Here is a 69,150-nt window from a genome sequence, read left to right as displayed (position 1 = left end):
TGACCAATGTGCAGCTGAGAAAAATGTGTATTCAGCTGTGTTTGGGTGGAACACTCTGTATATGTCCACCAAGTCCATTTGTTTCAAGCTCTGGTTCATTTCTGTTATTTCTTTGCTAAGTTTTTGTCTCACTGATCTATATTTTGGGGATAAGGGGTTGTTAAGTTCTCCTGTTAAGATTGTGGTATTGGATATTAGATTTTTCATGTCCATTAAGATTTGCTTTACATAATTGTGTGCTCTCGTGTTTGGTGCATACATATTTATGAGTGTTACCTCTTCCTCTTGAATTTTTCCCCTAACCAGTATATAGTGTCCTTCTTTATTTCACCTGATCATTCTTGGTTTGAAGTTGAGACTGCCTGAGAATAGGATTGTTACCCCTGCTTTTTTCTGAGGTGCTGGGGCATGTAGTATTGTGTTCCATCCTTTGACTTTCGGCCTATGAATGCTTTTATGAGTGAAATGTGTTTCTTTTTTGTTGTTGTTGTTACCCCAAGGGGGTGCACCATTTCTGGAGGTACTGCAATACCAAGTCGATGTGTGGAGGGTACGGAGCAAGCTCCTATTCCATCTCCCAGCTCCAAAAATGCATTTAATATATTATTCTTGGGTACAGGATGTATCAGGTATTAAACTGATAAGAACAGATACCACACTTCATCTTAGCCAAAAGGCTGAGAAGCGATAAATGTGTTTCTTGTATGCAGCATATTGTTAGATTTTGTTTCCTAATCCACTGTGCCAGTCTTTTTCTCTTAATTGGTGAATTGAGGCCATTTACATTAATGGTTAGAATTGAGATGTATTGACTTACAATTGACATGTTATTTATCTGTTGTCGTTTACTTCTTTTTCTCCTGTGTTTAATTGCTTGCCCTATTTAGTTGGTTGCTTCTGATCTCATTTGTAGAGTTCTGATCACTTTTTCCCTCTCTAGAACATCTTTCAGTAGACTTTGTAGGGTTGGGTTTGTCATCATGAAATTCTTTAGCTGTTGTTTGTCATGAAAGTATTTCACTTCTCCATCAAACTTGAAAGAGAGTTTTGCAGGGTATATTAGTCTGGGTTGGAATTTGTTTTCATAGAGGACCTGAAGTACTCTGCTCCATGCTCTTCTTGCCTTCATGGTTTGTGAAAAGAAGTCGGCGGTAATTCTGATGGGTTTTCCTTTGAATGTGATCTGCTTCTTTTCTCTAGCGACTTTCAGTATATTATTCTTGTGCTGTATTTCTGGGATCTTGACTATTATATGTCTCAGTGTGTTTTTCATTGGGTTGAGGTTACTTGGCATTCTGTGTGCTTCAGTTACCTGAATGTCAGATTGTTTCCTCATATTTGAGAAGTTTTCTGCTATTACTTCTGCCCATATTTTTTTTAATGTCATTTGTATTGACTCCTTCTTTCTCATTGATGCCTATTAGTCTCACATTGTTCATCTTTGCATCATCTTGCAGGTGTTGGATTATTTTTTCCTGCATCCTAGTTGTTTTTAAGAGATTCATTCTTATCTTTTCACTAGCTGCACCAGCATCTTCAAGATCTGAAACTCTGTCTTCACTTCCACTTAAATGGTTTTGCAAACTTGTGATTGAGATTTTAATTTTCTCTATATCTCTTTGACTCTGCTTCATGTGATCTATTTCTTTCCTGTATTCCTCATTCAAGGAATCTGTCATTTTTCTAATCTCCTCTATTTTTTTTATCAATGTCTTCTTTAGAAGCAGTTATAAATTCTTTTACTGCAGTGTTTTTTCAGATTGGGTTTCCTCCCTATGTTTCTGTAGTTGATTCTTTACTTCAGATGTTATGACTTTTGAGAATTCTTTCTTTATTTCAGAAAATAATTCCACTCTGAGTTCCTCTATAACTTTCTGCTGTTGGTTATTTACTATTGACGCTATTAATTTGTACATTTGAGCTGAGCTAGCAGAAAAGAATTCCGCTCTGAGTTCTATGACTTTCTGCTGTTGCTTATTTACTATTGACGCTATTAATTCATACATTTGAGCTGAGCTGGTGTCCTCTGCACTTGTCCTGGGTGGGCATTGGGTTTCCTCCATATGTTTCTGCATTTGATTCTTTACTGAAGATGTTATTAATTCAGGGATTTCTTTTTCATTTCCAATCTGAGTTCCTCTATACCTTTCTGCAGCTGTTTCTTTATATCAGAAGGCATTGATTCATTGCTTTCAGCTGTGTGATTCCCACTTTTTTCTGTGTTACTGTCCTCTGCAGTTGTTATGGGTGGGCTTGGGTTCTTAGACTGCATTTTGCTCCTTCTCGTTGCCATTTTGTGTAGCACTGTCTTCTGACCTTTGTTATAGTTATAGCCTCAGCACCTACTGAAGTTCAGGTGTAGATCTACAAAGTTTGGATTTATCCAGCTGTACCTGACTTGGGTCTGGCTGCTGTGCTCAGTTCCTTCCTGTTGCTACTCTTGGGGGTGAACCTATTGTGCCCCTCTGGCAAGATGTTCTGCTCCTAGACTAGCTGGGTGGTTCTGTTTCCTACACTTTCTGCAGGGATTGCAGCTGAAGGGTTTCACCCCTGGCCTATATGCCAGGCCTGAGCCGAGTCTGGAGAGGAGAAAGTGGAGTAGGGGTAGATGCAGCTCTCCCACATACTCACTGGGCCTGGACTAGGACTAGATCTGGGGGTTCCCAGAACACGATAGAAATTCCTGCTCTGTGGGTGGGGTGTGTGTGGGGGTACTATGGAGTGATGGGGGTATCCCAAGAGGGTGAAAGAGAGTGTTACCCACGCTGTGCCTGGGCTGGGACCAGTAGGTCCCACAGGCACAGGGTAGCTGGAAGCTCTCCCACACACTCACCAGGCCTGGGCTAGGACTGGTTCTGGGGGTTCCCTGAACGTGGCAGAAATTCTGACTCGGCGGGCGGGGTACAGGAGGTCCTGAAGAGTGGTGGGGGGTGTCCCGAGGGGTTGGAAGAGTGTCTGACCCACACTGCGCCTGGGCTGGAACCAGTAGGTCCCACCGGCGCAGGGTAGCTAGAAGCTCTCCCACCCACTCACCGGGCCTGGGCTAGGACTCTCTTTTTGTATCTCTTAAATATATTTATGTCATCTGCAAAAAACTAAACTTTCATTCATTTGTTTTGCATTTTGTTTGGTGGTGCCAGGGATGGAACTCAGAGCTTGCATAAGCTAAACACATGCTTTACCACTGAAACACACACACACACACACACACACACACACACCTCACACATCCCCATACCCCTGACACCTATGGATTTTATTTTTATAAACTTAGCAAGGCCCCACAGAATACTATTAAGCAGAAGGGGCCACAGTGTGCCCCCTCAGCACACGTCCAAGGAGGAGTTATCGATATTCCACCAGTAGGTATGACATACGAATTACCATTTTTTCTTTGTTGATTTCTTTTATCAGTTATGAACATTCTCTTTTATTTGTAGTTTGCTAAGGATATTTTTAATTTTCATTTTTAAAACTTTCTTTTTTTCTCTTCCATTTTTGAGACGGAGCTGTCACTTTCCTTTTTTATTGTATTGGTAAGCTGAATTACACCGACTGATTTTTTTATTTTATTTTTTTCCTTTTGCACAAGAAATTTTAATAAAATCATACCAAGATACACAAAAATGAAATTGTCCAAATCTTATTTCAAAGAAAAAAATCATTAAAGCATATACATTAAAATATTAGCTATGGAAGAACAAAGTTAAATAACATCTTATTCCACATTAGAAAGAAAGAAAAAGGACCAAGTGTGTAAGAAACTAGACTAATTATAGGACTGAAAGAGAAGTTCTGTCCTCTTTGAATTTTATACTTAGCAAACATACCTTTGAAAACTAAAAGTAAGATTTTCTAGTTATACAAACTTGAAATATTTTAATACCTCTAGAAGTAGCATACACTGATTGATTTTTAAATGTCAAATTGATCTTGCTTTATTATTATTCCAATTTGATTGCTATCTAGCTTTCTTTCTGCATATTATCAGATTCAATTTTCTTTTCCTCCCTTCCTTGACCTCTTTCTTTCTCTCTTTTTTTTCTTCTTCTCTTTCTTTCTTCATTTGTATATCTATATTTGGAGGGGAACTTTTTTTTTTGCTATATGCTTAGTGGACTTTTAGTATAATGATTGTGCTTATCTCATAATAAATATAAGTCAATTTATATTTATTTAATCAATTCTTTTAAAATAGTTGATATAATTTACCAGTAAAGCCATCAGGACCCAGAGCTTTCTTTGTGGGAAGTCAAAAATTATAAACTTAATTTCTTTAATATGTATGCCAGGAGTCTCTCTTCCTGCTATCTAGCATAGACAAAATGAATTCCTTACTGTACTGTGAATTATGTAAAGAAGGATTAATTACTGTATATTTTTAGATTCTTGAGTAGGAAAAAGTTGGAAACAATTGTTTTTATTACATGGTACAGCCTCATATATTTTAAAAGTGGTAGTTTTCAGGGCAACATATCAAATAATTATGCATTTACAATGCACATGGATTGACAAATCCCAAATGGCAGTTTATTTTCTAAACCTGTTGACTTGTGGGTATACATGTGTGGGTAAAGGCATTCAAGTCACAGAAGCCAAAGAGCAGCGGCGCCCTGAAGGATGGGGAAGCAGGAGGAGGGTATGCGGGTACTACATCACCTTTCCTGGTGCTCTGTAACATTTTTTTGTTTCACAAGAAATTAAATTCATCTGCAACTTGTATAGTAAAACACTCCCTGCAGGTGTACGTGAAGAGCTGCCCCTGATACGGGTGTGGGTTTGGCTTTAAAGAGCTATGTTTTGCCTACCCCCATTTTCTACCCCCTCAGCAGCTCTCTCCTCACTAGGCCGTGGGAGGGCAGGGCCCTTCCCACCCAGTCCAGGAAGCAGGGCAGATTACAGCTTCCTGTGACAGCAGTTAGTTCCAGAGTGCAGGCTTAATGCCAGTGAAACACATCGGGACCCTCTGTACCCTCTCCCAGTCACATCGGGAGGGGTTTCCCTGCTTCGGAGGGTAAGTGCCTGTCTCAAGGGTACAGGTGGAATGGAGCTGAAGGTGGAGCCCCAGAGCCCGGGACGCACGGAGTCCCTGTTCCGGTGGCAGCTGCACCATTGCTCCTTGATTCTGCTCACATGAGACGTGTGCCCTTGAACTTGAGAACAGCGGCTGAGCTCCATCTCTGATGGCTGACAGCTGGGGTCTGGCCAGTGGCACTCCCTTGTCCTTTGATTCTGCTCTTTCTCTGTGACAAGGGTGAGTAGATGTATTTTAAACAGGATATTGACGATGGACATAAAATACTAACATTTTATTCTTTGAAATTTCCAGCTAATGAAAATTATACCTAAAACAAAATCAAATTTGCAGGCAAACCTCCTGCTGTGTCACAGCGCAGTCAGGGCTTGATCACCTGGGAGGGCTGTGTGCGGAGGAGGGGGAGCCCCCACCAGAGCACCACCTCAGTGCCCAGTGCGCCACAAGAAGGGAAGAAGGAGGCCCGCAGACACGTCCTTGTAACTGCAAATCCGGCAGCGCAGAGTCTCAGAGCAGCCCAAGCAACAGGTGTTCCATTGCCGCCCCTGTCACACCTGCGCAGACTGAGAGGATCAGAGCGTGTAGGGTTGAAGCCGGGGGCACCAGGGGCGTGACGGGCAGTGGGTGCGAGCAAGTGGGCTGCAGGGCGCGCTCCAGTGCTGGCTGCTCTTGGCTGTGTGCAGGTCGCTGCGCTGACCGCCCAGTGACACCAAACAGGATAAGGAGTGAACCAACAGAGAATGGAGCAACTTCTAACATTAATGTCTTGACTGATGAAAGACTGTAATTAGACTCTAGGTACAGGTACAAATTCCCTCTGATACGTGTGATTATGTATGGCAAACATGGATCAATAAAAATGAAGAAGAAAACAGCAAAAATTAAGTAAAATATAAGCTAGACTCTAGCCCTGCCCATAGCGATTGGCAAGATAATTAGATTTTACTCTAGTTTTGCGATTACCCTAGAATGAGTTGGAATTGACTTCCTGTCTCCTTTTCATTTCATTTTTTTATTTTTAAAGAATAAAAAATAGTGATAAAAAAACCCACAGCATTAACAAATGATAGAAGACTTCACTAAGCAAAGTGATAGGAATTTAATAATGGTTGCTGTATTACATGATGCTATCTTCAAATTAGTTGTTCAGATTACCAGATATAAACATGTAAGATTCATTCAAAGAAAACAAAACAGCACAGGGGCAGGGGGGGTTTCGGTACCCCACCTGCCGTGCTGACCCTGTCCCTAGAGCACGCTGAGATAGTAATTGAGACTGGGCATGGTGGTGCCAACCTGTAATCCCAGCTCTTGGGAGGCTGTGAACAGGTGGATCACTATGAGTCTGATCTAGTAGTCAGACCCTGAACACTCTGTAAACCCTTCCCTAAAAATACAGAAAAAAAAAAAAAAAAACAAAGAAGTTAAAAGAAATTCAAAAGAGAAAGAAAAAATCAGAGTTAAAAAAAATTAAGCATTAACTGTTTCTTTCCAAACACCAGCAGAAATTAACACTATAATTATCCAAACTATTCTACAAATATGCCTAAATACATCTTTTTCTCTGCTTTACTTTGTCCTTTTCCTCATCCCAGTTTTTCCTTCCCATTGAACAGTTTCTTTCTCTTTCACACTGTCTGTTGTACCTTTTAGGTTTTCATTACTCTTTCAGGTTCTCATACTAGTAAGATAATATGCCATTTGTACATGTGGATCTGATTTATTTTGATTATCAATATAATCTCTAGCTGCATCCTTTTATCTATAAAAGCCTAAATTTATCATTTTTTTAAAATCTGAATAGTACTCAATTGTGTAAAAATATTGTATCTTTTTATCCATTGCTGAGCTGGTGTGTTTCTCCTTCTTTTTGAAGCACACATGAGCCTCTCTGCAGAAGAGTCTGGAAGAATCTGCCCCCATAACAGCTGGGTCACATCTCCCTCTCATGGCTGCTGCCCATGGACTGCCAGCTCACTTTCTTCTCTGGGACACTTGAGAATACTAGAAAGGACATGAGAGCACAAGGTACTCCTGGTACTCCTGGAGAGACACCCACTCCTTGTAGGAAGTCTGGGATGTGTGTGTCTCAGGCACAGGAACCCAGGACAAGACTGCCAGGTTTTATAACAAGACAAAACAAAGCAAAACAAAACAAAACAAAACAAAATGAAACAAGACACCTAGTTAAATTTAAATTTTACATAGACAGTACCTTTTTCAGCATGTCTCCATTCTTTTGTTGGCATTGAAATTGACTGAATATTGTGTATTTTGTCTGGCAGCTTGTGACTCACTCTGCCTTCTTTTCTATCTTGAGGACTGCCCCTGTCTGTCTATTTCATTATGTAAACCTATGCAGACATGGAGGGTCTCTTGGTGCATTTGGGGGTCCAGCCTGTGCTCCTTCTTGAACTCAAGCTTGAGGTAAAGAAATGGAGTTGTGGGGCTCCCGGCAGATGGCGTGGTGGGGAAAAGTGGGCTGACCTGTTCAGAGGTCAGTTAATGGCTTCTTGTGGGAAGAGGATTGTGTCAGTTAGAGGTGGCCAGGGCACAGTGTTGGTGGGACAGAGGCTCCCAGCCAGCCTACTTCAAGCAAGAGACAAAAATTCAATGGTCTGGTACCCCAAAGGCGTTTTGCTCTGGCAGGCCTCAGAGACCACCAGGTTTCTGTGTGAAAGATTTGCTTTCATTTTCCTTTGCCTTTTATTTTGGAATTCTTCTGGGTTAGTAGTGACACTTTTCTTCTTCTCAGGCTGCCAGAGGCCTCAGGTGGACCATGGGGGAGAGGAGACCAGGAGTTGAGTTCTGTGAAGAAAAGTCCATGCTGGCTGTCCTGGACCATTTGGATGGAACAGGAACCTTGCACCCAAAATTGGTATTGAATTTTCTTTCTTTCTTTCTTTCTTTCTTTCTTTCTTTCTTTCTTTCTTTCTTTCTTTCTTTCTTTCTTTCTTCTTTTCCTTTTTGTGGAACCAGGGATTGAACTCAGGCCCTTGTGCGTGCCAGGGAAGCGCTTTTTCTACTGAGCCATCTCCCTGGTATTGAATTTCAACTTGGTGGGAAATAGGCAACTCTGGACGTAACTGTAACCGATAATAATGATCATAGCAGTAATGGTAAATGTTTAGGGTCACGGCCAACCATGGGAGGACTACAGCATCAGAGCCATAGGTAACTGGCGCTGGGTGTTCTGAGGACGTGGCAGGTGCTACGACTGAGGCAGGTGCTTGAGCTCTTACTGAGTGCAGCGTGCTGCGGCCAACAGTGGAGATGGCAGAGGTAACGTGCTTGGCTGGTGGGGCAGTGGTGGGGGAAGAGGCAGAAGCACGGCGCCAGGGGTTGTGGGGAAGGGCGGGTCCTGGGGGTGGGCTGGGAAGGAGGCCACAGTGGGCCAGCGGCATGCTGTCACCATTTTCCACCTGCCTGGACTGTGCTGGAGAACAGGGAGAGACACACTGGTTCACCCCTCTAGGGTTGCACAGGGTCATGCCAGACTGTAGCCAGGAGTGCAGCCTGGGAAAGGTGGCAGTCGACCTGGGTTATCGTGCCCTTTGTGGGGCCAGAGCTGGCTGCAGACTGGGGAGGAGCTTGTCCCTGTACTCTGTCACTCTTGCAGCCCTCACTCTGGCTCCTCCAGAGGCACTGCCAGTTTTCTAGTCTTGGCCCCACGTTCTGATCTGACTGTTGCAGTTTCAGGCCAGATGCAAAAGAACAAAATGAAAACAACTTGAACTCTTATGTCCTCTTGTGGAAATGGTACTCAGTGTGTTTCCTCCTCAGGGCAAAGCTGGTGACCTACAGGATGTGAATCCCAGAAGTGCCAGGGACCAGGCTGCGCTAGTGGTACGAATGGCCCTGTCTGGGGGCCATTCAACCTGGCCTTGAGTCTCCTGCCTGCTGCTGCTTTCTGGCTAAGGGACCCTGCGCCTGTGATCAGCTCTCTCGGCCTCTCAGCCTCTCTGCTGTGCTGCATAGGGAAGGCCCACGCTGGGGAGCGATTGGGTCCCAGCTTGCTGTCCCTGCTCTGGGCACACCCCATATGCAGGGCCACAGGCACAAGGGCCATGCCGGGCCGAGGACCACTGGGGTCTGTGAGCGTGGAGATATCATCCTATGTAGGGCAAGAGCTAGATGGCACATAATACACATACTCATAATTTAGGGTTAAATTATTTAGTGAAAAGTATGAAATCTGGAGGAGTTTAGAGTAAGGAAAAGAACTGAGGGGTGAGGGCGTAGTCATGTCGTGAAGATGGCTCTTCTCTAACAGGCTGTGCTGCTGGATTGCTTGGGATCAGGCTCAGCTGTGTGTGGCACGAACCCACATAAATGAGTGTCCAGAGAAATGATTGCTGTCCTTTCTATACTTTCTTTTCTTTTGGTACTGAGAATGGCACTCAGACCCTTGCACTCGCCAGGCAGGTGCTTGTGCCACTGAGCTATATCCCCAGCATGCTTTTCTTTCCAGTGAAGTAAACCTGGAGCTAGACTGTCCAAGATGGTTTGCTGTCCCTTCCCTCGCTCCTTCCACCAGCCATCAAGGACCCAAGCCCGTTCTATTTCTTCTCCACACTCCTTATGTTTTCTAGCCCCCAGGTTTCCTTAAGTTTACAAAAAGCCTGCTGCAGCTATGACCATCATATCTATTTCATCATATTTCAGCTGGCTGATTCTGCTACTTTTAAACAGTTTTTTTCTGGAAAGTCCCACTCAATAACATCTTATAGTACAGGGTCTCACTGCACAGCTTGGACTTACTGTGATCCTCCTGTTTTCATCCTCCCCAGTGCTGGGATTACAGGCAAGCGCCATCACACCTGGACTCGGTTGCCTGCTCAGTACATCCCCAGGGCATGGCTGGTGTGGCATGTTGGACTGGGGATCAAACCCTGGTCCCTGTGCTTGCCAAAGCAGGTACTTACTCTGCTGAGCTTCTTGCCAGCTCTAGCTGTTGCCATCTTTAAAGGAAGATGGGAAATATACTTGTTTCTAAAAAGTAGGAGTTTTGTGACTAGAAAGGAAGAAACAAATAGCTCTTGGATATGTAGTAAGGCACCTGATTGGTGAGTGCTTCTCCCTGTGTTGTCCCATCCACCTTGTCTCACCCCCACCTCAGCTCCTTTCTATGTCCTTCCCTGCTTGCTAAGCTGCCCCAGGCAGGGTGGGCTTCCACCTTAATCCTGGATGCCCAAGGCCAGTGCAGTGCCCAGACACAGTGAGGGCTGCAGGACTCTGGGTGAGATCAGAGATTAGAAAAGCAGGTGTCACCCATGAGCACAGGCACCCTCCAGGGCAGCTTTGGAGAGTGAGAGCCTGGCTGCAGGGGGAGGAAAGGAGTGGGGAAGGAAAGGAAGGGGAGGGAGCGTGGATGCTGGGCTGGGTTGAGACTACCTTACCAAAGTCCTTTGTTTTGTTGTGTTGCAAATACTGTTTCGTTGCAAAATGCCACCTCTTTCCTGATCAACATTCCAAGGCTGCTGCAACTACAATCTGCTTAATCTATTGGAGACACTATCTCAGGCTTTCTCGAAGGCTGGGGACATCAGGCTAAAGGGTGTGAAGGAAGGACTGGGGCAAGATGGGCTTGGGGTGAGGTGGGCCGCGAGGGTCCCAGCAGTCTGTTAGCAGGTGCGCAGACCAGCAGGGCCGAAAACAACACCTGGAGCTGTTTCTCCTCTCTCCAGATAAGCTATTGTTTCTGTGAGACTGTTGCTGGGGGTGAGGTCATGGGACAGGGTCAGACACACAGGAAGTCCAAACAGCAAAAGTTTGTTCCATCTCTGTCACTCAGAATTGCAGAGGTTTGTGTTTGGGAAACTGCAGAGATTTCTGAAGGTGTGTATTCTAGCAGAGCAGAGAGAAGTAATTCCACAGAAAGGAAAGGTGCCGTTTGCTGATCTTGTTTGTGTTTAACCAAAGGCAGTGGATCTCCAATTAAGAATGAGGGAAAAGCGTATGTCGAGTTGCATGCTTTTTAATGGATGGGTGATATTTGTGATTTTCCTAGAACCTTCTAAAATCACATAAAGTTAGCCTACAGTGTTGGGATTGTGATGCTCTTTCTGAATACAGTGAGGTAAGCTGCCAAAGTGCTGCTGGCTTGCTCTGGTGTAACTGCCCTCCTCATGCTGCTGCCCACTCCTCTTCCTCATCCTTCACTGGTGGGAGTAAGCTTCGGAAGTCCCACGGGGTGGACCGGGTCTGAGCTCACACAGGCTGGGGACTGCAACCTCTGGTGCCCTGGGCGGCCCAGCACTGCAGACAGCTTCCTTTTTCCTGCCTAGATGCTCGAGGCTGCACTGCAAGCCGGTTTTTTCAGGAATATGAATTCTTGCCCTTTTAACCTGCAGTTATTTTTTCTTCATTTCAGGAATATCTTTTCAATTGTACACATTTGTTTGTTCTCCTGTTCTATGTATTTCCATTTAAGATACACCAAGTGCCCATGATTTCTCAGCTCTCTAATTGGATCTAGCCACATGCAGCTGACATTCTGATCACTTTTTAAACCTTTAGCAGAGTGTTGACATTCCTTCTCTGGTATTTCTGTCTCTGGGTTATCACATACTGCGAGTATCTATGAGCCTTGCCTCTTGGACCTAGGTTTCGGTTGCTTACCTAAAAGAGGAACTGTGATTTCTAGTAAGTAGAGGAATTACTTTCCTAAGGATGTATTATTAGCTTCAGTTTGTTTCAGGATTTTTTTTCACCTTGTTCTGTTGTCTCATTTCATTTTTCCCCCTAATAATTTCTTTTTTAAAATTTTTAGATAAATTTCAAATGATTTATTATTGAAAAAAAATCCCTATTTCTTGGATCTTGTTTTACTATAGGGTTAGTATTTTCATTTTGCGCACTCTGCCCCATCCCTTCTTTCCCTTCCCTCCACTGCCCTCCCCTCCCCTCCCCTCCTTTCCCTTCCCTTCCCTTTCCATCCTGGTCCTGGAGGTTGACTCTAAGGCTTTCACACTGAGTTATGTCTCTAGCCGTTTTTACTTTGAGACAGGCTCTTGCTAGATCACCAAGTTGCCCAGGCTGGACTCAAGCTTGTAATCTTCCCGTGTCAACCTCCAGACCTTTCCTTTCCTTCTCCTTTGCACTGTGATGCCTGTGAGCATTCCCGTACTGTGTGCCCCCTTCCCTCCTGCTCACCCCCTTCCCTCCTTCTCACTTTGCGTGGTGAGCCCCACTCCAACCCTGCTGGGCTGCAGGATAGCTCTGTTTTCTTCTTGCTTAGGGCTCCGTGAAGGCACAGCAGGGGCACAGGTGGAGCCTGGAGCTCAAATCTGCTCTGCCCGCGGTGCAGTTCTGGGCAAGTCCTGGACTGTGGCTGCCCTTACCAGCCCAGGCCATAGCTCACTCTGCTCTCTGGTTGCACCCTCGGGCCTGTTATAGACCTCATGAAGGAGTCTGTGCCCAACAATGGCCTATGTGCAGGATCCTAGCTCTCAGGTGGGCAGGGGAGCAGAGCTGGGGCGAAGGGGTGCCAGCCTCCATGGCCCCTCTCTCCCCAGCCCTTCGGAGTCTGTGGGTCTCCTCAGCTTTCTCAACTGATCTCAAAGGCTCCTGGAGTGAGGGTAAGGATTCCCCTCCCCAAGTCATTGTTGTGAAGGGAATCATAGAAAGAATTAGGTTCTGAGATAGCACTATATTTTCCTGAAACTGTCAACAGCTATTGCTTGCTTCTTTTTAAATTTATGTTTAATATTTTTAAAAATACTGGAATTTTGTGAACTTTCTTCTCCAAGATTCTGTGTCTAAAGATAGGAACTGATTGTCAAGTCTCCTACTTTCTCCTTCCTGGACTTCACTTTTAAGAGATAGAGGAACTAAATTTGGCTTTACCTATCAGAACACTACCATTATACTTTAAAACAAGTTTTCATTCATTCGTTATTATTCAGCTTCCTTGGATTTCACAGCATGATGATGTTTGTGGTCTGAATTTATCTGAAGAGGGTCCATGGTGTACTTTGATTATAATTTAAAATGTGAGTATAGTGTTCTCATGTCGGGTGCCTCAGCCTCCTCTCAGGTGGCTCATCTTTTTGGAGGCAGTTGTTGGATGGAGCCCAGGGCCTGCCACATGCTAGGCCAGCTTAGTCCCCTGAGCAGCACCCCTAGTTCAGCTGTCATGGGTGACTCTTCCTCTGAGCCCTCCCTTCCCCTCTCCCTGTTTCTCACTGCAGTTCTTAGGATGTAGCAGGTGCCCCCACGGGAAGGAGCCTATGGGGCTGGGAGGGCAGGTATGGTGCAGTCTGAGCAGCAGTGGACTATGGTGACCTGGGACCTGCCCCCATCCCTGCTCTCGTGTGGCCCTTCACTCTGTCCTCTGAGGCTCTGGGGCACTGCCAGCCCTTCTGAGTGCTTCCTGGTCTCTGCCAGGCCCTCTCATGCCTGACTTCTGCTGTGACAGTGATCTTAGCTCAGTCCCTTCCTCTTTGTGGTGGTGTCTTTGTGGTGGTGGCTTCAAACCCCTCTAGACACTGATGCCTGCCTCCTCTACCTGGCCCTGGTCTCTACCTTGGATGATGGGTATTGGGCTGCAGTGTGTGTCACTAGTGGCCTCCAAATATCAGTGCACAGTCCCTCCGGCCTGGTCACTCCTATTCTCTCCCACACTCCCCACCCCAGCCTGCATGGACTGTTGTCAGGCTCCACCTTTGAGTCAGGTATACCGCCTGACACCTCCACCTCCATCTCCTGCCTACTCATCTCGAGAAACCATTTGTTTCACTTCCTCTGCCTTTAGGCCTTCCTTTTTCACTTTCTGCTTGCAGGCAGCCTGAGATCCCTTGGGGTAGTTTTCTCTAGGAAATGCCAGTGATAGCTGCAGGCTCTTTACTCTCCCGGTCTCCTTCTGCTCGCTTGTATGATCCCCCATGTCCCTGCAACACTCAGCTGCTCTGGCCCCTGGAGTTCTGTTCCCCAGATCCCCCCAGTGATTTGGATTCCTACAAACACTGTCACCATCCTCACGTGCTGTCACTACCCTTATCTTCTAGTGAGACTGAGTTTCCTAATCCATATTTCTAAACTGCATATAGGGAGAACTTTATTCGATTTTGTTCACAAGGGTTCTTGGTGCCTGGTACCAGGTAGATAATAAATATGCATATGCATTAATGCAGATTCAGTAAGTTCAAGTAGAAGTTATTTGTGAATGTGGTAGGAAAAGATGGTATCTAGTGAGTTACAGCACAATCAGACAAGGTTTTTTTCTCAAAATCCTCAGCTCCACTCAGCTCTCAGTGGGCAGACACTCCACCTGGGCATGGAACTCGGTCTGCAGGAGGTGCAGCTGCTGCTTTGATCTCTTCTGCACAGGACAGCGGGGGTTCCTGGTGCATAGGAGGTTGGTGAGGGGTCTGGAGCCAAACTTTTCCCCAGATGTCTGCAGTGTCAGTGCCATAGCAGCCTAGTGGCCGCCAGCATGAGTAAACACTAGTCTGCTGGTCTCCACCTTCACGCCTGCCTTCTGGGCTTCTGTTAAAAACCCAGACAGGTCTCACTAAAGCACATAATACTGAATTGAATGAATACTTTTCTAAATTAGTCATTTACACCTTTTGTTGAGAGAGTATATCATTTGATTTGTACACACAAACCTGACATTTCTGCTTGGGTTTTGGCTTTGTCATGTGTTTTTCCTAGAATATCATAAGGCCATCATGTTGATAGTCATAGAAGTTTGAAACACCACTCGGATCCCCAAGACGTGCCATTGTAATTTTACAGCCAATGTGCCAATGTGCCACGATTCTTCCTTCCTTGGTTTTGTATAAATGGTGAGGACCTGATTCACTGCACCTAATGTCTCTTTAAGAGATTCTGTGGGAAGTGCAGTGCTTTCTGGAATGTCCCAGTGCCCTTGGTCGGGGAGTCTGGTGCGCACAGGCCACGCAGGGACAGGTGCAGGAAGGACCAGCTTGGACAGCACTTCCTCAGGAAGGACCGGCTTTGGGAGCATTTCCTCGAAAACAAGCTTGCAACCTGGAAGCCCTTGGGAGAAGGGATGGAAAGGGGCCGGGGCAGTCAATCTGTCTGCAGTTCCTCTCCGAGGGCTCTGACTCCTCATTCCTAAAAGGTCTGAATGGAGAAGACTTAGGTATGTGCCCCTCTGACTCCAGCTGCCTGGAATGCAGAAATGGACTGAAATCAGGAGGAGGCAGCTTCCTTCCCCGTGCGCTCCCCTTTTCCTGAAAGCAAAGACCACAAGAACATCCCCAGAGTGACTCACGGCAGTGACACCTGCATGACTGGCTTACCTAGGTTTCTGGAGCCCCAGATGGAATATTCTTGGATGAAGACTTGGGCCTTGCACTTTTCTAGCTGTCTTTCTTTTCCTGAGACTTTCACTCTGACTCAAGGATACACTGCAGAGGTGGGAGCTTTCCTCAGTGGCGTATGCACAGTAGTTAGCCCCATACCACTTGGGGCCAAAGGACCACACCACACACTACAAACCCTACCAGGAGGCTCCTCTGTGGGGTCCCCCTAGCACAAGAGTGATCTTTCCTAACTGTGGGCTAACAGTGCCTCCAAACCCGGGTGAGTGTGACATGCTGTTAGGACGTGATAGAGAATGGGGTTCAGGATATGCTACTCCCAAACACGGTACCTTGAAATCTTCAGGAACAAGAGAGCCCTTCTTGTTTCCCAGAAGCAGGTCATGGACCCTGGGGTAAGAAGACCCTCTTTGTTCTGAGCAAGAGCCTTGTCCCTGAGGGAGGTCACAGAGTCTCAGAGAAGACAGATCATAGCCCTCACTAAGGGCCCTGCTGCTACAGTGGCTCACACTTCTGTCCATCTTATTTCTCCACTATGATCTACTTTTTACCAAATTTGTTGTTAAGATTTATGTTGGGAATGTTTCCCAAAGGTCTCCTGTGCTCATAGGTGTGTCTTTTGGAAAAGGATTGGATCACAAGGTGCTATGTACAGCTGATTTGCTGCTAGGATGTGGGAGCTGGGGAGGTAAGTGGCTCACTGGGGCCTGGCCTGGATGGGGTGTATCTCCCCACCTAGCTCTGCCTTCCTCTCTGGCTTCCATAAGTGGAGAAGATGTCCTCTGCCCAGCCCTTCCACCATGTCCTTCCTGCCTCAGAGCCAATAGACTGAAACCGAAAACAGGAGCCACAATGCACCTCTCCTCCTGTAAGCTGTGGGTGTCACATGTTGTGTTTCAGTGACGAAGAAAGTGGTAAAGACAGTTTTAGTACCGGGGGAGCAAAGTTATTTCTCTGACTACCTAACCATGTAGTTTAGAAACCTTTGGAACTGGCTAGCAGGAAGTGTTTGGAAATATTGAGATTCTGGCAAGAGAAGCTCTGGAATGATAGGAGATTATGGTCGGAACTCGGAAGATCAGAACTCAGAAGACCTCAGGATATAAATTCAGATGGTAAAAGCCAGGCTCAGGCAGTTTCAGGTGACACCTCCTAGGCAGTGGATGACTCCTGCAGACTGTGAACTGCTCGGCCTGATATGCATCCTCTGGCAGTATCCATTTGTTGACATATTCTTGTTTATTTCTGGACTTGGGAGATCATGTGCCCCACCTTGTGTGCTCCTGCTGATTCATGTGAGGCTAGCTGATGATATCTGATGGTCCTGCTGCTACCCAAATGGTAGCCCCTGAATGGTAGGGTAGGTAGGTCATTCTTGCGCCATGTAAGTGTCTGTGATCTCCTCCTTGTAGCCTTCCACCTGGAGCTGAACTCAGCTAAGGGTGGTTAGGCCCCAGCACTCTACCAGGCTTGCGGATATTTAACTTTGTGGATATTTTGGGTGTCCTTCTTCCCACAACACCAACACTTTCCTTTTGCCATGTGGCATCTTCATATCTTAATTCAGCACAGATTCTGCTCTCCAAGTATAATGCTCCACTTAGTGCCTTAAAACCAGACTCTACCCTTAAAGCAGGCTGGTGTCCCATGATGCCAGCTCTCTACTGATGGGCTCATGGGAATTAGGCAGACTCCTCAAGTGACTTGGATTCTAGGTTTCAAGGCCCTCTTTGGCAAGCTCTCCTCTCTTTCCCTTTGGAGCCATGGGCTCTCTTTGAGTCTTTCTTTCTTTGAAATTACATGAGTAAATGAAGATAGTCTTAAAGTAGAACAGTAGTTTAAATTTCAGAGTTTTAGGTTATTTTTACTTAGACTAAACTTGATACTGTTCTCTCCTGGATCTGCCCTGCTGGTCTGTCCTGCTAGTTGGCAGCTTGAGTCTGCCCTTTAGGTCAGAACTTCCAAAGGAGATCCTTGCAGCGTGCCTGCATAGTAAGCGGTGATCTCCCATGGGCCAGAAAATAGAGTAATTGTGACAAGTTCTTACCTATCCATGCCCATCACTTACCATGGCAGTGTGCCATGCCTGGGAGCCAAAGTGATGCGCTACCAAGCCGCCTCTGCATTCCATTGCCTTAACTTCGAAACATCTCTATCTTTATAAGATTTATTTATAGTTACTTTATTTGCATTTTAATGCTTACTCTAGCTGTTCTGTAGACAGAGCTGAAGGCTGCTGGTGTCACTAGCTGGCCCTGGGCACGTGGTGACAAAGCATGCTCACAGCAGTGCGAACTGTGAGGTCATCTCAGCTTCTACACCACAGCTGGAGGAAGGCACTGCTGCGCACACCTCCTCTCCTCTTCCGGCTCCCCTATACTGCTGTACCTCTGGGCATATAGGAGCACAGTGCCATGACCTTGGGCTAGGTGCAGGAGATGGTGGCTTGGGGAGGTGTCTTGGTGTGTGTCCTTGGAGGCTGTTTGCTTGAAGCAGGAGTGATCATTTTTCGGCAACTCTCCTTGGGCTTGTTAGCCAGAGCTGGGGCACATGACCACTTTCTCTGGCCTGCAAAAACTCAGAGTTTAGGGCTGTGCAGAAGGCAGCTATAGGGAGCATCTGTTGGGAACAACAGGCTGGTGGCCAGCTGTGAGCTGAAGGTGCACACGGGTCTCCATCCTCCTCTGCCATGCAGCTCTCTTTATGATATAGCTGATCCTATGCAGTGAGCGTGTCTTTCCCCACCCTGGAATCTGCAATGGCCTCTGACTTGCCTGGCCAAGGAGAATGGGGTGCCTTTCCCTGTCCATGTCTAGGAAGCCTTATGTTCTTACTCTTCCTACAAAAGCCCACATAGTCATGGAGTGTGTTGCTGAGCTTGTTCCAGACATGGCAGGAGGCTTGGCAAGTCTGCACACTGCCACCTCATAGACAGCTGGCACAGACACAGAAGGCTTCCCTGAGCCTGGTCAGAGCACTGCTGCACCCAACCCAGAGAGCAAAACCCAGCAGTGGTTGCTGTGTGTCAGTTAGGTTTGCGGTTGTTTCTTGTGGTCATTGACTTGGCAATAGATAACCAATATGGAAACAATAGCGTGTGTGAAAAACATCGTTTGTGAAGACATGTTCACTGCATATCTAAAAAGCGTGAAGCATACAAGCAGAAAGAACCATCCTGGAGCCTACTGGGCAGATATATATCTATATCTATCTATCTATCTATCTATCTATCTATCTATCTATATCTATCTATATATAATTTTCTTTTATTTTGAAAAAGAAAAACAAAAGCAAAGACAGAAACAGGGTAATATATAACAACACATATATTACAGATTTTCAAAATTAGAATAGTTGATTCACAATGATTGATATATTATCTATTTTTATTGTCAAATTTGTTGCTCAGATTAACAGATATAGTTATGCAAGATGGGAGATATGATTGAATGTTAACACATGCTTTCAAGAAGTCTTACATCTTTTTGCTCTCATTCTCTTTTATTACCTTTTATTTATTTATTTTTATTTTTTTGTGGTACTGGGGATTGAACTCAGGATCTTACACTTGCCAGGCAAGTTCTTATTCTACTGAGCTATCTCCCCAGTCCCTTAATTACCTTTTAAAGCAATTTGCTTTAAAAAGAGTATATTACTGATTGATATGACATTAGAAATGGTACACATTTAGAAGACCAAAATGACAGGTATTTCAATCATGATTTTAGTATTACACATTGCTGTCCTCAATGTAGTTGCTCACAGATACCAGCATAGAGAGTTAGTCAGGGTGAGATTTCTACCCACTAACTGCTATTTTCTAAAACCTGATGGAATTTCTTAGGACAATTGCTTTATCTATCTTGTATACATGTATGTATGGTTTTGCCCCTTCCTTATTATTACCTAACTTTTCTCCTTTCTTTCTCTTTGTTATTTAATGTTTAGGTTTTATTTCTTTCCATTTAACTGTGTTTGTTACATTTTTCAGTTTTTATTTCTTCTTTTGAGTTCTATTAGGGAGAAAATGTGATATTTACACATGTGAGTCTGGTTTAATTCACTTAAGAGAATTGCCTCAAGTTGTGTCCACTTACCTACAAAAGCTTTGAGTTTGTTTTTCTTTATAGCTGAGTAATACTCCATTGTAAAAAAAAAACCCAAAAAACAAAAAAACACATCTTTTTCATCCATCCCTCAGGCGACAGGCATTTTGGTTGTTTCCAAGATTTGGCTATCACAAATTGTGCTGCTATAAACATGGGAGCACATATATCACTATGATACGATGTTCTCAGTTCTTTTGGGAAAATTCTCAGAAAGGGGATAGCTGGATTGAACAGGATTTCTAGTCCTAATTTTTTGAGGAACCTCCACACTGATTTCCATAATAGTTGCACCAGTCTACTTTGCCACCAGCAGTGGAGAAGGGTTCTTGTTTCCCTGCAGCCTCTGCAACATTTGTTGTTGGTTGATTTCTTTAAGATAGCCATTCTATAGATTTCTCCACAAATACATGAAACAACACTGAGAAATCTATTCTTTATGAGAATAAAAGTATTAAAAACATTAAAAATAATACACAATTTCAAAACAAGATGACAGGAAATAAACAATGGTTGTTATATTGTTTCTTGTTATCTTCCAAGTAATTGTTCAGATTACCACATTATAAGCATGCAAAATTGGTCCAAACATAAGCATTAGCTGTTTCTTTCAGTAAACCAATAGAAATTAGTAGTATAATTACCTTAACTATCTTGTGTAAACATATTTCCTTTCTTCTTTTCTCCTTTCCATCATCCAGTTGTTCCTTTCTTTGAGCAGTTTCTTTCTCACAATATCTATTATACTTTTCAGAGTTTGTTTACTCTTCCAGTTCCTTACACTAGGGAGACAATATGATGCTTACCTTTGTGAGTCTGATTTATTTCACCTTTCCTTTTTACGGCCAACTCAACCCACCCTGTGAACGAGGCTTGCACAGCATGTGGCGCCAGGGATTGAACCACGGTCCCTGAGCTTGCCTAAGCTTGCCTAAGCAGGTACCTGATGGCTGAGCTATCTTGCTGGCCTTATTTCACTTATGAGTATGGCCTCAAGTTGCATCTATTTACTTATAAAAGTCTGGAGTTTATTTTTTTTTAGAGCTGAGTAATACTCCATTATATAAAAATATCATATCTTTTTTATCCTTTCCTCAGTTGATGGGCATTTGGGTTGTTTCCAGTATTTAGCTATGAAAAACTGTGTTGCTATAAACATGGGTGCACATAAATCACTGTGGTATGTTTTCAGTTCTTCTGGAAAAATACCCAGGAGGGGAATCGCTGGGTTGAATAGGACCTCTAATCCTGGGTTTTGAGGAATCTTCGCACTGATTTCCCTAGTGGTCATACCAGTCTTCACTCCCACTAACAGTGGAAAAGGATTTCCTTTTCCCCTCCAGCATTTGTTGTTGGTTGACTTCTTGATGATAGCCATTCTTTCTGGGGTAAGATGGACTCTCAGTGTTGTTTGTTTGTTTGTTTGGTTGGTTTTTTTTGGCGAAACCAGGGATTGAACTCAGGCCCTTGCACTTGCCAGGGAAGCACTTATTCCACTAAGCCATCTCCCCAGCCCCCTCTCAGTGTTGTTTTAATTTGCATTTCTTGCATGATCAATTCTGTTGAACACTTTTTAATATATTTATTTATTTGTCATTTGTATGAAGATTTGCCATCAGATGAATCTGAGAAGTGTATATTCATCTCAGATGCCCATTTTTGGATTGGGTCTTTGAATTTTGAGAGCCTAACTTTTTTTTTCATTCTCTATAAGCTCTAGATATATGTCCTTTGTCTGAGGGACCGTTGGTTAGATTATTCCCAATTCATGGGTTTTCTTTTTACTCTGTTGGTGATTTCTTTTGACATGCAAAACTTTTCAATAAGATGTAATCCCAGAAGTATTTCCCATGCAGTTTGGTTTTTGTTCATGAACTCTCTTCCTACCTCTAAGTCTTTAAGATTTCTATCTATATTTTCTTCCAGGAGATTTAGTGTTTCTGTTTTAATCTTTAGATCTTTCATCCATTTTGACTTTAGTTTAGTACATGGTGATAGACATGGGTCTAATTTTAGTCCTCAACATATGGAAAGCCAGTTTTTCCAGCACCATTTACTAATGAGACTATCTTTCTTCTAGTGAACATGTTTGGACCCTTTGTCAAAGATCTAGTGGCTGAGTGTGTTTTTAGTTTTGTCTGCATCTTCAAATCTGTTCCAGTAATCCTCAGATCTGTTTTTTGTTTTGTTTCTTTTTTTTTTTTTTTGCCAGTACCATGCTGATCTTACCATAGCTGCTTTGTAATATAATTTCAAGTTATAGATTGTGATGCCTTCTGCCTTTCCTTTGTTGCCCAGTATTGCCTTTGCTATTCTAGGTCTCTGTTGGTTTCAGATGAATTTTAGGAATGTTTTCTCTTGATCTGTGAGTTGCACTAATAGTATTTAGATAGCAATTGCATTGAATCTGTATGACAATTTTGGGAGCATGGCCATTTTCACAAGGTTGGTTTTTCCTACTCATGAACAAAGAATATCTTTTTATTTTTTTCATGATTATTTGATTCTTTTTTTATTTCTTTTTATTTTCTGAAACTCTCTTTAATCTCTCCTTACAGAGTACTCTAATTTTCACTGTATATAACTTTCACTTCCTTTGTTAGATTGATTCTTAAATATTTCATTTATGGGGCGTTGCTATTGTGAAAGATGTGTTTTCCCTAATATCTGTCTTGTGAGTTTGTTTTGTGTGTACAGGAATCCTATTGTTTTTAGAGTGTTGACTTTGTATCCAGCTATGCTACTGAATTTTGTTATTAATTCTAGAAGTCTATTGGTGGAGTTTTGGAGGTCTTCTATGTAGAATATCATGTCTATGCAAATAATGATTATTTCACTTCTTTCGTTCATATCCTTATTTCTTTGAGTAATCTCTTAACGTCTTTACTTCTTTGAGTAATCTCTTAACATTTGGCAATGACTTCTCCAAGGCTTTATTTTATTATATCGCCTTTTAAGTCATAGACATTGTACTATAGATGTGATTCTTTTCACTTAATAGTATATCGTGAGCTTTTCTTCATTTTCCTGAATATTCTTGGTAGACTTCAATTTAGTATCATGTTAATATTGGTAATCCATAAAGTTTGAAATCTGTCTAAATACTTTTTTGTTTGTTTGTTTTTTATAGACAGGGTCTCACTATGCAGCTCAGACTCAATGATCCTCCTGCTTTCAGCCTGCCCAGTGCTGAGATTATAGGCACCCAGTCTAGGTCACTGGCTCAGCTCTTCCAGGGGTGGGGCTGGTGTTGCATGTGGTGTTGGGATCCAACCCCTGTCCCAACACTTGCCTTCACAGATGCTTATTCTGCTGAGCTATCTTACTGGCCCTGTGTAAGTGTTCTTCTGATATTGGATACTTGAATTTCATTCTCTAATGTTAGGAAAAATGTGTTGACCATACCTAAAAGAGTAGTCCTGCTCCCTTCTGCAGATATGCTTAGGGATGGAGCCCTGTTGAGGTGGTCATATGCTTGGCACATCTAATTGCTTTCTAGGAAGTCTGACTTGTGCCATGACCCAGCATTGGGCATAGCAGGTTTGGTTTAACCCACTGGTGAGCACTCTGAGCTCCTTGGAAATGTTTCCCTTGCACGAGTGCTGTCACTGTGTGCTTAATAGTTGTGTGCATAAGAGTCACTCTGGTGGACTCCCCACCCACAGAGGCAGTCTTTTCTCCCTAAGCACCAGCATGATGTTGGTCTGTGGCCTGAATCTGGTGTTAACGCTCAGGGGACTGTGGAAAAGTTTGGCTTGTCCTTAAGAAAACAACATCCTCTCCCACTGGGCTCTGTCCTGCTGTGACAGCTGCAGCCTCTTGTCACCAAGAGAGCTGGCTTTCAAGGATATGTCAGAGCCACTAAGCTGGCCCACTTGGACCTTACTCTGTGCACTTGCAGTTATTTGTGGAAATATACACTGTCATTGTTTCAATCTGTTTGGGCCAAGGATCTGTTCTTTGGGTCTAGAGTGTCCTACTAATATGTGTAGGAACTTGTTGGCTTGCTGGCTGTCTTTCTGTCATTCATCTGTCCAGGATTCCACGCCCATCCTCATCAGCCTCTTGAAGAATGGAATTCATACTTTAGTTGGAAGGGCGCATGGTCTTTCACTGAAGCTCTTGCAGTATGCTCCTTACCCCAAATTTGTTTGAAAAGAAATAAATAGAAAAAGCAGATTAGTGGTGTGAGGTTGTTGTGGTTGTGACTGTTAACCATTTTCTTTCAGGAAGATGAGACAGACAGGGAATAAAATGTTGAAAGTCCCCAGGAGGTGTCATATGAGAACCTTCCTCTGTAAGAAGTTTCCAGAAGCTTTCTGAATCTCCCTTCAAGCAAAGAACATCATTATTTCTAGTAATCTCAGTGAGATGCAGTTGGTGGAAGTTCCAGGAATTCCACCTGTACAGTTCTAAGTAGCAGGACCCTCTCAGTGCTGCAGGATCTGGCTCCTTGGAGCAGATTTCTGGGACCTTCAGTGCTGTGGTCTCTACTGCAGACTGTCACATGGCCCATGGGTGTGGTATCGGGTTTGGGGAAGCAGATGCTTTTAGACACTTTCCTGGAACTGGGACGAGTTTTTCCAGAAATCTAGGATGGTGAGAGACAAAACATTCTGGGATAGAGAACTGTGGTTAGATGGGTGACTGCTGATATGTCAAATATACAGTGCAAGATTGAGGAGCAGAGGGGTTGGCACAGCTGGGACATGGGCAAAGAAGGGGCAGGCCATCAGCTCCTGGTGTCATCCTAAAGGCTGCCAGACAAGGGGTCCACATGCAGTTAGGGCCAGCACAGAGGAGCCCAGTCCAGATGACCCAGTTGACCCAGGGATCAGGGACCTAGTTCTGGGTCTGCCATACTGCCGTGCCTGGGTGAGGAGCACTGGGTCCTTGACAGTGAGTGTGGTAGAGTATGTCCTTGACCTATTTATGGGACAAGTCCCAGCTGGTTACTTATAAAGGGACATTTTGACTGTGTGACCACAGTGGGTAATCCCTGACTATTGCACTGACTATTGCACTGTGTGACCACAGTGGGTAATCCCTGACTATTGGGTTCTAGCAGGCAGCAGAAAGAAAATTAGGGAGAGTCTTACTCTTTAGTTTACTTGAGAGATGCTCTCTGTCTATTTTTAGTCTGTAATCCTTCTTAATGGGTGATTATGAGCTCTGTTCTTAAACAAATTTTAATTTCAAAAATCACAGTTGGTAAAATCATGTTCATTTTGTTCACCACAGATCATAGACACACAGAAAAACTGTATCAAATATGTTTTATAAGTGTTCAGTATTTTTGTATATATCAGTGATGGTCTTAAAAATTCCATTAAATAGTAAGTACTTTTATTTTCATATGCAGAAGGATAGTGCTACAGATCCATGACTTACAAATTATTATTAGTTAAGAAGTATATATGGGTTTTTAAATTAAATAGTGATAAAAATAATTACCAAATCTTTGGAACACTGAAGCATGGATAAAACATTCTGTAACAATAGATATTTCACAATACACACTTTTTCTGTTTCTTGACAGTACCATGTGACATCATATTAGTCCATCATTTTTTAATTGATTGTTTTCTTTGCTATCATCTCCGGTATTTTCTAATAGCATATCTTATTTTAAATTTTTTAACTGCAGAATACATTTAACCTTTCTTGGGAGCTTGGCATATTTTACGAACTGGGGAAGTAGCAGCAGAAGACCCAGAAACTTGGGGAGAAAGTGAAGGAAGTGGAGGTAAGTAGCTTTGAAGGGTTCCTGGGATGCCACCATGACCATCATCCAAGCCATGTAGGATCCCCTCCTCCGGGGTGTGTCTCCTATACCCAGCAGGATTCCAGTATGCTCAAAGAGATGCCCACCTTTCCTTACAGTCAAACCAAGTTCCCAGGACTAGGAGAACTAAGATCTGGGGAAACTGGTGCAGAAGCCACAACTTAGTATTCAACATACCCTTGTTGACTCAACAGGCCCCAGGTCAAAAGGCATGCACCAAACAGAGAAATCACAAAAGGCGATGGTAATCACTCAGCTTCCGTACCCCCTGGAGGAGCTCAGGCCTAGCCCTGGGGGACAAAATTCAGGGCTTAGGCTCCCTCCACAGACGGAAGCTCCAGGGCCCATAGAGTTTGTGGCTGACCCTGCAGCCCTGGCCAACATCCTGTGAGGTAAGGGTGTGAAGAGCTGTCCAATCTGGCCCCAGTCCAGCCTGGCTCAGAGAGCACTGGTTCGAGAGAGCCAGGGATGTGCCATCTGATGGGGCCAGGGTGCTCGAGCCTCTGCATACCTGGTCCCCAGAACCCCCGTCCACTGACTAGGCCCTGGCAGAGCTTCCTGCTTCCCAAGGCTGGAGGGATCTGGACCCCAAAGTCAGACTTTGTGTCCCCAGAGGCTCACGACTCTGGTTCCACCTTCAGGATCTTCCTTTCACTCGCTGACCTGCCCTAGTTTACATGAACTCAGAAGAGAGACAGGTGGCAGGAACTGGATTTCAGTGAGCCAGGTCTCAGGCTTGCTCCTGGAAACCCCTGTACAGCATACTTCTCTCCCTGAAGAACACAAAAATGTCTTTCATTCAGATGAAGGAACAGGGACCCTCCTAGGTCTGGCCCAGTGAGTACCATTAGGAGAAACCAGAGATAAAGCACACCCCAGTGATGCCCATGACTCCCATTTGATGGCCTCCCCTGCCTCTGTGGCCCAGCCTGTGCCTGGCCATGTGGTACTGCTTGTCACCCACCCATCACCCTTCTGATGGGCTCAGCGAGTACCCTCCCCTGGCATCCCAGCTCTTATTTCATATTCATTGTTGCAGCATATTGCCATTTGACCCAAGAGTTCAGTGGGCCCAATGGTTGAGTGGCTCTTCCTTTTAGCCCTTATTTATTTGGTCTTTCCATGGGACTGGGGGGCAACATTCTTTTATCCTTTAATAAAATTTCTACAGTGTCTGAACAGCCAAACCAAAACCAAACAAATAAACCAAAACCAAAAAAATACATTTAACCTTTCTTTCTTTCTTTCTTTCTTTCTTTCTTTCTTTCTTTCTTTCTTTCTTTCTTTCTTTCGAGACAGTATCTCTGTTTAGTTCAGGCTGGCTTTGAACTTACAATGATCCTTCTGCTTTAGCCTCCTGACTGCTAGGATTATAGGAGTATGCCACTTTGCTCAGTAACATTTAACTTTTCAAAGTAATTATTTAACATATATTCTTGAAATCTCATATGTGGACATATTTTTTTGCTTTCCCCCCCCTGGGTTAAGACTGAAATTCTGTCATTCTTCTGGCTGATTTACATTTCTGCTCTCATTTCCCTGACATTTGTTAGTGTAGCCAGGGGCCCTACCTTGATCTGGTTTTTTTTTCTTACTGTTTTTATTTAGTAAACCATCCTGGAGATTAGCATCATAATGAAATTTTGGAGTTTTTAAATCTTATTTCTTATAACTCATCTTGGTGGTCTTGATTAGAATTTCTGGTAGAAGGAAGGATAATTTTATAACTCTCAGCCTGCTAGATGTTAGATATGCCGAGTTCACATTCCCCCAAACTGAAGAAAGAATTCTAAGGAACAGTGGAAATTAAGAGTAGGAAAAATTGATTGAGATAGCTTCTGAGAGCCAGGAGGGGACCCTAAATTGGGTTGCCAACAAGCCTACTTCTCAGAGGAACATTCATAGAGCAAAATCATGAGGTCAGTACATAATCACAAGGTGGGTACAACACGGGTCAAAACTATGGTTAACCAGTTAGCTGCTTAGGTAATATTGATGTGTGGAGGCCACCTGAGCAGCTCTCCATGAAAGAAGAGCGACTGTCTCCATTTTGACTGAGCCTGACCCTATTTCCTCGTATTGTTCTGTACAGAGCTGGCTAGGACTTCTGTTTATCCTTCAATTGGCCTTAAGCAATGTGTATTGGTCCAGCTGAGGTGCTGGTGATAGTCTGTGAAGGTGGCATGCGTGTTTCCCTGGTAATCTACACCTGCTGCTCTTTAATGTGAGCTGGGTTGAGACAGGATGGTAGAACCAATGCTCCATGCCACCAGCTGGGATCGAGCCTCAAGACAGAGGCTATGACTTCCTGGGGCTTGAAAGGCTACACCAAAGCTGAAGCACCAGACTTACCAAAACATTAGATACTATATAATGCAGATTACTCTCTGTATATCCTCTCTGCATATCGGCAGAGGTAAATGTAGGCCACCCACCTAGCTCAGCTCACAATGATCACCTACTTCCCACAATTCTCAGTCAATCCTCCTCAAGCCACTTCCCCACGGAGTAAAGACTGGGTCACTCTCTTGGTTCCGGAAAGTCATCTTTGTGGCTGGACTTAGGGCCCCTTGACTCCCCGATGATTGAAAATATAATTTAGTGTCTTTATTTTCGCCATGGGTTGCACTGAAAGTGGTGGATTGGATTCAACTTGATGGGATTCCAATAACGTAACTTTGGGATCACAAATATTGGCTTCTTGGCTCGAGACAAGGATCTGGAAGTGTCTCCTACATGAATGCAGAGGGGAAACAGGTAATACAGTGAGTGTACTTGGAAAGAACAAGGGTCTGTTTAGGAAGGGATGGGTCAGGAGGTTTCTGGTCATCCATCCGGGTGACTGATGTCTATCTGGACTTCGTTGGTGATACCAATTGTCTTATCCCCTGGGGAGGTACCTTCTTTGGTCATTCCATCTTTATCTTGGGGCCTGGCCTCCAACAGATGTGCCTCCAGCCACAGCAGCAATCTGTTGTCATCCTTGGCCCTGACCTCATCATGGGCCCAGTGCTGTCTGACTGTCTTTTATATTTCTACCTCACTCAGTTCCATAGTATTTTTACAGTGTAACTTTTATGTACCAGAGCTAATTTTTGCTTCTCGTTGTAGTTGACTGAATGTATTTTCAAGTAAATTTTCACAAGAAGTATATACATTGTAAGTCTGCATATTCAACATAATACCTATTTCTCATAACTAAATTTGCTTTATTGATTAAAGTATGAGATTATAATGTTAAATACACAAGCCTATCTATACACAGGAATAAAAATTTGATAGGGTTCAAGATTTGAGGATCATAGTTTCTGTCACTCCTTAAACTCTGTCTCCATCATTATATCCTGGTTTATCTTGCTGGTTGCAGAATTCTGAGACATTTTGTATTTTTTCTATTTTTTTTCCTTCTGAAATATTTGGCCAGTACCTGACCTGTTGTGATGAGGGACATTTAAAGACAGGGTAGAATGCATCTGTATTACTATTTACAAATCTGAAGTTGTGAGAGAATAATATCAATGTCCTTGGGCAGCGTAAAGCATAGACATCAATTATAATAAGCCTACAAATAATATTTCAGTATGCTGATGGCTCCCAAGCAAAATATTTTACAATAGAGGCATTAGGGTTTAAGATGATGCCCCTGGTTGTCCTTGCCCTGAGGTTGTGGGCCCAAGAAAGGCACTGGGGACTGTCCAACCTGGGGACCCCTGCAGGGGCAGAAGGGAAGGCCCCAATTTAGCCTGGCAGCAGCTGCTGGGGTTTATGGCTCTGGAGCTGGGCTAAATGAAAGGAAATAGGTGGTGCCCTCAGCTAGGAGAAACAGAAACTCTGACTCAGCTGGCTCTGAGACCAAGAGGAAGCTGTCACCTCACACACCAGGAAACAGGAAGCCATGGCAGGTGTGGCCCTCAAGCAAATGATTCAGGGTCTAACAATGGCAGCAGACTGTGCCTCTTTCTCCTCCTCCCTGCTGCCTTCAGCAGGAGCTTTGGCTGCATCAGAGGAGGCCAGGGCAGCAAGCAGGTGGTGTCTGTGCTTGCACCAGCTGTGCGGGGCTCAGGGCTCCAGCCAAGGATGCAAGCCTCTGTAGTCTGCTGGTCAGTTTAAGTCCTGTCTTCATTTGGGACTCAACCCTCCCCAGAGGAGGCTTCTGGTGCCAGATGAACTTCTAGGCTGGGGACCTTTTGGCCCAGGCTAACCTGATCCACCCACCCCTGCAGCTGAGAAGGAAGCTTCAAGAGGACAGATGGAAACCATGGCTCTGTCAAGGAGAGGAAGTGGTTCCCTGGGTGGAGCCAGGGCAAATTGCTCCCACTTCTTTTGTGTGTGTGTTCTAATTGGAGAAGAGAGAAAAGAGCAAAAGAAGCCAGACAAGAGTCCTTTTTTTAACCAGGAAAGTACCTGAGAGTCCCTGGAGGATAGGACCTGGTGCCCAAGTTGGACTTGGGACTCAAAGTGGTGCACAGATATGTGTTGCTACAGCCTCCCAGTTCTGGGAATTTAGGGATGCAAAACCTGTCCACATTGTACAGCAGGCTCCAGATAGATTTGCATGGTGACACGTGGCATCTGGGAGGATGAATTATGGTCTAGGTCAGGCCTGCAGGCAATGCAGACAGGAAAGAGGACAACACATCACGGCTGCCAGGACTGTCCTGGGCCCTGCCCGGCTCACCATCATCAGGGCAGGTGCAGAAAGGGCTGCTGTGCTGGCCACACACCTGCGCTTAAAATGAGAAGAGTTTGCTGGGCTGGGAATGCAGCACTGAGGTCAGGGTCTCAGCAGATAGGTGAGCCCTGCCAACATACACACCACACAGCACCACACACACACACACACACACACACACACACACACACACACATCTTGGCTGATGAGTGTTGCTAGGGGTGGAGACAGGAAGTTGTCTCAGCTTGGCTTCCTGGGCCTTCCACATGGTAGGTTTTCCAAGGCCCTTGCTGGTCTCTGTAACTGTCCAGCTCTTCCTCAGGCATCCTTTGGCCCCCTTCCTTTGCTGCTGTTTGGGTTGCTGTCCTTTCTCCCTCCCAGGTTTTTGTCCTCTCTCTTCCCTTCCTGCATCTCTGCCCAGAGGCCCCCAGCACATCTCACTTCAGACTTTCATTTGTGACCAAACTGGGATGTGGAGTGTGCTGGGCGGGTCAGGTGTGTTGGAATACACATCCCATCTATTGACCTGACTATGGCCTGGACCCTGTGGCTCTACATGATGTAGCTCCCGGACGTGAACACGTGGGGTGCAGCCTTAGCCCAGCATGACCTGGCCATGTGATATTTGCAGGGCTCCCCTTCTCCCTGAGTCATAATTCCTTTATCTGAAAAAGCAGGGAGAGTAGTAATTACCTGGGGTGGAGAGGCAGGCTTCCAATTAAACAGTGATTCTTGGGTAGCTAAGATGTAAGAGTCCCAGATACGTAAGGATGATTGCCCCTGTGGTTACTGGTGGTGGTGACCTATGTTGGGAAGACTGCAGCTGTGACCTTCCACCAGACTCCTGTGGCAGAGAAGGCCTGTAGGTGTTTTGGTTCAAACCTGTTTAGACATACATTGTTAAGCTCATAGCTTCTGACTCTTGCTTTTAAAAAAATTATTCTATCTTTGCCGGCTAGCTCTTTGCACAGGAAAATAGGAAGAAAATAGTCCTTTTCCATTGGGATTGAAAGAAGTTGGAGAATCCCTAAAGCAGAGCTAAGGATCCGGAGCTGCAGCTTAGAGCAGATGCTCCTACTGAAGCCAGATGGCATTACTGAGAGGGCGACACTGCCAGCCATTCAAAGGCAGCTTCCACTGACACTGGCCCGAGATGCAACCTGGCAAAGAGTCTTTGACCTGTGATCACACGTGACATCGCCAGTGAGCCCACCCCTGTTACAAACAGGGTCCTGAAGGCTAGGAGGACCTGGGAGAAATTGTTTAAATTATCCTATTTTTCCCATTATAGTAAAAATAACACATAAATACTGTGATGAATGAAATTAGTGTTGGATTTCAAAGTGCTATTATACGTATAAAAATACCATTTAGTGCATGTCCAAAAGAATTTCTTGCCAAAACAGTTGCAGTCCTCTGCCAGAAGTGTCTTTCACAGCCGATACTACCCTCCCTCACAAAATAAAGGAGAGAGGAGGAAGGACAGGAGCTGTTTCATTGTACAACAATAGCTATCTTTGAGGAGTCTGAGTAAACAGATCAGACAATGGCTGTCAGCGGCATCCAAGTAAATCCCTTCTCACTGTAAGAAAAGCGATCTTAAAAACTCAAATGGAGACAACTTGACATTAAAAATCTCTTTGCTACCTTTTTTCTTTTCCCCTGTGAGAGAAGACAATCTAGTTTAAAAAGGTAAATTAATTGCCAAAACAAGGAACTGCCACAAGTGGAGGAAGAAACCATGCAGGTATTTTGGCTCAAAACTATTTTAAGATCCAATGATCCTTTATGTTGTCTACTGCCTTTGAGCCCTGTTTTAAAGAACTTAAAAAAAAAAAAAAAAGAAAGAAATAAATAAACAGCAGAGAAGCGGGGAAAGATCAGGGACTCAAGTGTTCCGTAATCCCCTCATTGGCCGGGTGCCACCTGGCGAGCCACAGTCGGGCTGGTGGCAGTCAGCATATGCTCTTCATGTTTCATTTCTCTGCAGTTACCAGGGAAACAGAGGGCTAAATTGTCATACAGATGATTGCTAGGGGTTACAGGGAAGGTGATGGGGGGCAGAGGTATGAGCAAAATATTTTCTATACATTGAAGCCCCTCCCCCCAAAATGGGTGGTGCCATATGTTTGACTTTGCTTTATTTATTTATTTATTCATTTGTTTAGTCGGTGAGTTTAATAACATGCTTTGCACGACTCCCCATGTCAGTTTCTGTGGATGTTTCATTCTTTTTAACCTCTTGCTTGCATGGCTATATCACTGATTTTTCTAACAAATTCCTGTTGATTGATATTTAGGCTCTTCTGATTCTGGCTGTTAGAAAAAGTGCTACAGTGAAAATTCTTACCCATAAGTACTTTTGAACTTTGTGTTACTCTACATAAATCCTGAGGCATAAGTCAACTGCATCTCCAGTCCCCCGCCTTCCCACCAAGGTGCAGAAATTTGCCCATTTTCTCTAAAGAAGCAGAGACCTGAGTGGTGGTGAATGGTAGTGGCTCTTGGGGGGCGGGGGTCATGGCTTTGGTTCCCCACAGGCCACAGGAGTAATGGAGGCACACAGTGAAAAGGAGCAGTGGGAGAAATTAGCCTAAGAAACTGACGTTGTTTGCATAATTGTCTGCGATAGGAGTGCACTGTGAGAAGAGGACCTTGCAGATTGAACAGCAGAGGTAGTTTCTCTGCCATTGTGTTCTTAGCAGTGCTTCTCAAAGCATGATCTTTGGGTGATCTGAATTAGAGGCATTGGGACAAGATTCCACAGGTTCCAAATTTGATCAGTGTGACCAAACCTGCAGAGTCCTGCAGCTTGCTTCAGTGACTTTCGTGTGAGTAACGGTTCGAGAATGTGATCAGACTCTGCTCTCTCACTTAACAGGTGACTTTCCTCTGTGTATGTATTGAGATCTTCATACATTCGGACACAGTGCCACCATCTTACTTTGTTACATCAATTTGCTGTGGCTTTCCATGCCTTTCTTTATTCTGTATCTTATTGAAATGACTATATTCTTTACTTCCTGTTTCCTCCAGAGACTAAAAGTTGTTTGCTTTGCATTAGCTCCTTTGGAGCTTGCTCTGACAATTCAAGCAGCGGCTCCACTTAAGACATGGGATAACCCATATTCTGATCCTCCTCTGAAGGATGTGAGAACCTTAGAACCTTCATCATTTGTCATCCTCTACCTCTCTTCCTCGTTATTGGTCTACTACTTTACCTATTGATTTTCTGTGGTGGTGGGGATGGAATCTAGGGCTTCACTCATGGTACGCAAGCACTTGCCCACTAAGTTACACCCCAGGATGGTCCAGCATTTCAGCCTGCTATGGTTACTGACCATGTTGTATCTTTATGACTGTTGTGTTGTTTCATTGGGCTGTTTCCATTATTAATTCTTCCTGTTGGAGTTTATTTACATTTGCCATTGTTTCCAAATACCTCATTGCCCATCATGCCTGCTGATTTCTGTTTTCCTTCTGGGTTTGATTTTCCTCTTGATATAAGGGAAAGAAACTCATAACCTGAAAGATATTTGGGACAAGTTTATGTTCTCTAAAACTAATGAATTTTAGGAACAATGGAAGTTAAAGCAGAACATACTTATTGAGGGAAAGAAAGCTTCTGTCTGAGAGAGGGACAGAAGGGGGCCTAAACAGGTTGCCAAAGAACCTGCCTTTTCTAGGGACTTTTATACAACAAAACCTAGAAGTGAGGCAGGTCCAAAGTGGGAAACACGGGAACTCTAAAAGTGGGCATGAGGTGGGACAAAACTATGGTCAGCCAATAAGATTACAAGCATAATTGCTCAGGTAAAATTAAACTGGGATCAAATGGGGAAGCAAATCACTTAGCAAGTGGGCATGATGCACAACAGGGGCTTTTCCTTTAGGGTGTTGAGTTAGTGACTCTTCCTGGCTTTCTCAAGGTGACAGAGATCTATTTAGAATATTACTCCCTGATATTTATCCTTAGTGAGGTATGCATTTGTTTGATGTTTTGTCTTGAGGTCTGGCCCACAGGGAGGTGCCTGTTCCTCTCACAGTTGCAAGGTATCTTGTCGATACTGGGTCCTTCCAGGGCCTAGCCCTGTCTACCTACCTATAATATTTCTATCTAACTCAGTTGCCTACAACACTTTCGTGGATGTGGCTTTCCTGTGGCCAGCATCAAAGTGACTCTGGACTTGGTGAACCATTCAGCCTTGTTTGAATGCACCTCTTGCTCACTGTAGAACAATGGTTCAGTGTAACATGACATTGTGAGAAATCTAGCATATTTCCATTTAGCTTGCCTTGCTTGGTGTTTGTAGCTTTCCTTACACTGAAAACCTGTGGCTTTCAGCAACCAGGGACACTTGAGCCATAGTACCTCTCAATGAATTTGTTCTCTTCCATTTTCCTTCCAACTTCTTAGAGAAGAATGTATCATAGTCATACATTGAATCCTTTTATTCTACTGTCAATAATTCCATCTTTTTCTGAATTGCTATCATCTTGTTTATTGAAATTATGTATTTTTTATGAAGAAGATGAGTTAGAACTTTAATATGGGGCTTAATCCCTTTTATCTTTCATGGTCATTGGGTATTGTCTCAAACAAACAGGCCTTTTATGTCTCATCAATTTTATTTTACTTGGGCACATGAATTGCCAGAAATAGGGAAAACACCAAGTACTCTCCAGTTTGTAAGCAGGGCCATTGACCGTGTAACTTTTTTTTTTCAGGTGCTATGGATATTTATTTATTTTATTATTTTTTCCCATAATTTGATTGAGAAACACATAGCAATGAGACAGTTTCAAACCAAATTGGTAGGACAGTTCCAATAATTAACACATTGCATACAGTCTTCCTGGTGGTTAATTGCTGTACAAGATGCAGACATGATATCCTACTTACAAACACTATTAGAACAAATCCCTCTATTCATTAAGAATGTAACTATATATCTATCTTAACCATTTTGAATACACAGATACAAAATGGACATGAATCTGTATCCCCTTTTCTTGTTTAGTTCCGTTATTTGAATATTATAGGTATGTTAACTCAGCAAAATATTCTAAAAGAGTCCAGTAGTCCATAATAGTATTGGGTCTTCTGCTTCACTGGCAATGTCAGAAATTGTTAACAAGAGTCCCCTACAGCTCAGCATAATAGCATGGCATTACTTCTTATACTTCGTTGTTATACTTTTCTGCAGGATGGTTAAGACCAAGGTAAAGCAGGACCTATGCAACAAGAGTTGTAGATTTTGAGTCTAATAATGTCAGTGAAATCCCCTCAGGATTTATCCTGAGATCCTGTACCTCAGATTGTAGAACCTTTGTCAGTGTCAGCCATGGGGATGAGTCACGGCCATTGCTTGGCCAATGTGCTCTCTGTGAAAGCCTGAGAGAATGTTTTCTCTCCATGTGACTCTCCTTAGGCACACTCTACATCATCAATCACTTTCCTCTTTGGCGCCATAATCTCCTTGATCAGAAAATTTGGGACACTGCCGAGTTACATGATGTTACAGTACAAGTTCTCATATGTCCTGAGTCTTAATTGACCTTGGAAGGCTAGGGCCAAAGTGTTGGCTTTCCTTGCAGCCCTCCTTTTTCTCTAATTTTGGTCTGCTAACTTAGGTTGTTAACCCTCCAGAAGAGAAGCTTATTGAATAACTCTGTCTTTATCTTGTCTGTCTCTCTGTCTGTCTGTCATTCTCTCTCTCTCTCTCTCTCTCTCTCTCTCTCTCTTTCTTCCCCCCCCTCTTGCCCCATCTCTGTGCTATAGTCTTGCTAACTTTCTTAGTTCTAACATTTATTACTAACTCATTTTTCTCCTGAGGTGCTGAGGATTGAACTCAGGGCCTTGGGCCTTCTAGGCAAGCACCCAACCACTGAAACACACCTCAGCCCACTAATTCATGTCTATTTAATTGGTCACTCACATGCATTGTGTTTCCTTGTATAGATATCTAGTTGACATTGTGCTAAGAACTTTGAGACTTCTGTGAAGATACTGTCAGATCTTGGGCTGTGAACTGTGGGCATGGGCCACTGCCCCTGAGTTTGGGTCTGCCAAAGAATGGTTTTCGAGTTAAGGGAGGAGGAGGAGGAGGAGGAGGCTTTCTTTGGGAAAATGTCAACCTTTCTATGGAGAAACAAGCCTAGAAGTGTAGCTCTCTTTGGGAAACCTCTCCCACTGATGATCTGTTCAGTGTCTTGGTAGCTTTTCCCTCGGGTTAAAGGAACTGTCTTGTGCTGCCCATGGACTTAGTTTTTCCTAAGTAGGGTAAAATGCTAAGCTGAGTGAGATAGATTAATAACTGGTGTTCAACATCTTGTTATACACAGATGAATGGAATTAGCATGGTGCTGGGTGTGAGAGGCTCCCTCAGGAGTGTTGCCAGTAGCATAAGAAACAGAACTGGAGAAGAAGAAGAGAAGCTGCTATGGAAGCTGTTGAAAGTTGCTGGTGCTCTTGGGCTATTCTGCTGGGGGAGCTAATCGTGCTGGTTTTCCTGGTGAACATGGTTGTTCTTATTGGAGGAGGAGCTTGGGACCTTGCTGCTGAGGATGTCTGGGATTCATTTTGGGGGAGCTCTGGACCTCACTTTGAGCATCTCTTCCTGGCTCTGGAAGGGAAGGTGGTACACTGCGGTCACCTGGATAAGCTTGATGTTGGCTTTGTTGATGGGAACTTATCTTCCCTCATCCTCAGAGGAGTTTGGGACCTCACTGTTGCTGAGGAGGGCTGTGGTGCTTTTCTTTCTTTTTTTTTTTTTTCCAAAATTTTATTGATAAATAGCAATGAGACAGTTTCAAATCAAATCGGAAGTACAGTTTCAACAAATAACACACTGCATATATTCTTCTTAGTGGTTAATTGCTGTACAAGATGCGGACTTGAGATCCTATTTACAAACACCATTAGAACAAATCGTTCTATTCATTAAGAGAATGCAACTATATATCTATCCTAACCACTTTGAATACACAGATACAAAATGGACATTCATCTGTATACCCCATTTTTCTAAGTTCCGTTATTGAATATTATAGGTGTATAAACTGTGGTGCTTTTCAAGAGAGCTCTGGTTCTTACTTCAGGCATTACTTCCTGGCTCCAGTTTAGATCCCTCAGCCTGCTGCCACAGATCCTTCATCCTGTTAGTGTAGACTTTTTAGCTTCCACCACTGACCTTCGGGCCTTTCCAGTGCAGATCCATTAAGCAGGCCTGAATGAGACATTGCCATGCTCTGTAGGCCTCCAGTTGGATTTGTGGGAGGCATTGTTATGAGCTCCAGGTCTTCGGCTGGACTCACACAGGATCTCATCATGGGATCCAGGCCCTCAGCTGGAGTCTTGGGTCTTTAGTGTGTGGACAGATTTCCTGCACTCTTTGTATATGATGCTTTGGGTGATTCTTCTGGTTTGTGTCTTGTTGTCCCCCAAACCCTTGTGTAGTCATGGGGCAGGGACTTCTAGAGTTTGAGATTAACTCATGGCACACTAAAATTGTGGGTTTTAGTCCTGCCGTGATTATGGGTATGAGTGCTACACCCAGCCTGGGGCAGATATCTTGAATGCAACACAAGTGAAACAGAGAGTCAGACTTCCTCTCTGTTGCCACTGCTCCTTCCTTGCCTCCTCCTGCTCTTTGCTGCCACCATGAACTGCTGCCCTCTGCTGTATGCCACTCTGCCTTGAAGTCAGCTAAGTATGGACTGAAACCTCCAGTTACTGTGAGATAAATAGAACTTTTCTTACTTCATTTTGTTGTTTTACTTTTTACTTTTTAAATTTTTTTGCAGTACCGGGGATTTAACTCAGGACCTTGCGCTTGCCAGGCAAGTGCTTATTCTGCTGAACTATCTCCCTGGCCCTCCTTCCTTCATTTTGGGTGTTGGGGATTTGTCCCAGCAATGAGAGAAGAGTAACTGAGAGAGTGATTCATTATAAAATAATCATAAAATATGTCCTGCATGGTATTGTTTCCTTTGCAAACCCCCAAACTACAACACTGGTATACCAAAGGATCCAACACTGTTAATGCTTAAAAGGCAACAGAAATGCCTGTACCTTAGCAAACAGCTTCCAGTAGCTATTCTAGAGCTGCAGTGGTGCTGGGCTCTGCCAATGTAAGGGCAGAGTAAGAAGCCTGAGTGGGAAAGAGGGAGCGCCTGCAGGCCGCACACTTCCCAAGGCCTGCGGGGAGAGGCTGCTTTGCCTACACACACCTCCATCTGAACTTGGGCTGTGGGCTTCCCCAGGAGCCTGGGGCTGGGAGATGCCCTGCTAGCTCAGGAGCTGGGTCCTTCTACAACTCTTCATGCTGCACAAGAAGTAGGGATTTGGTGGTCATCTCAGATTCCTCTCCTTAAATGAAAGTCCTTTTATTTCTGGTCTTTCAGAAATGCCTGCAAGCTCAGGGCATTCTTCTTGGTCCTGACCATCAGCTTGGTTTTGTTTTTGCCCACTTTTTGATCCTGGTGGTCTCAAGAAAGATAAAGACAAGGAAGAAAGAGAGCTAAGAGATATTTTTAAAGAAAGCAAAATAGAAAGAAGGAAAGAAGAGGGGGAAAGCATAAGCTCTTAGTTTTCATTTTTATGAACATTCAATAGACTTTAAAGGAGATTTCATGAGCCTTATGCTTCCCAAGGTTCTATATGCCTGATAAAGCCATTCCTGTCACTTTGATGTATGAGTGACGTTCGGGCATGGTTCGAACACTGGATCCTGCTCTCTTCCTCCTTCCTCTGTGCATTCTTTACCTTCAGACAGGTGTTACCACCAAGGATAAGTGTGAAACTCCATTGATATTTCCTTTTGCAGGACAAGGATCCCTATGTCCAGCAGCATCTGCTGTTCTGGACTAATTTGTCCTCCTGTGTTTGCCTATTGTGTGGATGTCCCGTTCTTCCCCTCCCAGCTGCCTGTCTCTTCCATATCCTCTTTGCCTTGTCTTTTCTTTCCCTCTCTCTCCCCTTCCTTTTCTCTCTCCTGTTCCCTTTCTCCTTCTTCCTCTTCTCTTGTCTCTTTTGTTTAATTAAGAACATTTCCTATTTTCCTTTCTGAGTTGTTCCTACTGCGTGGAGAAGTTCTCTTGGTGGTAACTTCTATGCCCCTGGATATCACAAAAGTTGTCTTCATGTTTTGCAACCATGGGCTGAGCACTGTAACACTTGTAGTTGAGCTTTCAGGTGGCCCTTGTGGCACCTGCTACAATGATGACATGGGCAGCTCTGGAGTTTTCTTCCAAGAAGATTCTGATTGAAGCACCTTCGGTTCTGGGAGGTGTGCACTAGGAGCCATGTGATTCCCTTTCTTTCTGGAAGTCTGGATTAGCTGAGATCCCTGCTGACTTTGGTGGGTTTGTATTTGGTCTTTCTGCTCAGTTCCTGTTTGTGAGCTCTTAAAAGTGTCTCTCAGATCACCCACTGCATCTTGGGCATCAGGGGAGTAAGTGTTGATTGTTGATTTAAGGTAGGAGATTTAGTGATCTGATGTTGGAAGGTTGTTCAAAGAGCCTATGCAGTTTCAGAAGCAAATCCAGAGACAGATGAAGCAATAAATTGATATGAACACAGGGCGGTCTCTATCTTTGTCTCTCTCTGCCTCTGTCTCCCTCTCTGTCTCTGCCTCTCTATCCCTCCTCCCCACTCTCCATCCTACTCTTCCTCCCTCCTTATAACTGAAGTTTATATTTGGAATAACTAAACAGAAGGTTTTTAATAAGCATAGAAATCTAAATTAATCTGAGGAAGATGGCTTCAGACCAGGTGTGCAGCACAGTATTGTAAGTTTGAGCTGTGGTCTCTTATTGGGGTTAGCAGTGAGCTCAACCAGAGGAAATGAAGAAGCTTCAGTCTGGTGCTTTATTTAAGTTGGGAGCCAAGCTCAGTGCTCTGTTTCAACCAGCACATAGCTACATGGCAGACTGTGCAGGCTCTATTTTGGGTCTTTAAATGCCTTCCTCTGGCTGTGCAGGTGGGATCCTGTGACCGCAGATGGCCTTGAAGCAGTGCGAAGGTCCCTGCACCATTTTGGTTCAGTTTCCAAGATGCCACAGGAAGGAAATGATTCTGACCTAGAACCAACAAGGTTTTCCACCTAAGCAGATAACTAGACCTTGAGGGTGGGGGGCAAGGGCTACAGAGCCCCCAGAAGCATCCATGGTTCTGTTTCTCTATGCTGAGCAAGATGCTAAAAGATATCATTTAAACTTGGAACAAAAGAGCATCTTAAAAAACATGGGAAGTGATATCCCATTTGAAGTCTCTTCCCTACTGACCCAGAAATTGGATGAGTGGTTGAGCGCTCACTGAAAGGCAAGTTTGTAACTATGTCCTATTGTGATGACTGCAGGAAAACAAAGATGGAAGAAAAGTCCAACAATTAAAGGATGTGAGCTCCTAATATGCTATAATTTGGATCAAAAATGTCCTTAAAAAGTCTGGGGATCTGGGAAGGGGGCTTTGAAAAGTGATTGGGTCATGTGGCACTCTGTCCGTGGATCGATCCATTCATAAATTCATCACTGAATGTGTTGTAAGGTGGGTGGACCTGCTGGAGGGATGGGCCACGTGGGGAGTGACCTGGAGGGTACTTTCTCATGCCCTTCTCCTTCTTCCTTCTCTGCTTCCTGTCTGCTGGGAGCAAGCAGCTATCCTACAGCATGCCCTCTACCAGGCTATTACTGCCGCACTGTACTGTTTGATACACTGTGTCAACTTGAGAAGTTCAGAAGCTTAATTAAGTGACTCAGCAGAGAGCCAGGATTCTTGGTTTGTAAACATCCTCATCCTGTGTAAGAGGAGGGAATGGACAGTGTGAGAGTTTTACACCCCCATCCCCAGGGTAACTGATTGATAATGTAAGGAAGAGAGAGAGGCTGGCTAGAAGCCTCAGCTGCTGCCCTTCCCTTTGCTCTTTGCTGTTTTCTGCTGCCATGAACTGCTGCTCTCTGCTGTGTGCCACTCTGCCTGGGAGCCAACTGACTATGGACTGAAACCTGCACAAACAGTGAGCCTTTCCTTTTTTCATTTTGGGCGTTGGGTATTTTGTCTCAGCAGTGAGTGAAAAGTAACTGAGACACTCACTACAGATAAAAAACAATGAAAGCATAAGCTCAAATTCAACTCTGAGCTTAAATTTATTTATGTCAGGTATTCTGTATAGTGACAGGAAGCCGACTAACACAGAATCTGCCCAAATGTAGGTCCATGACTGCACTGCTGAGGAGAATCCCTGCTTGTGACTCACCTGTGTGGGACAGTTGTGTTTGCATATAACCGGGGGTTCTTGGGATGTGAGCTTGGCCTCTTCTTCCCTGGGAGTTATTGGGTTGTGGTGGATTCTAGGTTTCCTCTGAGGAAAATGCACTAAATGAACTCTGCCTTTGTTTCCATGTATAAATGTAGGGGGCTACGTGTGACAATTTGTGGGGCATCCTACACTCTGGCGCCCAGTGAGTGATGGCCTGTTGCTTCTGGGAATTCTTTTCTGAGCTATGGGATTTTGTGTGGACTTGTTTATCCTCATGCTAAGAGGTGCTGAGCTGGCACTCCTACAGTCTTCACCTGGATGCAACAGCCCTTTCCCTGGTGTCCAGAGGAAACCCTGGTACAGAAACGGGGCCCAGTATCTGTAAAATCTTTTCATGCAGGAGTCTGGAGGTAAGAGCTATGGCCCTGTGCTGCAGGAAGAAAAGAAGGTGAGCCAGCACCTGCAAGGAGACCAGGCCTCTCCTGCTTCCAAAATCTTCGTGGCTCCCAGGGCTCGGGGTCATCCCTGGCAGAATAAGGGCTCCGTGGGGAGATGGCCAGTGGCACAACTGAGCAATCTTTTCCCAAAGAGAAGGTCTCAGAATCAGAATCAGAGCCTGGATGAACAGAAAAGGAAGTTATTAAAGAAACCCAATTAAATGTGAGTGTGATTTAGTGGGGAATAAATACTGGCAGTATTGGCTTACGGCATGAACCAACCAGAAATATATGTCAGGGAGGTGTGCAGAATGAGATAGTGGAAAGTAGCATGGAAAGTAGTCTTCCTTTATAGCTCTCCCTTGGCCAACATCATTTCTCTTCATAGCTGCATGGTAAATGTCTGGCACGAGAGACAGGTGTTGCAGGGTTGTAGTGTGGACCCAGTCTGTTCCTTGCCCGACATTATCCTGTTTTCTCTGCTGTCTAAGTTACTCTTCTCTCATTGCTGGGACAAATACCCAACACTCAAAATGAAGGAAGGAAAGGTTTATTTAGCTCACAGTTACTGGAGGTTTCAGTCCATACTCAGCTGGCTCCAAGGCTGAGCGGCACATGGCAGAGAGCAACCTTTCATAGTAGTGGCCAAGAGCAGACAGCAAAAGGGAGAAGTAGCAGCAGCAGTGGCAACAGAGAGCAAGTCTGTCTCCCTTATTTGCATTCAGCCTGTCTGCCCCAGGCTGGGTGTAGCACTCACTCCCATATTCCCAGGGGAACATGAGTTAATCACAAACTCTGGAAGTCCACCCCATGACTGCATGAGGCTTTCGGGGGACAAGTAGATATGAACCATAACATCTGCCCTATGAGGACCTTGTTCACGGCTTTTTTATTGAGTCCCATCACTGACGGAATCCCCTTTTTGCATGGGGTTCCTTTATTAATCACCTGGCATGGCTGCAGGAGGCAGGCACCATGGTGTGAATGCTTTATGAGCTCAGATACCATTGTGGGCAAGGCCCTGAAGACAGAGCAGCAAGAACCTGAACTTCATTCCCAGGTGATACGGGCAGGTGCACCCAGCATGGGCAGTGGACGCCTCACCCTGACTCTGTCTCGTCCCTCTGTGGAGTGGGGACTGCATCATACTGCTGCTGTGCTCACGGCCAGCATTCCCCGCCGGAAGGCTCAGGGGACAGCGCTGTGTCTCTTGCAAAGCCCTCGCCTGCTGCTGTCACTGTCAAGGATGAGAGACCAAGGCAAGTAGTTGTCTCACTTTAGATGAATGTGTGGGTGCATAGCCTCCTGCTCAGAGTTCTGTGAGTCTTCGGAGACCCTCTCTCTTAGAGGTGAACACACCTGCCATACGTGGGCATGCGTGAGGTGGGGAGGTACAGAGTGTGCTTGGCAGGGCAATCAGAGCAGCATGGTCTCAGGTACAGAGTTAGCAGGTTAGCCTGTATTCAGCCCAGTTCAAGACCACGGACCATCTCTGCCTCTCAGAGACCCACAGGTGTCGAGTGGAAACGGCACACACACCAACACCAAAGCCTGTGTGCAAGGCTTGGTACAGACCACACTCCAGCTGAGGACAGTGGGGTTGTGTCTTGGAGCAGCTCATTTTTAAAAGCTTAACAGGGAGCAACAGGGGGCATGTTGTCCTCAGGAACTTTCCCTGCACCAGAGCTAACATTTTTATTCTGAGCTTGTTTTCCAGATTGCTGACTGCAGTTTCTGAAAATCTGATTCTTCGAATGCTAAAAAGCAATTACCTCATGCCTCCATCTGTTGCTCCCAGTTCCTCTCCTCACATCTCACTGCTGCACTCATCAAAGCATTTGACTTCCGATCACAGAGGTTCAGAGAGCCTGGCTACTGACACCTGCCTTCCCCTTCCAGGTCCACCCTGCCACAGGGGTCTGTCTCTCAGACCATCACATTGGACCCTGAAAAGTGCAACACAGTCCTCCCGTCATCTCCAAGCTATAAGCAGTTTGACCCCAGAGGACCTTGTGATCCAAGTTAATTGTGCAGCATATTGACATTTCTCCCACTCCCGAAGAGAGAAATCTGCTTCACACTTAATCATGAAATCCACATCTCACACCACTAAAAAAAGCAGTGACTTCAGTAGAAGCCCAGCGAACTGGAGCAATTGCCAGCGTCAGAGCAGCACAGCAGCTACTGTCTTAGTATTTCTATTTCTTCCTGTCATAACCAGCAACTAGAAGGGCTGGGGAGGGGGCCTGCAGCCACCCTGCTGTCATTCTGGGACAGGACAAAGGCCGCTTCTCAGCTACCAGCTGTGCCCTGGCACACGCCCAGACATGTATACAACCCCGGACACACACACTTGTGTATGTGTGCTTGAGACACGTACACTACACTCCCTGATAGGCAGTCACCACTCTCATATGCACAACACTGATACACAGGTGGCACATTCACACACACACACACACACACACACACACACACACTCATGCCCTCAATGCAGACACCCTCATCAACCCCATACATTCAGGGTATACACTCTCAGATGCACATGCATAATGTACAGTACACTCATGTACATACACAGCTGTGTGTGCTCATGTGCATGTAGGCTTATGCACACGTGCACCCCTACCATCACGTATGTGCATCCATGCAACCCCTGTCCCCTGCCAAATTCAGTACAAACACTCAAATTCACTTAACCGCCCTCATACCCCTCTCCCCACATGACGGCTTTCTTATTTCTTAGATGAGTGAGTTATTGTTTCCTGCTATTGGAGGGGGATGGAATGAGATGAGGCAAAGGTTTTCCCTCTAGTCACTGTTGGTGGCCCCGTCCTGGGGCTACGAGGCCCAGGGAGGCAGGCAGGGTACGTATGGTCAGGGTACATCTCCACGCAGAAATGCAATGATCACTTGAGAGAGATGTCTGACTCCCTGCACAGGACAGCTGGAAAGGCTCTTGCTACCTGGGCATCTTTCCTGTGCCATCAGAAATGGGTCTTGGGCTACCTTTCCTGTCCCCTGCTGGTAAGCAGTGACTATGGGAAGTTGTCAATCACTGCATCTCTGCTGAGTAAGCCATGGCTGCTGGCAGAGAAGAGCTAACTAGCAGAGCTCCTGGGACTACTGTTCCTTGGAGACAAGACTTGAGTAAGTGAAGTCAGACCAGAGCAAGGCTCCTGGTAGGGACCCTCACTGAGAAAGGCTGCGGTGCAGATGTGCCCAGAGTCCCTGTCTACCACACCACCACTGTTTTCTTACTGCATCCCTGAGGCAGATACAGGAGACAGTAGTGCTGAAGAAGTGAGGGCAGGATGGGCTTTTATACTTGGACTGCAGGAGTGGAAAGGAACTGAGCCTCCTGGAGTGCAGAGTAAGTGTGGGTACCTCTGGGCCCAGGCAGATGGGGGAAACAGAGCCTCGTTCCCCAAGGAGTATAAAACCCAGTTTGAGACACTGAAAATGAAGCTCTGAAATGATGAAACTGACAATCTCAGAAGCACCGTGGGTGGTGCCGGATCAGCTGGCAAGGAGCTGCGGGGATGAGGGTGGCCGTGGGGGGAGCAGGTGGGGCAAGACCCTGGCAGGCTGAGGACCCGACCAGATCAGATTCTGGTACAGCCAAAGCAAGGGAAGAGCAGGACATGGAGCAGGTGGCGGACGAACCTAAGGTGGCTTCAAGCTGGAGCTGAAGGAAGCAGGCTGAGGTCCTGCCCTGTGCCCATGCTCAGTGTGTAGCCGCAGTCTGGCCAGCACCAGGGCAGGCTGATGCCAGCCAGAGTGGGTGGACGAACTGTTTGTCTTCCTCAGATGTGCAAATTACTGTGCTCTGTTGTAGCTCTGTTTCTCTGTTTGCTAGTTGGGTCCTCAGTGGCGCACACTCCCAGGCAGAAAAGACATTCTTGAGGATCCAGGAGGAAGCACGCCTACATCTAAGACACAAGGCGAACTTTGCTGGTGTGACATTCCTACAGCAGAGTAAGACGGTTGAGACAGCAGGTTCAAGACCATGGTCTAAATGTGCAGCTAGGATTGATTCCACACGTAGTCGGAGAACCATGGCCTTTTTTGTCTGCCATGAGAACTGATTTTTCTCTCAGAATATGCCTGCTAGTGGGACCCGGTTTGGCAACAAACTGCCTATCCATCAGAGTGTAGGTGTTCATGGCTTTAGGGCTTTGTCTTCAGGTGCTGTTTTCCCCACGTATTTAGCCCATCCCCCTTCAATCAGTAAATGTTCCAAGTGAATTGCTAGTTCTCAACTACAAAATCTTCAAATGGTATACAAGATTAGATACATATCTATTTCCAGACTAAGTAAATTCCAATGTGCAACAGTCCCCCAAAGACAAGGCCCAGGCACACAATATTTGTTTTGTTTGGGGGACCTCTTCAGTGTGGTCATGTGCTGCATCTGCCTTTCCTACATTGGGTAGCAACCTGTGCAGCTTGTGGACAAGGGCCCCAGGATACTGAGTTGAGCTCACAGGAGGCTCTGCCCTGAGACTGCTTCTCAGGGACTGGTATTAGGGCTGAGGGTCAGAGCCTTTGCCCTGGATGGACCCTGGGCCAATGGGTGCCACAGAGCCTGCTTTACCCTGTAATGCAGGATAGCTGTCCCCTGCCCATATGGTGATGGGCATCCACTCAAAGGGGTGGGCAGTGGGGCGCACTGAGCAAACATTCACAGAAAAGTTGTTGCAGACCGAAACCCACGCAGAGGCCCCTGGTGGATGGTGACTTTGAGGGTGTGACCTAAGGTAACATTGCACACCTTTGCCAAACGGGCTGGAGTGCATGCAGAATTACATGTGTGACTCATTCTGCCTACCGCTGAATTAGTTAACACAAAAGTGCCTGAGCAGTGCTGGCTCCTAATCTTCTAGTGTGTCTCTCTTTTAGTGACCAAGTCATTAGCTTTGGAAATCTGTCTTTTGTGTTACTATGCTTTACAAGCCTGGGGTCCTCCAAGCATTGTCGAGAATTTTGGCGATGGGGCACGGGACAAGGGTAGGAGGCAGCACCTGAACAGAAGATATTTATTGCTTACCATCTTGATTCAAGATCTAGAGGCTGCTCATCTGGTGTCTGGAGGGGCTCTCTGCTGGTTTGTGGATGACATCGTTTCACTGTGTTCTTACATGGTGGGAAGAAAGCTTTCCCCTCTTGTATCCTTTCCTATTTTTTTTTATCCTTTCCTATTAAGGCACAAATTCTACCATGAGAGCTTCACACTCAATCTGATCACCTCCCATTACTGCCTGATATCACCCCATGAAGAGCAGGACCTCACCATGAATTTGGCAACTCAAACTTGCATCCAGACACAAGCTCTCATTATTACGAGGTCAAGTGATTAGGCAGGGTTCCCTGGGCTCGTGGGTCCCTCCTCAAACTAAGGTCCAGTGGCATCCCTCAGACCCTGCGTAATTGGTGAGGCATGACTTGGCCTCTAAACTTGGCAGCTAGGGATGGTTCCCTCTATAGTCTCTCCTCTAACCTGAGTGATCAGGTAGTTTTTATAAAGAGGTCTTATAGAACCATTCATTCATTATAAAGTTATTCATTAGTGTTAATGGGCCAGGAGCTATGAGAAACAGCAGCTGTCATTATAGTCTCTTATGAGCAATTATGAAGTATTAAAATAATGATCCATGTTTTCTTTTGCTACATGAAACTTGCCCCCATCCCTCAGTACTGAGATTTCAATGTAGGGCCTTCACATTGAAATACAAGCCCAGACCTTTTAAAAATTGAGGGTCTGATTAAGTCACTGAACTGCCTGGGCTGGGCTCAGATTTGCAACTCTACTGCTCCAATCTCTCATAATGTTGAGATTAGAGATTATAGGCATATGCCACTATGCCCAGTGAAAGCAGGCTCTTTTTCCCCCCATAATTTTATTGATAAACAAATAGCAATGAGACAGTTTCAAATCAAATTGGTAGGACAGTTTCAATAATTCACACATTGCATACATTCTTTCTAGTGGTTAATTGCTGTACAAGATGCAGACATGTTACCCTATTTACAAACACCATTAGAACAAATCATTCTATTCATTAAGAGAATGTAACTATATATCTATCCTAACCACTTTGAATACACAGATACAAAATAGACATTCATCTGTATCCTCTTTTTTTGTTAAGTTCCGTTATTTGAATATTATAGGTGTGTAAACTCAGTAAAATATTCTAAAAGAGTCCAGTAGCCCATAATAGTATTGGGTCTTCTGCTTCACTGGCAATGTCAGAAATTGTTGACCTGAGTCCCGTACAGCTCAACATAACAGCATGGCTTTACTTCTTATATTTCTTTTTTATACTTTTCTGCTGGATGGTTAAGACCAAGGTAAAGCAGGACCTATGCAACAAGAGTTGTAGCTTTTGGGTCTGATAAGGTCAGTGAAATCCCCTCAGGATTTATCCTGAGCTCCTGTACCTCAGATTGTAGAACGTTTGTCAGTGTCAGCCATGTGGATGAGTCACGGCCATTGCTTGGCCAATGTGCTCTCTGTGAAAGCCTGAGAGAATGTTTTCTCTCCATGTGACTCTCCCTAGGTACACTCTACGCATCGATCACTTTCCTCTTTGACCCCATAATCTCCTTGATCAGAAAATTTGGGACACTACTGAGTTACATGACATTACAGTACAGGTTCTCATATGTCCTGAGTCTTAATTGACCTTGGAAGGCTAGGGCCAAAATGTTGGCTTTCCTTGCGGCCCTCCTTTTTCTCTAATTTTGGTCTGCTAACTTAGGTTGTTAACCATCCAGAAGACAAGCTTATTGTTATTACCATACAACTTAGGCTGTTAAGCTTAAACTCATTATCTGTCTGCATATCAAACATCTTAGGCATAATATGGAACAGGTATTTTTCATTGAGTATTGATATGTTGGACTTTAAGTCCCTACAGAATATGATAAAAAACATTTAAAAATTAGAATATATTTTAAAAATAGGCATAAAGAATTATATACTTCTTATGTTTACACATAAGTCCAAAAATCTCACCATATACAACCTTGAAGCAAGACAGTCCCACATTATTCCTTTTCCTTTCTCTTGCTTTCATTCACCACCCCCTTCTTCTTGAAAAATCATCTACCTGAGAGACAGCACAGCAGCAACTGGCATGTCATGACAAGCAGCCCATATTCAGAAGACAAGAATGACAGGCACTCCAAGCATGAACCTACTATTACAGATTACCATCTGCAGTGCAGTTGCTTAGTTCACAGGTATCAGTATATATAGTTAGTCAAGGTAAGAATCTTTCCAATTTACTGCTAGATTAAAAAATCTTCTGGAGATTCTCAGGATCATTGCCTTGCCCATCTTCTACATATAACTGTATGGCTTGACATTGTCATGTTTCCTAGCTCTTCTCTTTTCCCTCTCTTGGTTAGTTAGTCCTTGAGATCCAAGCAGACACTTTTGAGGACATCAGCTCTCACTTGGTGGTGATGTGCTTCTCGTTCGACATGAGCTTTGCCTCATCAACTTGTGTCTTCAGCGCATTAATTCTAATTCCTTGAAAATGCTTTGTCTACTTCTGGTTGAGAACTACCTGTTTCCAGAAAACAAAAGGATTATAGTCCTTGGCACTTGGCTCTAGCACAGCTCATTGGGGCACAGTGGCACGCAGGCCCCTCTGAGGAGCACTGAATTGTGGCCAGGCTGTCTGGTCACACTGTAGCCTTGCTCATCCCACTGGGTACCAGCAGTGCTGGTTCTACTGCTCTACCATGTTCACGTCAGTGCTGGGCAGAGAGGGGCCCCCAGGGCCTGAACTTGTGCCTGCACTGGAAGCTGCCTTCTCTGTGGGGATGTCTGTGGCAGAGCAGAGGGTGTGTCTGGGCCCTCAGCTGAAACTGCTGTTCACTCTCCCAACTGAGCACAGGGCTATTTAAGAAGGGGTCTCTGTGTTCTCCCTGCAGAGAGGGGGAGTGTGCAGGGCCACCGGGTGCCCAGCAGTGTACGTTACCCAATCTGCTCTCCGAGGACCAGCTTCCATGGGGCTGCATGGAGCAAAACCTTGGCTGGCTGGATGCTGAGCAAGCAGAGAGCAGGAGGGGCTAGGTGGGGCCGATTCAGGGGTCGGCTTGGACTCTGGGCAGTCTTCACAGGGGATTCCATCCCTGGCTCTAGACAGATGGGATCATTTCCAGCAGACCTATGACTTCTTCCAGCTCTCTGGATCAGACCAGGAGACAGGTACCCCATTTTCTACCTGCATGAGGTGGTGGCTGGTTTATGGATACTGCTAGTGCAGGGACTTCAGACCACAAAGCCCTTCGTCCTTCTGAATGGTCTGTTCCTTGAGCAGCAGCAACAGCAATGGGAGCAGCAGCTTCTCCTTCCCTTTCCCTTTCTTCTCTTCCTCCTCCTCTTTTTCCTCCTTTCTCTTCTCTTCAGTGCTGGGGAGGGAACCCAGGGCCCTTGCACTTGTACGTTTTGCAGTAGATCACTGTTACGTTCATTTGGAGGATTTATTTATGGACATAGTGTACCTAGATCAGTTTTGATCTCTTCATCACCCACCTTATCTTCCCCATATCCTTTGCCTTCCCCAAAACGTCCCTCTTTTTGCTTCCTACCTGTCTTTTTCAGTTTATTGTTTTATTTGGGTTTCTCAAGTGAGAGATACCATGCTACATTTAACTTTGTATGTCTGACTTATTTTATTTCACATTATGGTCTCAGGTTCCATCCATTTTCTTAAAAACATGATTTTGTTCTTTTTCTTTTTCTTTCTTTCTTTTTTTTGCGGAACTGGGGATTGAACTCAGACCTTTGTCCTTGCCAGGGAAGCACTTATTCCACTGAGCCATCCCCTGCTGCCCCATGACCTTGTTCTTTATGGTTGAGTTATATTCCACTACATGTTTGTTTTTTCCTCATTCACCTGTTGACAGGCATCTGACTGTTTCCAGAACTTTGCTATTGTGTGTTGTGCTGCTGTAAACATGGGTGCACACATATCACTCTAATATGTCCTTAATTCTTTTGGGAATATTCCAGGAAGGAGTATGGCGAGGTAAAATGGAATTTCTACTTCAGGATTTTTGTGAACTACCCATAGTGATTTCATAGTGCTTGCACCCAGGCATGCAGATAGCTAGATTTTCAAGTATTTACATTTTGAGACAGTGAACTTGCAATTCTCCTGCTTTGGGCTCCCAGAGCAGTGGGATTATAGATGTGTCCGATCACTCCTGGCTTTCTCTGGGCTCCTTAAAGGGAGGTAACAAGGATGTAAGGGGCTTACCTTAGAGGCGAATTGCTTTGTGGCACCAGCTACCTACATTTCTTCCCTTCCTGGCACTGGTACGCTGGTGGGCACTCTGGCTTTTGGCCAGCACCTGATGCCCTCCATCCTCCTGGAGGAGCCTCCCGGCTTCATTGCAGAACAGGTCAGCCATGCATTCAAAATAATCCTTAGCTTCCACAGCCATTGGACAGCACGAGAAGATGAGATTTTTTTCTTCATCTCTCAGTCATGATAGGAAGTGTCAGCTAGGGCATTTTTAGTGGAAATGGGAAGCCCAAAGGGCATTGCACTCAATAGAAAATTCTTCATGCCCCACAACCCAATTAAATCTCAAAATGTTTTTCAAGAGCTGGAATTGGAGGGTACCAGCATTAGAGGTGATCCTTGCCTCTTCTATTTTTTTAACTATTCCATCAAAAATCTTTCTTCTAGTTGGTGTGGACGCCAAGCGCCCTGAGTTGTGCCATGTTTGGCATCCTGTGATCACTGACCCAGGACTGCTTTGCCTATGGGAAGGTCGCTCCTGAATTACCTCTCAGCCAGAGTTGCCCTTTCTGGACCCATGGGATGCTGGGAAGGTCTGGGGCTCAGGGCTCTGGAGGTTGCTCCAAGCTGACTGGGGGAAGGGCCTGAACAAGCAATAAATATTCTGCTGGATGTCTTCATTCATATGCTAAGGAGCATTGAATTGGGCTTTAATTGGTGTGAGAGGAAAGTGGTACAGCTGCGTTAGGCCTGCACTGTGGGACACAAAGCATGAATAGTTGTTTAAAAATAATCCCCACAGGGAAAATGCAGGCAGATGCAGGGTTTCTGCTAAAAGAGGCTGCGGTAAGGTTGGTGAGACTGTGAAGGGGCTGCAACGGGAACTTCAGAGGCCAGGCCCCAGGGCTGAGTCCTGATTTCCAGCCTGCCACCCCCAAAGCTTGTGAGCTTTCCTCCTGCATTGGAAATAAAATTACCCAGAGCCACATGAAGATCTCAGGGTGAACTCAGCGGAGCACTGCGGCTGCACCTGGTACCCAGCGTCACTCCCTCGTGGACTCTTGCTGGTGAAGATCGAGGGGGGCGGGACCTTCTTATGGGAGCCAAGCAGGAGGCTCTGCATGGTGGGCAGTCCCATGACTTCTTCCATTGTTCTTGCCTTGCAGCCCCGTGCCTCTCCTGGGCTAAGCATGAGGGAACCTCAAAAGAGGGGCAGAGGGATCTGGGTAACCCTGCAATGAAAGCTGGAGCTAACAGAGGAAGGCTGAGGAAGCCTGCTGGGCTGCTTCTCAGGCAGCCCAGTCAGACCTACTACTGGCTCCTCCGGCTGGGGTGTGAGATAACCACGTGGAGAACCCAGTGGTGGCCCAGAGCCTGGAAGGAGATCTTGAGGGGAACTGTGTTCCGTGTGTGTGAGACGGGGGGAGAAGTGTTGTGTCCTAAATTACTTGGCTTATCAAGCCTGTAATAAGGAGGCTTTGTGAGTTGAGTTAAAATTTCTCTGTAATATCTGCTTTAAGGAAAAATCTGCTGAATTCCATGAAAAAGTCACATGTTTTAAGGTTTCTATCAAGCAAAGGCAAGACGACTATTCTAAGAGCTAGAGGCTTTGATCGCAGGTCCTCCTAAGGCCAAAGCAGGTGGAGCCTCCCTTCCAGCAGGGGTGGCCACAGGGCCTGGACCTGGTCTGGTTTAGCAGCATTTACGTGTTTACATCCTTTTTTTTTTTCTTTATGTGTTTACATTCTTAAAAAGATTCTCTTGGTCTATTGGTCTGTGATCTATTGAACACCTCAGTGCCATTTAAAAGCCCCAGTTCTCACTTAGATGTGCCCATGTCCTCATTCTCTACCTCACTGACTGACCCTCACCAGCCTAGCCAAGCCTCATGCCCCAGCAAGAAGCTCTAGTATGTCGCAGAGTTGCTGCTTAGGTGTGAACCACCAATGCTTACCAGAGCTGGGCCTAGGTCCACTGAGCAGGTGGGCTAAGAGCTAGGAGGGGCCAACTCCTGGAGCACTGCTGCTCCTGGGGGCTGTGAATGCCCATTCTTGGCATGGTGGGGATTTAGGCGCAGATTGGGCAAAGGGGATTGCAGAGATAGGCTGACAGGTCCTTGGGTTCCAGCAGACCAGGCTGCAGTCTGCTGCCCTGTGGATTCTTCTGTGGCTGCTCTGGGCAGAGCAGACAGTTCCGGGACAGTCCCTGGGGATGAGTCTCGCCTTTGTGTTTCCGCCTTAGTGAGCATGCTGGCTCTTTGTGGCTGTCACCATCAGCAGCTGGTGCATCGGGAACAGGATCAGGGCTGTAAGCCCAGCAGCCTGAGGTGGATGGTGCAGAACACACTGTGGGCTGAGTGCGTACTTGGCAGTTGGGATTTCTGGGCAGCGCCAGCCAGGAGAAAACCAGCCTGAGGGAAGTGCCTGTCTTTTGTTCCATATCACTCTGCCTCTCTCGGAAGGGGAGGAGCTAGTGTATGGCTCCCTGGGCTCAGAAAAATGAAGCAGTGGCTTTTTTTTTTTTTAATTTTTTAATTTTTTATTTTTGAAAAATATAAAATAGAAATATAAAGAAAAAACAACATTAGAAATGATACAAAATTTCATTAGACAAAGTAATAGGAATTCAACCTTGGCTGCTGTATTACATGATGCTATCTTCAAATTAGTTGTTCACATTACCAGATACAAATGTATAAGATTCATTTCAAAGAAAAAAATAATAAAGAAGTTATATGAAATTCAAAAGAAGAAATAAAATCAGAGTAGGAAAAAATTTAAACATTAACTGCTGCTTTCAAAAGACCAGCAGAAATCGACAATACAATCATCCAAACAATTTTGCATATATATTCCTGATCTCAGTTATCTTTCCCATTGAAAATATTCTTTCCTTTTCCCTCTAAGAACTACTTTCATTGCATCCTGAAAATTCCTGTAGGTTGTGCTTGAATTTTTCTTGAATTGTAGATAATGTTTAATTTCATCTGTAACCAACCCATTGGTTGCTGAGGAGGGTGTTGTTTAATTTCCATGTGTTAATGGGGTTTCTGTGGCTTCTTTTGTCATTTATTTCCAGTTTCATTGTACTGTGGTCAGAAAATATGCATGGGATAATTTCTGTTATCTTAAATATACTTAAGCATGACCCGTGGACTACTATGTGGTCTATTTTAGAAAATGTCCCATGTGCACTGAAAAGAACGTGTGTTCACATGTGGTTGAGTGGAACACTCTGTATATGTCCACTAAGTCCATTTGTTCAAAGGTCTGGTTCAGTTCTGTTACTTCTTTGTTAATTTTTTGCTGCTTGACCTATCCTTTATGGATAAGGGGGTGTTAAAGTCTCCTGGAAAGATTGTGGTATTGAATATTAGGTTTTTCATGTCCATCAAGATTTGTCTTATATAGTTGGGTGCTCTTGTGTTTGGTGCATATGTATTTATGACTGTTACTTCTTCCTCTTGTATGATTCCTCTAACCAATATGTAGTGGCCTTCTTTATTTTGTTTGATCGTTCTTGATTTGAAGTTCATACTGTCTGTGAACAGGATTGCTACCCCTGCTTTTTTCTGAGGTCCACGTAGTATAGTTTTCCATCCTTTCAGCCTATAAATTTCTTTATGGATTAAGTGTGTTTCTTCTATACAGCACATTGTTGGATTTTGTTTTCTAATCCACTGTGCCAATCTATTTCTTTTAATTGGTGGATTGAATCCACTTACATTGATGGTTATAACAGATGTATTGACTAATGTTTCACATGTCATTTTCCTGCTGTTGGTTACCTGTTTTTCTCCTGTGTTTAAATGTTTGCTCTATTTGTTGGGTTCTTTCCATTCTCATTTGTGGAGCTATGGTCATTTTGATCCCTCTCTAGAATATCTTTTAGTAGTCGGTATAGGGTTGGCTTTGTCATCATGAAATCCTTCAGTTGTTTTTGTCATGGAAGTATTTCAATTCCCCATTAAAGTTGAAAAAGTTCTGCAGGGTATAATAGTCTGGGTTGGAATTTGTTTTCTTGCAAGACTTGAAGTACTTTGCTCCATGCTCTTCCCCACCACCCCCAGAACTGGGGATTGAACTGGCCCTTGCACTTGCCAGGCAAGCACTTATTCTACTGAGCTATCTCCCCAGCCCCTCCGTGCTCTTCTTGACTTGATGGTTTATGAAGAGAAAAAAAGCTGTTATTCTGATAGATTTTCCTTTAAATGTGATCTTGTTCTTTTCTCTAGCAGCTTTTAATATACTGTTCTTCTGCTGAATTTATGGGATCTTTCTTATATGTCTGGATATGGTTTTAATTGGGTTGATGCCATTTGGAGTTCTATATGGTTCAGTTACCTGAATGTCAGATTGTTTTCCCATATTTGGGAAGTTTTCCACTATTACTTCTGCTCATATTCTTTTTATATTGTTTGTATTGACTCCTTCTTTCTCACTGATGCCTATTAGTCTTATTTTGTTCATCTTTGCACTGTCTTGCAGATGTTGAATTATTTTTTCCTGCATCCTAGTTGTTCTTAAGAGATCTTTCTTACCTTTTCACTAGCTGCAATGATGTCTTCAAGGTCTGATAGTCTATCTTCACTTTCATCCAAACGGTTTTGACAGTATGTGATTGAGATTTTAATTTCCTATATATATCTTTTAATCTACTTCATTCATTCTATTTCTTTCCTTTATTGCTCATTCAAGGATTCTATCACTTTTCTATTCTCCTCTGTATTTTTTATCGGTGTCTTCTTTAGAAGCACTTAGTAATTCTTTCATTATAGTTATCATTTTTTTCTTTCCTTTGGAGATTATTCCTGATCTGATTTCCTCTATGCCTGTCTGCAGTAGTTGCTTTACTTCAGATGCAATTATTTCAGAGATTTCTGGAGTGTGGCTTCTCATTTCTTCTATGCTATTTTTTCCTGCATTTGTTCTGGGGGGACTCACGGCCTGAGAATGCATTTTGCTTCTTTCCTTTGTCATTTTGTATAGCACTGTCCCCTGACCTTTGGTGTAGAGCTTTGGTACAGTTATTACCCTAGTACCTACCAATATTATTAACCAAGGAATGTCGTTAAGGCAGTTACAGTTTTGTATTTACAGAAGTACAATTAGCAACACTAATAATGGGTAATGAGATTTGGCAATTGACAAACTTTTGTAACTAATGGGTTTATATTTTATACCATAAGGGCAAAGCTTATGACTGTGTAGCTCTAAGTAGATATTAAATTGGGAATTTGTATTTAAATTAGTTCCCCAAAGTTCTGTCTGATCACTTCCCACTAAGGTACCTGGAGTCTTCCAGGCAGACTTTCACCCCAGTTACTTGTTGCCCCCTTTCTCAATCAAGAGAGACAGAGAAAGAAAGAGAGGATGCTCTCATAGTTCTGGGTCTAGCAGTATGTCTCAGCTTACCAGGTCCAGATCTACCAAGTTGTCCAGCTGGGCCTGGCTTGGGTTTGGCTCCTGTGCTCAGCTTTTTACTGGTGCAGCCTGTGGAGGTGACCCTGCTGTGCCCCACTGGCAAGCTGATCTGCTAGTGACTTTATGTAGACATTGCCTCAGAGAAGTCAGAAAGTGAGTACCCACCAGAGATGTAATGGGGTGGTAACTCTGATCCATAGAATGAAAGAATTGAGAATGGAAAGGTCCTTACATGGCCCTTAGTTACTATACTTTACCATTTGCACAGAAAACTCCCACTTCAATGTCACCTAATGGCATTTGGTAACAGAGTTGAGATCAGCCACCAGGCCTCCAACTCTTTCTCGAGTCCTAAGATGCCTCCTGTGCTATTTCTAACCGAGATAAGGTACTTGAGGAGCTAGGACAGTGTTCCCAGGCAGTGCCCATGGCTGCGCTGGAAACGTCCCCCACACATTCAAGATGTGACTGGCAAGACAGCGATGAAGGAGAAGTGCAAAGGGCTTTCCTGAGCACAGTTGGGTGCTGCCGTACTTCCCGGCCTGAGGGAGGGACTTGGATGAGGACACTCAGGAGGCTTATCTTGCCACAGGGGATCCTGGGAGCTGGGGTACTGTGCAGCTTAATCTGGAGTTGTCTCTGTCCTGACCACTGCTGAGGTCACCAGGAGCTCTGCACCCTCCCAGTTCCTGTTTAGGGAGTAATCTCCCGGGGACAAGATTGGCCACAGTGAGATTTACCGATGATAGTGATGGGTTTGCTGTGTGGCCAGATCTGAGATGTCATGATTGCTTTTCAGGGGAAAACCCACCAGTCCCCCATGTTATGTGAGGGATGCACCTCTCTCTAGAAATGTTAAAACATGACAATAACTGTAAGAATCATCTGGGTGTAGTAGCTCATGCCTATAATCTCAGCATTCTAGGAGGCTGAGACAAGAAGATTGCAACTTTGAGTCCAGCCTGGGCAACTTAGTGACTTAGCAAGAACTTGGCTCAAAATTAAAAAAATAAATAAAGAAAGAAAAGGGCTGAGGATATAGCTCAATGTGAAGATTCTGGGTCCAATCCTTAGCATCAAAATAAATAAATAAATGCAAAGGAACATCTAAGAATCAAGAAAATATGTTATTTGAATAAAGATTTATAACAGATTCTTTTCAAACTGAGGTATGTCCTAGGAGCAGAGGTAACACTTGAATGGTAAACCCAAGCTCAACACAGTTGGCTAGGTTGTAAGAGTGAGTTAAGCCAGCAAAATGAGATTAAGCGAGGCCCAGGAAGCAAGTTCAGGCAATAAAATCCCCAAGCTATGGGAGTGTGAGACAGCGAGATCTGGGAGGCCCTGCGGGGTGTGGAGCGGTGATCACAGTGACCCCGTGGAGGGCTTGCAGTGTCCGGAGCCCGCACATAGGAGTTGTGTGTTTGTGTTCACTGCATAAACATGCTTAGCTCTATGAGCGATTCTCCCATTAGCTGCTGTATAAATGTATAAATTCTCGATAACTTGCTGATGCTCAAAAAGTGGGTTTTAAAAGTCACTAAAAACATAACTGGCAAACACTGATGCAAGCCGTAGTTCTTCCTGATGCAGTGAGATTCTCACGTCTGCAGCCGTTAGACAGCATCTGCTGGGCTATGTGGACACGCCACTCTGTGAGCAGTGGTTCACTAGGGCTACAGACCTGGCCGCCCACTGCCTCAGGCTTCCCCGGAGAAGGGCCCCAGGCAAGGGCACTCTCTCCACCTGTAGGCAGCACCTCCAAGAGGGGAGCTCCATGGTCAGAACTCATTTTGCAAGAGTCCAGCTCCCTCCTCAGGGCTGGCCAAGCTGCTAAGCATTCTGACTACTTCTTGAATCCAGGGAAAGTCATCTTGTTCTTCAGCTTCAGTGGAAAGAGAGAAGTATTTAGGAAATTCCAGAACTATTCCCAGAGAGTTCCAACGTAGGAATGAAAGAAAGGTGTCTTCTGAGGTGACCCAGAGGACAGAACTACTAAGGACACAGAGAGAGGAATTAAAGGGAAATTTGCCCTTGTGGCAGGGAGGAATTTTTCACAATTTGCAGGGGCTCCAATCTGGAAACTCCTGCATGCAGAGTCCACTGAAGCTGCATGGAGTCCATCAGATGCTTGGCGAGAGTCAGGGTAGGGCTGCAGAGACCTGGAGAGGAATCAGGCCCGACTCGACCCTTTCCTGGACACTGGCATGACTGGTGTTTTACTTCTGGGGTGAAGGAAATGCTCCATGAAATGGAGCACTGGACCTCAGGACAAACAATTCAGCTGCTCTCTGCCTCCACCCTTCTGTATACCTGGGCGCCCTAAACCCAGGGCTGGGATTAGGTGACTGGAATGAGAAGTAATCACCGTCTTCCCATTCAGGCCCAATCCCAGCTCCGAGGTGTCTGCAGGTGAACCCCTTGAGGGCGCCTGTGGTCTGAGCCTCCTCCTGGTCTCCCCTCAGGCACTCACTCTGCCTGCTGGCCTCCCTCCACCTGTCTTCATGCTTGGGTCAGTCCTAAGTGGAAGACTCCTTTCCATGGTCCCCTGGTGACCCCATATCCTCTGGGGAGTGGAGCGTACCCTTCGCTGTGCCCCGGAGCTGCAGTTGCTTGTGCCTCAGCCCTTGCTGCCTCCCGACCCCTGATTTCCTTGAGGGAAGTGCCACATCTTCACACGCTTCTGTCTCCACAGTGCTGTGCACCACAACACATCTGAAAATTACTGCTGAATGACTTAGTGGGTGGTCCAGAGTAGAGACAGGTGGGATTCCTGAGCTCCTTGTCCCTCCTGGAGCCAGGACTGCTTGGACAAGGTGAGAGAGAAGAGGCAGCCCCAGCACTGATCACAGAAGTGCAGAATCTGGGAAGCCTGGCACATAGACCTGGCTCAGCGCTGTCTGCCCTGCCCGAGGCTGCATCCTGCTGCCTTGTGGTCACCTGCTCTGAATCAATAAAGCTGGCCTGACCTGGAAATGCAGTGAAGGAAATGCATCACCTGAGGCTGCAGGGTCTGCATTCTGGGCTGAGATGTCGCGGCCTTCAGGATGGCACACCCAGGGCAAATGCAGCAGAACACAGGCCCCTGTCGGCCGGGCGAGGTCCGGAGTTGTTTGCAAAATAGGCAAGCTGAGCAATGGTTTCTCTGAGAGAAAGTAGCCAAATGGCCCAGTCTGCTCTAGCCCCAGAGTGGCCTGTGGGTGACTGAGCAGATGCCAAATGTTAATCAGGTCCTTGGGTACAAGACAGGCCACCTTGGTGCTTCCAATCAGAGGTTTATAGACAGAACCTTCACCACAGCAGACAGGGAACCAAACATTACCTGTACCTTCACATGCTTCTTCTTTGTCTCTCTTTTTAAGCCTTTCAATATTTATGGGGCCTCTGGGGGTATTCAGTGCCTGTCATACCGTTGACATCAGGGTACCTGTCCTTAAGCATTTACCCTTTCTCTGTACTGACCAATCTGGAATCCCTTTCATTGTTGTGGAAGTGCACAACCTACCGTCCTCATTTAGGTCCTGCCCTGCCCCTCTCACTGTCATTGAGGCTTTGATAAACAGCCTCAGGAGTGCTGTCCTGCGGAGAGGGTGACAGGTCTGCAGTGCAAGGCTGGGGTGCAGGGTACTGTGTGGAGCCCCTGCGAGATGAAGACCCACAGCCCCAGGGGATGGCAGAGGACAGGGCTGGCTTAATGGGGATGGGGTCAGTGCATGAAATGCATGTGATGTGACACAGTGTGCAGTTCTGTGGCATTAAGTACGTGCATACTGTGCAGCTGTCACCGCCATCCATCTCTGGAGCATTTCCATCCTCCCAAACTGAAACTATTCACAGGACTCTTCCCCATCACTCCCTGGCTCCTGGCCCCACCATCCTCTTTCCACCACTCCAGGGTCTTCATAGAAGTAGAATCACACAGTTTGCCCCCTTTCAGCTGGATTATTTCATTCCGCATAAATGTCTTCAAGGTTTGTCCAAGTTGTTATGTGTGTTAGAATTTTCTCCTTTTTTTTTTTTTTTTTTTGTATTTTAGGGAAGGGTTTACAGGGTGTTCAGGGTCTTACTACTATATTGGACTCACAGTGACCTGCCTGTTTACAGCCTCCCAAGAGCTGGGATTACAGGTGTATGCAACCACAACCAGTCTCAATTGCCTTCTCAGAGTGCTCTGAGGGTGGGGCTGGCATGGCAGGCCCGGGAATCGGACCCCCTGCCCCTGCACCTGCTTGCAGGCAATTTAATTCACTGAGCTACTTGGCCAGCCTTTCTTCCCTTCTTTGGGCTGAATAATAACCCATTGTATGACTATGGTAAAGAGATGACATTTTGATATCCAAATCCCACTAGAAGATTTGTAAAACTTATGTCTGGCCATTTTTTAAAATCTATTTTTTCAATAGTCTGTATTGATCCTGAGTCTGGTCCCAATTGAAAATAAACAAAAATGTAACAAAATATTATGAAAATGCCACTTCATATTTCCATTGTTAAAAGAGACGTGTGAGAGTACCTGGGAAAATTGTCTTCCCAACTGTCATGCCAGTCTGAGGGTTCTTCCCCTGTCCTGGTTCCATGACAGGAAGCAGGGTGAGACCCTGAGCTGGCTGGTGTCCACCCAAACAATGCCTCCATCAGGGGAGCGAAGTGACCCGTAAATGTGGTTTGGAATGGGCACACATACAGCATAAGGCATGTCTTTCTCTCTAACTCTCACTCAACACACTTCTGACTCTTATAGTTTAATTAGTATATTTTTGACCCCCCCCCAATTACTATCTACCTGGAGACAATGTCCTACTCCACAGTCCTCCAATACTATCCTGTGTGAAGCTATCACTTGTAGCCATAGGTTGTGACCGGAACTTCTGACCTACAGGCCATAAAACTGGGGTTCTTATGACTTCTTCAGGTTCGATTAATTTGTCAGAGTGGCTTAAAAACTCAGGGAAACATCAGTTTATTACAAAGGAAATTGCTAAAGATTCAGAGGAGGAGATGTGCAGGGTGAGGTGTGGGTGCCGAACTTACAGAAAGTCTGTCCATACACCCAGACAAACTTATCACTCACTGCTGATGTTGTTTTGGCTACACACAGAGTTCCAGAGAGAATCATTGAGAGCTCACTGGTCTGCTCCGCTGCCCAGTGGATCTTGTTCTGGACTAACACATCGTACAGTCTGCTGCTGTCCATCATGCTGGGGTAGAGCCATCATGGCCCATGCGGCACTAACCTGCAAGCAGAATGGCCTGTGATGCTTTCCACAGTAGTGCTTGATTCACTGGCTGCATCTGACACTTGTCAGGTAGTGGCCAGGTGCACTCAGCTTGTCGGCAGTGTGAAGATTGAGCGAGAGTATGGAGGTGCCAAGGGGGTACCTGAGGTGTCATAGGCGCGTGGTTCTTGTTGCCTTTATTTACCCTTTTGCCCATGGACCAGCCTGGTGCTCTTGATATCTGTTTTCCAGAGGTCTATGGAGGTAGCTTTTCCTCTAGAGGTTTGTGGAAGTGGTCCCTGATGAGACCCCAGAACGCACATAGTCCAGAGATAAGCCAAGCTATCCAGCCAAGGCAGACCCAGAGTTGGGAAAGTAGGGGCAGATAAGTGGTGACTGTGGAACTCCAGAGCAAACAGCATGACACGGACTCCTGGTCCCTTCTCTGAAGAGCAGAGCGTGGGGGACATTGACCTGTGCTTGGAGAAAGGCCTCAGGGTCTCTGATGGCTCACTGAGAAGGAGCTTTAGGAATGGCAAGACTGGTTAGGGGCACACAGCAGCACCAGTGTGGCCCACACAGGCCTGCAGGAAAGGGTGAGTGTCTCTGGGAGGGTCTACACTTGGCCTCGTGACTTGGGCTTGCCTCTACATGGTCAGGAAGCTGTTTTGGGATTCCTTCCAAATGTGTCTATTCTGGCTGTGTGGCCTGGACAGTGTGTCTTAGATATGAAAAATGACTTTTCCTATTTCACACCCCCATTCTCCAGTGTCCGCTTTAAACTCTGAAATGGGATTTTTCTTTTACAAATAGGCAAAATTGATTGGAACTTACAGTGAAAATTAATACTGGATAATACGATTTTTGGTGAAAAATCTAGAAATAAGGCTGGCTTCTTGGCAGCTCACAAAGCTGCCCTGAGGGCAGGTCCAAGAGGGGACCACAGAGACACCGGAACTGCGTAGGGTTGTGGTGTGAGCTGTGGCTTCTCGTGGGGCCACACCTGAGGTCGCACCAGCTGCCACTGCTGATGCTGGGAATTTGAATTAAAGAAACACATTGACTCTGGCTGTGCAGACAAGGCCCAGGGTTTTGTAGTGCAGAAATGATGCTCTTTTCTGAGATTTCCCTATTGTCATTGTGCAGGCGATGACCCTCCCAGTCCTGGCGTTGTCACAACGAGTGGAACAGGTCTGTTTGAGAGTCTGGAAGATTTCCAAGGCCAGACAATAGCTCCTTCACCCGGGATCCTCGAAACTGGGCTCAGATTACTCCCTGTCCTGATACCAGGAAATTTATTTTTAGATCAGAAGAGCATTGGGAGGAGGCGGGAAGAGGAGGGGTCAGTGGAAAAGTGCTGGTAAGTGGTTAGCAATTGCCCCTCCAGTAGAAAGGAAAATTGTTTAGAACAGGCAAATATTTAAGTTTTTAAAAATTATTACAGTAAAAGATGCAATGTCATTACCCACCCCCAAGCTTCCTCTCTCTTCAAACATACTTTTTCCACTACAGCATCTTCTTACCACTTTCTGAAGCTATTCTAGAAGTCCTCTTTTATTAGTGTCTTTGTGAGATGTGATCAAAAACACTGTGAACACTGCTGCCTAGCACCATCCAGCAGAAATTCAGGCTCGTAAAATCATGAGTGTGTCTCTATGAACAGGGCGCACTGGATTGGCGTGTGGGCCTCCTGGCTCTTCTCCAAAGTGAAAACAATCACAAAAGGGAAACATTTAGAATTAATTCAGGGCATGGAGGCAGCCATGACAACACAACTGAAGACATGAAAAAGGGCTTCCAGAACTGCTTCAGAAAGTGACAAGGGGATGAGTATGTTTGAGGTAAGGGGGCATATTATGAAGGTTGTGGTTGATTAATTAATGGTCAGCTTGTAACGCCCAGCTGAATTGAATCAGAGTGGGTCTGGGTGTGGAAGTCCCACCTGAGGATTGTTGCCAACAGCTTAGACAGAGAATTGGAGGGGAAGACGGTGTGCTGTTGAGTCTCCTGGGGAAGTTTGTCACGTTGGTTTTCCTGATATTGACTCAGCTGTTGTCATCATTGGAGGAGTTCAGGTTCTTGCTGTCACTGAAGATGGCTGTGGTTCTCTTTGGGGTAGTTCTAGTTGCTTCTTGGCTCTAGTGCAGATCAGTTGGCCTGCTGGCACCAATCCTTCACCTCGCTCATGCACACTTTCCAGCTTGTACCACTGACCTTTGAGCCTTCTGAGTGCAGATTCTGAATGTGGACTTGCATGAAACATTGTCGTGGGCTGTCAGTCTCCAGCTAGGCTTGTGTAGAACACTGTCATGGAATCGAGGCCCTCAGCAGGATTCTTTGGGTCTCTAGTGTGTGGACAGATCTCTTGCACTCTTCTGCATTTGTCATTTTGCGTGCATAGTATAAAGTAGTCCTCTAAATTATGTGTCTTTATTAAATCTATTCCCTTATAAACCCTGACTATAACAAAGGTGACTAATGGCAATGAAGCACACCATTCACAGATAAAAGTTAAATATAGTACTCATCACTGTTAAATTGATGTGGCCAGTGTGTCCCCACAGGGTTCATGCCAGACTTTGTGTCTGCAAACAGCCTCCAGGAGCTGCTCAATTCCAACCTGCTTGCTCTTCTTTCCAAATCTGTCATTACATTGGATATGATGAGCTCCTAGACGATTTCCCACCCTACCTTGTATCAATTACATGGTTTGAAATGAAAGCTCTCCCATTTCAGCCCTGCCTAATGGCTATAGCATCATCTCTTTAGCTTCTATATAGTTGGAGGGATTGGAGTAGTGTTCAATTCTGCATTACTTCATCATGGTTGTGATCAAAAACTAGTTGGAAAAATCCCCCCAAAGTCAAGAATTGATTCTAACAGTTGGTGAGAGCTGGGTACAGCACACACTGGGGTGAGGGCCCAGCTGTGGCCATGCTGGGTTGGCCACATTCTTGTCCACTTAGGGCTGTGCCCTAAAAATAGACTCCTCCAGACTTGTCAGTGGTGTCTCCATTGGCTGTAGTCTGCCCTGGCAGAAGAGAGGAACACATGGGATAAATGTCCTTCCTCAGAAGCATCCTGGTAGTTAACAAAACTGTCAGCTGGATTTAGGAGAGTCAAAAAAATATTTATCTTACCACCCCCTGTCCAGCTGAACTCTTAAGATGGAGTAAAGGTGTTCTTGCAATATACGGGGAAGATGGGGGCCCTTTTCATGGTCAGGGTGCATTATGCACACACACACACACACACACACACACGCACACATGCACACGCACACATGCACACATGCACACTCAGGACCCAGGATGCGTTGTCAAGCTCATTTAATTAGTATCCATTTTACAACCAACTTCTCTGCCACTTGCTTTAATCTCTCTGTACTTTAGAACTCCACAGATCCCAGAAAAAAAAGAGGTACATAAATATTTCTCTTCTGAGCAGCCCAAATCTGTCTGGCTAGCACTTTGGTAAATGTGTGGAACCCACACTCATTTACTCTAAGCATCTGACTTCTCTCTCTTTGTAAATACAGGGTCTTGGTCCACAGCTGGGCTTCCAGCCAGTAATAACAGGGGAGGGTTCAATTTTCCTTTGATTTTTTTGTTAGAATTAGTTTTGGAACCTAGTTCATCTGGAGCACACAGGTATCTGTCACCTTGCTTTCTGTTAATGGATGAATGAATTAGTGCAAACAACAATACTGCATATATATGCATATATGTAATGTCATACATATTGTATATCTTATATAATAACACTGTATTTAGCTATGTATAACTATATATAATATGCAAAGATATATATCTGTATAAGCCTTGCCCCAACTGCTAAACCGCTCTGCAGCCTGGAAGTGCCATTCTCAGGAGCAGAGAAGGGACTCCTCCGCACAGGTGCTGAGCCCTTCACAGCCAACTCTGGGGCAGTGGCTGGAATGCAAGGATAAGGTAAGGGTGTGCTGTTCTGGACTTGGGCGCGCCCCGCTCCCGTGTCAGGCTACACGTGTCAAGACTGGCAACACATCACATGTGCAGCACACATGCACACACAGAGTGTTGTCCTGTCTCCTTATGGCTTCTGCATGCTCAGGCTGTGTGCACATGTGCGCACAAACACACACACACACACACACACACACACACACACGAACATATGCTTTTCCTCCCCAAGAACTGTCTACAGTTATCTGCTCATCTGTTAGCTTTCATGCTTGGACTAATGTATTTGATTTCAAATGCTGGAAAATATAGCCTAGTTCCTGCAGTCCTTGCAATTACCACTTACCTCTTTTTTCATCTTCCCTTCCCTCTTGTTTTTCTATAACAGCACCTGTTTGCCCACAGCTGGCCCCACACTGGGCATAGGTGTCTTGCCCAGCACTCAGGATGCCTAATGGTGCCTGGGCTCATGTTGCCTTGGAGCAGCTGGAGCTGACTTACTGACGCCCCTGTAGTGACTTCCACCTATGTGACATGTTCTGCGTCTCCTCCTGAGGGATGCGTGATGAGTTGCAAAAGAGGTGCAAGCATCAGAAACTCGAGGTGACTGCAGTCTGGTACAACTGCCTAGTTTGGTTACAGGAGCTTCGCTACAACTAGCGATCCTGAAGTCACGCATAAAAGAATAAGACGACAAGTAAAGTTTAAGTGCAGAAGCACAACAATGAATCATCTTGTTAATAGTCGCCATTTTTGAGTACAGGTTCTTATTTAACACCTTCAGTGAGAAGTAGAGGAGGAAAAAACCAGAGAAGCCAAAGGAGACATCAAAAGCCACACAACCCTCACAGGCCCTTGGGAATCTGAGCCAGCATCAGCTTGTCCCTAGCCTGACTTCTGCATCTCTACAGAAGGTCTTCGTTATCCACTTACGGTGAATGTTCTAAAGTGAGAACCAAAATTCAAAATAGTGATACATAGTTTGGTTTGGGACATTGTCTTGAAACATTAAAGCAGAAGGTGCACAAATAAATTTACTTTTTCATATATAAGGCAAACCTGTTTTTGTTGCAAATAATAAGAAATTAGGTTAAAGTCAAATGTTTGTGGGGTTTTTTGTTATTTTTTCTGCATAGTCTTTTGTGTGGCTTGAGCTTCTTTTCCCATTTGGAAACAGGATTATAAGGAAGGACATTTTCATGAATGTACATATCAGTTTTCCAAAGTCCTTTCCTAGACATTCAGGGATTTTGGGTGCATTTGTGGTTACATTGTGATCTGCATGGCTTTCCTCTCCAGCTGCCTGCTGAAGACAATCTGCATGTTCCTATGCCTGTGTGGGCGTGCAGGGGCCCTTCTGTCCACTGACCATCAGTTTGAATTGTGTCCACCCTTCAGCAGTGAGTATCACAGTACACCTACTGTGGTAAGTTGGTGAATCGGTAGGAATCGCCCCCTTTTCCCCAGCCTTATACCTAGACCTAAAGACTGAGTTTAGTCACATGACTTACTTTGACCAATGGAACATGGGTAAGGTAATATCACCAGAAGTTTAAATGACTCATGCTCTGTCCTTGACCTTGAGAAGACTCTGGTCCAAGGGGGTAGAGATATCTGGAGACTTCAACCTGATACCAGGCCACTTCTGTTCACAGAGCCACGACCACACTCTGCTAGACTAGCACCCCTAGGCCAAGCTGTAGACCTGCAAGCATGAGAGGCCCAAGTCAGGTTATAACGCTGGGCACAGTAACAGTTCACACACCCTAAATGGTTTCATGGGGAGGGGGCTGATGTCATTCCTTGGTGTAAATTTTCCCCTGAGGAAGTTTGTTCCCTTCACAGCTCCACAACTGTGGGGACTCTGGTAACATAGACAGGGTTCTTTAGGACAGTGCAGATCTACCCAGTGGTTTGCCTAAAACTTCTACTTCCAGTTTTCCTGGCCTCTCCGGAAGCCCTTGGCCAGTTGGCAGTTACTTCCACCTGGTGTGTACTTTGTACCCAGCCTGTCTCCAGGGCAGGTGAGGGAAGGGATGGGAAGGTGCAGAATCCCCTTGGGAGGAGGAAGTCAGCTTCTCAAGGGCCCACAGGGATTCCTATTCTGTTCCGAGATGGTTTTTGCACTGGGTGCTTTCATGCCTTTAAAACTTCAGAGTTTCTGAACTATAAAGGGGAAGGCACAGCTTCTTACTGAAACCAAGTACTGAAAGTTGCCAAAGCGTCTCAGAAGGAATTAAGTTGGTTATGGTGCAACCACTCCTGCACTCCCCACAATGCCCCGAGCAAAAGATGAATTTTCTAATTACTGAGTAAGGGGATGCCTCACAGGAATGAGGGAAGTTAGGTTCAGAGAGCAGCTGCTCAGGAGCAGAGCTCCAGAGGGAGGAGGCTGAGAGCCCCTCCTCCGCATGGGTGGAGCAGAGGCAGCTTGCAAGTGTGTGTCCCTCCTAGTGTGGCAGAAGGCCTCAGGGGAAGTGAGCACAATAAGGCATAGCAAGGTTGTAGGGGCCTCCCAGCAGGGCTTTCTCTCACCTGGATTCAGCTGTGAAGTGAATCTTTTAGTGAGAGAGTTACTCTGCTCAAATGTGGGACTCACTGCCTGGGTATGCCGTGCTGCCACTCCTAGTCAAAGGCTGGTCTTCATCCTGTTTAGGCTCAAAAGAAAGTAGTGACCAATCAGCCTGTTTGATTCTGGCAGAATCAGTCCTGGGGATTGGTTACAAAATGCAGAAAAGGCTGCGGGGTCACAGCATGGTTCAGAATATTTGGTCAAAATCTGCATCTGTCCTCTCTATTTTCGCCTGGTTATTATTTACTGACTTACCAGTGCTGGTTTTGTAAAAGGCAAAAGATTGGTAGGATGTGAAGAGTCCAGTATTGGTTTTGTGAAGAAACACAAACCTCCAATCCCAGCAGTGGCCAGAAGTGTTTGGGAGCCCCTGCGGGAGGCTGCAGCAATGACAAAAGGTGACACCTTTCTGCACCAGGCTGTGGGTGAGACTGTTTGGAGTGAATCTTTCTCACTCCACAGGAGTGTGAAGATTGGACATGGGTTGACCTGAAATTTGGAGGAAAGTTTAGAAACCCACACAGAAGAGTTTTATAAAGTTAATTCTGCTGAACTTTCTAACATCATTATTTAGTTTAAGAAAAGTTGAACTGCGGCCGGGGCTACAGCTCAGTGACATAACACTTGCCTGGTAAGTGCAAGGTCCTGAGTTTGATTCCACACACATAAAGATCCAGTTGAACTGATAAACATCTGAGGTGATGATGCAAGATTGAGTTTTATTGATCAACGAGCTTTGAAAAAATTAAGGTTCAATACTAAAGTTCCAAACAAATAGCTGTCTCTGTGGGTACTTGGACCCCCCCAGGAGGATCAAACCCACTGCCCTCTCCTTGGCGTTCTTTTCCTTGCTTCTTAAAATACTTAGAGGAGCTTTGCCCTCCTTTCTGACATGACTCAGTCTATTTAAGTGGAGAAATACTGTGTGCATTGGGCAGTGCTCCTGAGACTCACGTGGCTGTTGCTTGTGGATGTAGTTGGCTCATTTTCATTGCATACATGCTTGTTAGTATTCTCTACAGTAGAGCTCAAAATCTTTCTTTCTTAGCCACTTGCAGATAAGTAATGTTGACTTAGGGCTTCATGTGGACTTTAGAACCATGGGAGGGAGAGGAGAGACAGAGAGATAGGGAGGGAGGGGGAG

The 69,150-nt window shown here is 45.1% G+C and overlaps 1 non-coding gene and 1 pseudogene across 1 annotated transcript; one reads left to right on the top strand and one right to left on the bottom strand.

Moving 5' to 3' along the window:
• Positions 1 to 498: 498 nt before the first annotated feature.
• Positions 499 to 689, bottom strand: LOC111814051. The gene has a single exon (XR_002819126.1). It is a non-coding gene; the product is annotated as a U2 spliceosomal RNA (small nuclear RNA).
• Positions 690 to 25,213: 24,524 nt separating this feature from the next.
• On the top strand, positions 25,214 to 61,670 carry LOC101560057 (annotated as a pseudogene).
• Positions 61,671 to 69,150: the final 7,480 nt, after the last annotated feature.

This window comes from Octodon degus, unplaced genomic scaffold (assembly GCF_000260255.1).
Source record: "Octodon degus isolate 3935 unplaced genomic scaffold, OctDeg1.0 scaffold00261, whole genome shotgun sequence".
Lineage (NCBI taxonomy): Eukaryota > Metazoa > Chordata > Mammalia > Rodentia > Octodontidae > Octodon > Octodon degus.
Note: the sequence above shows the minus strand (reverse complement) of the source record. Positions and strands in the feature narration are given on the sequence as shown.